The sequence below is a fragment of the Hetaerina americana genome, unplaced genomic scaffold (genome assembly GCF_022747635.1).
Source record: "Hetaerina americana unplaced genomic scaffold, ioHetAmer1.1.p SCAF_7, whole genome shotgun sequence".
NCBI classification, from domain to species: Eukaryota; Metazoa; Arthropoda; class Insecta; order Odonata; family Calopterygidae; genus Hetaerina; species Hetaerina americana.
This window is the reverse complement of record NW_027287316.1, coordinates 23,558,176-23,617,623: the sequence shown is the minus strand read 5'-3', so window position 1 is coordinate 23,617,623 and position 59,448 is coordinate 23,558,176. Positions and strand designations below refer to the sequence as shown.

Genomic DNA, 59,448 nt, shown 5'->3' with positions numbered 1-59,448 from the left:
CTCTGGGTGAGTCTGCTCCTTTGTTTACAACGGTAAAATATTGGGTAGCAGAGTTTAAATGAGGCCTCACGAGCATTGCATTGGTTATTATTATTATTACTTTTTATTTTCCCAGAGATCACAATACAAAAATACCAGGTGGGTGGTGTATGTACATGATATAAGGCACGTCAAAGAGGAGCAAAGACACAGGCTCAATTAAGATACACAAAAGAAAAGATGCTCATAGTTACATAAGTGTTTGGTACAAACCCATGAACATTGGCTGTAACATGCACATGCAATATCAAATTCAGAAAAATCATTGATCATTAACATGAATCAGACCATGACCATTGCTAGAAACTAAAAGTATGAACTAACTGGTTGGGAATATTGTTGAGATATTCATCAACCGAGTAAAACATATTGCGCTGTAGATATCTTTTTAATTTATGCCTGAATGCAGCAGTTCCCTTTGTATCCTTGATACTTTTGGTTAGTTTGTTATATAATCTGATGACCATTTCATTGGGTCCTAATTTCAATGCTTTAGTTCTTATATTCCCATAATGGAAGTCATTCCTGCCTCTGGTGTAATGATGATGATAGGCAGAGTTAAGAGAATAGTTGCCGATGTTATTTTTTATATATAGAATTAAAAACATAATGTAGATGCATGGGAGTGGTAGCAAATTTAATTCATGGAAAATAGGCCTTGATGGAGCATTGTGAGGTTTCCTGGTGATGATTCTAATAGCTTTCTTTTGCATTTTAAAGATGGTTTGAGAAATAGCAGCTGATCCCCATAATATTATACTGTAGGTTAAATTTGAATAAATTTCCCCATAGTACAAATTGAGTAGTACAGTTTTACTTGTAGTTTCATACAGGTGTCTTAATAAGTAGCAAGTTGAACTGAGCTTGTGTTGAAGGGCTTTTACATGAGTATCCCAAGAAATATTTGCACATAGAGAAATACCTAGAAATTTGCATTCTGTCACATGCTCAATTGGTTGGTCATTGATTTTTACCAGCAGAGTAGTTAGAGAATGCGGGTCCTAAAACAGCGAAAACCGCGCCACCTGGTGGTAAAAATCGTAACTAAAAACAAATGAATATCGAAACAAAAGAGTCGCGCGATGCGGCAAACAAATGAATGTCGAAACAAAAGAGTCGCGCGATGCGGCGAACAAATGAAGCACGCCACCTGGTGGTAAAAATCGTAACTAAAAACAAATGAATGTCGAAAGAAAAGAGTCGCGCGATGCGGTAAACAAATGAAGCACGCCACCTGGTGGTAAAAATCGTAACTAAAAACAAAATGAATATCGAAAGAAAAGAGTCGTGCGATGCGGTAAACAAATGAAGCGCACCACCTGGTGGTAAAAATCGTAACTAAAAACAAAATGAATGTCGAAAGAAAAGAGGCGTGCGATGCGGTAAACAAATGAAGTACGGTTGCGTCGGACGACAGGAGAAGCACGCGATGCGCGTGTGCTGGTGGTAGAATGCGTGACTAGTTGATTTACCTGCCACCTGCGTGATGCGGTACACAAATCAAGCACGGTTGGCGTCGGATGACGGAAGAATGCTGAAAAAAATGAAGCGCGGTGGGCGTTGGTTGATTGCCCTGCCGCTTGGTGGACTGAAAGCGAATGAAAGTGAAAGAGGCATGTGATGCGTCGGGCGTCGAAACAAAAGAGACGTGCAAGGCGGTATTGATTGTAAACAAAAGAGGCACGGCTGGCGAGGAAACAAAAGAGGTATGCAATGCGGTAGGCTGTGGCGCTGGAGTCGCGGGGCCGGACCGGGTCGGATCGGGTCGGGTGACGTTCATAAGAGGATGACTTTTAGAAAATCCAAGATGGCGTGTTTCAGGAACGGCTTATCCTATCTCTTCTGTAACAGGATGTCATGAAAAGCGCGGAGGTTTCTGTTTCGAATTAACGTCACGCACGATATTAAATGGCGTGTTTCAGGAACGGCGGTTGCTATCTACTATCAACAGGAGGGAATGAAAAGCGTGGACGTGTCTGTTTCAAACCCACGTCTTGATATCTTCACACAAACTCTCAGAGGTGTATAAATGAAAGAAATACCTTAGAATTCAAAATTTGTTTATTTATCCATCTGCATTAGGTCCATCATTAAAAAAATTAAGAAGTCTATTGCGTAAAAGCTCTCTAGGTACTTTGTTGAAGGAGGAGAAGCCTCTGGACCTATCCCGGCAAAGCCAACGGCCATCGTCTCAGAGTCTCTTGCGGGCTGCGTTGACCGGACCGATACAGCGCAGTGTCGTTGGAAGGGAGGTTCGGTTGACATCTGCATACCACCACGGGCAGCCTGCTCTTTCCTCTCCGGTGGATAATACGCTGCCCCTCTCGGGACGGATGGAGACATATCCCCGGAAGCCTGTGCATCCCTCTCCGACGGCGGTGGATACACCACCACCACCCCCTTTAATATATTTTGGGGATATTAAAACTAATTGTGTATTAAAATAACACCGTGTTTGACGGAAGTTTCAAGAGCTGATGAGGAGGACCTTCACTTCTATCCTTGCTTTGCGGTGCAAGATCGTCCACGCCACATATGCACGATCATGAACTATGTCCAGGATACTCTTGTCGTTTCCTTCCGCAATATCCATCAAGACAGCTCTTGAAAGTTCCTTGTCTTTTTTTGTAACAGTTGAAATTTTTGTATTTAAACTGTGAAATAAATTTAAAAAAACGGAAAAACTGTGTACTTATTAATAATTTTATCAAATTTATTATATTCATCTAGTTTATATCACATACCCATGAAATTTTAAAACAGTACAATTTCAGGTGATTCAACAACTTTCATTATGAACGTAAATGCTCCCAATAGTCTACCACGTTCCTCTGAGCACACGCCATAGTTCACTCTGGATTTTTTACCAATGGTGAAAGTCACTGGAGGAGTGGAAGCTCCCTGTCCACCGTCTGTTTCAGTCCGTCGTATGCCTCTTGATCTATCCGTTATTCCGTAAACGTGACACGTTATGGATGGATCTTGCCGCTCAGCCTTTTCCAACATCTCCTCTCCCAATTTGAGGTTTCTTATCGTGGAGACGTTGAAGCGTTCAACCTGTTTTGTGGTAGGATTTTCAAAACCTGAGAACGTCACCTTCCGCGAGACGAGAGAAATGGATTTGTTCATATGTCTGAATTCCGCGATGCACCGTTTGACTAATTCCACTTCCAGAATGAGATCATTCCTTTCGTTATCGATCAAGAGTGGTAGAGGGAGAATAATCTCATACACTGAATTCACACGATCGTTTACTTTGCGAACAACGAGCGGATGCTCGCCTCCGAGTTTGGCAGTAACTGAACGTATCACAGACATTTTCATTCTGGGTGTATTGCACGATGGAGTCGAGTATTTATACACCAACGTTCATATGTGCTGACTTGTTTGGAGGCTTTTATACATCTGCGCATGCGCACAACATCATGAAGAGGGTGTGACATGTTCGAACTTGTTTAGAAGCCTCTCACGCACATGTCACGACTCGTTCAGGCAGAGACGTTCGCCCGACCCGACCCGGTCCGGCCCCGCGACTCCAGCGCCACAGCCTACCGCATTGCATACCTCTTTTGTTTCCTCGCCAGCCGTGCCTCTTTTGTTTACAATCAATACCGCCTTGCACGTCTCTTTTGTTTCGACGCCCGACGCATCACATGCCTCTTTCACTTTCATTCGCTTTCAGTCCACCAAGCGGCAGGGCAATCAACCAACGCCCACCGCGCTTCATTTTTTTCAGCATTCTTCCGTCATCCGACGCCAACCGTGCTTGATTTGTGTACCGCATCACGCAGGTGGCAGGTAAATCAACTAGTCACGCATTCTACCACCAGCACACGCGCATCGCGTGCTTCTCCTGTCGTCCGACGCAACCGTACTTCATTTGTTTACCGCATCGCACGCCTCTTTTCTTTCGACATTCATTTTGTTTTTAGTTACGATTTTTACCACCAGGTGGTGCGCTTCATTTGTTTACCGCATCGCACGACTCTTTTCTTTCGATATTCATTTTGTTTTTAGTTACGATTTTTACCACCAGGTGGCGTGCTTCATTTGTTTACCGCATCGCGCGACTCTTTTCTTTCGACATTCATTTGTTTTTAGTTACGATTTTTACCACCAGGTGGCGTGCTTCATTTGTTCGCCGCATCGCGCGACTCTTATGTTTCGACATTCATTTGTTTGCCGCATCGCGCGACTCTTTTGTTTCGATATTCATTTGTTTTTAGTTACGATTTTTACCACCAGGTGGCGCGGTTTTCGCTGTTTTAGGACCCGCATTCTCTAACTACTCAGCAGATCATCTGACACTTCTTATTGCGTGTAAAGTATACTATTTTACTTTTATTTACATTTAAGTCTAGAAGGTTGTCTGTACACCACTTGTTTATTGCAAGTGTGACAGACTTAGATTTTTTCACGAGGCTGGGATATGTTTGTGTTGATATTATTACATTAGTGTCATCAGCGTACAACACTGGTATTATTCCATCATTATTTGGTAAGCAGTTAGGTAGGTCATTGATGTATATCAGAAAGAGGAGTGGCCCAAGGGTTGAGCCTTGTGGAACACCTTTGTTAACTTGGTATGCTTTGGATGAATATTTTGACCCATCAACTGATAACACTACTTTCTGAGTGCGATTATGAATATAGGACTTCATCCAGTTTAAAGGAATTCCTCTGATTCCTATTCTATTGAGTTTAATTAGTAGTCTATTGTGGTTTACATTATCAAAAGCCTTTGACAAGTCAAAAAACATTCCAAGAGTTTTGCGTTTAGCATCTAATGAATTAAGTATGCTGTCGATTGCCTGGCATATGGCAGTTGTGGTAGACCTTTCAGATCTAAATCCATGCTGAGAATTTGAAAGTAGGAAGTTTTTTTCGAGATAAGATGCTATTTGCATATACATGGCTTTTTCGAATATTTTAGCAAATGTATTTTGGACGGCTATTGGTCTGTAGTTATTCAAATCATTTACACAGCCATGGTTTTTATAAATGGGCACTACTTTTGATTCTTTTAATTGGGATGGGAAAATCCCTTGTATCAAAGATTCATTAATTAAAAATAAAAGGGGTGCTTTTATGGCTTCAAAACAATGATGAACAACTTTACCAGGAATTTCATCTCGGCCAGTACTGGATTTGTTTCTGAGTGAGGAGACAATAGTTTTTACATTGGTTTCAGAACAGGGCTTGGCAAACATTGACGATGGTGCATTTGCAAAAAGCACATTGGCTGGAGAAGTAGTTAGGCAAGGAGCTGATACTTAGTATTTGTTAAATTTATTAGCTAGAGATGAATAGCCAATGGCAGTGTTATTTTCAGGGTTACTAAGTTTTGGGAGAAGAGTTGTGGATTTTTCTTACCTCTACAGTCATTAATTATTTCCCATGCAGTTTTGGACTTATTATTGGAATTAAGTAACTTATTATCATTATAGGTTCTTTTCGTGGTAGAAATCAGTTTACGGTAATACTTTTGAAATTCCTTATAGAGTAACCTTTGTTCATGATTGTTTGAACTTTTACTGGAGATAGCAAGTTTTTTAAGGATAGTTGAGTAGTAACGGATCTCATCAGTTAGCCATGGCTTACATTTTGTTCTATGAAATATTTCATGATGTGTTACTGGAAAACACAATTCAAAATTGTGTTTGAAAATTGAATAAAAGTAATTGAAACCTTCGTCTACTGACTTAAGGTCATAGACATTGTTCCAGTTTTGGGACTGTAGAAGGAGCAGAAAAAGCTACATATTTCCATGAGTGAGAGACCGCCTTGGGTAAGTTTTATCATTTGGACTATCCATTGGTTGGTTAGTATCAATACTTATTTTTACCATGCAATGGTCTGTTATACCTAGGTCACTAACAGTTGTAACTACTTTTTCTTGGATAAGGTTGGTCACAGCGTAATCAATTAGGGTGGCAGATGTGGAAGTGACTCTGGTAGGATTATTGTTAAAACATTCCATGCCGTAAGTTTTGAACAGATTCAACAATTCGGATCTGTGAGGGGAGTCAACTAAGAGATTACAGTTGAGATCGCCGTTCAGCACGAGTATCCGGTTGCTTGCATATAAGGAGCAAAAGAGTTGGTCCAGTTTTTTAATGAATGAATGAAAATCAACAGTTGGTGATCTATAGATGGAGATGAGCACAAGCAATCCCACTGGAGTTTCATGGAAACACACTGCGCATTCAAAAGTTTTTCTTCCTTCACAGGCACGTCAATTGAGTTAATAGTCCCCTTTATTCTACTATGCACAAATATGGCCACACCTCCATTTTTATACGTGGTCCGGCAGAATGACGACACTAGGGAGTAATTTGAAAGTGAAATAACCATTAGTTCTTCATATTTTAACCAATGCTCAGTAATAAACAAAATGACTGGTTCACACTCATTTATAGCCACTTCCAGCAGGTTAACTTTGTTCCTAAGGCACTGAATATTAACTTGCGCGATTGTTAAAGGCTGCCTAACTTTGACTAACCCTTTGCAGAGGTCAGGCGGGCCTTCAGAAAAAAAAACCTACTGACACAAACATGTTTTGGCCAAAAGTCTGGACTTTCCACGACATCTTTTAAGTCTTCACCAACAGATACACGAAAAGAGGTATAGGTGCCTCTAGATACCTTCAGCTGCTTGATCTCGAAGCACTTGCCTGGTATTTTACTTGCTACATACTTTTTAACCGCTTCGATTGACGTATCTTCTTTGTATCGCCAAGCGTGTATGTGGACCATTTTCGGCAGCCCGACTAAATCACTTTCCAAGTTTGACGTCCCCACAATTGGCTTTGGCCGAGGTTTCCGCTTATTTGAGACCATGGTGTAGCCCTCATCGTCTTCTTTCCTCATGTTGCATGTAGTGGCATGCGGTTCCACAGGTGGTGTCTGTAAATTTCCTTTGCGAGCAACGGAAGAGTACGGCAGCGTCACCTTAGGAGCACGCTCTTTATTATTAGTATTACTATCAGTAGCTACGACTTGAGAATAATTAAACCGTCCCATGTTACTTTTCTTCTCTGTCACAGGCTGACCAAATGAGGTGATGACTCCAGAAACGGTAAAGAAAATCCACTAAGTGATAATGGATGATCATCAACTGAAAGTGCACAAGCTAGCAGACATAGTAGGTATTTCAAAAAGTGCAGTACATTGCATATTAATAACTGAAAATTTGGACATGAGAAAGCTGTGTGCAACATTAGTGCCACGTTTGCTCACACTCAAGCAAAACCAGTGTGGTGAAGATGTTTCAATTGAGTGTTGAGCAAAGTTTCACAGCAATAGAGCAGAATTTTTGCACCGCTTCATAATCATGGATGAAACATGGGTCCATTACTTCACACCCGAGAGAAGAGAACAATCAAAACAATGGATTAATAAGGGAGAACCGACTCCAAAGAAGGCGAAGACGGTTTCATTTGCAGGCAAGGTCATGGCTTCGGTTTTTTGGGACGCGCATGGGATAATTTTCATTGATTATCTTGAAAAAGGAAAAACTATCAATGGCGAGTATTATTCAAACTTATAGCAACATTTGAGCAAAGAAATCAAGCAAAAGTGGCCGCATTTGGCTAAGAAGAGAGAGTTGTTTAATCAATCAAGACAATGCACCAGCTCACAAATCCATTATTGCAATGGCCAAAATTCATGAATTAAAGTTTAACCTCATGCACCCTATTTGCCAGATTTAGCCCCCTCGGATTATTTTCTGTTTGCAAACTTGAAAAAACGGCTCAGTGCTCAAAGATTTTCCAACCGTGAAGAAGTGGTGTCGGCAGTTTATGGCTACTTTGAGGAGCAAGACAGTTCTTAGTATAAAAAGGGTATCATACTTATTGAACATCCCCAGGAAAAGTTTATAGAGCTTAAAGGAGATTATGTTGAAAAATAAATGCATTTTTTTCCAAAATTTTTGTGTTTTCTTTGCTTTACTTCTGGGACCACCCTCGTATTCCAATGTTATCCAATGTAGATGATATACCATGGCTATGGAGTTTTATGATTGGGATTACCCTCATATAGGCTGTACTCTTTTTCTAGGATAGTCACAGAAAAGTCTTCTTGAATTAAGTGTCTAATTTTTGTTTGCTTGCTCAGGTCAAAAAAAGGACTTTTTCATGGTATACCAGTTATTCATATTTTTACTTTGCCCCTTACTATGAGTAATGTGTGCTTCCGACCACATACAACATAACACTGGGGGTAAGGAGAATATTCAAGTATAATATCCATTTAAATTGAGAAAGGTAGCCTCCCACTGGGAGAGACTGAAACTAGGAATTTACTCGGAATTTTAAATTGGGTACATAAATTGTAATTAGCAGACATCCAATCCACCACAAATTTGGCCTTATTTGCTGGATGCATAATCAAGAACATTGACATGGTAATCCATAGTGATACTATTATATACCATTTTACAGACATGAAGTTACAGGCCAGGAAGCGCTGTTGGAGTGGGAAAGGGTGGGGCTTTTTTGCCAAGGTAAGAGTACTATATTACATGGGATTCAACAGATCTGTATATTTTGGTCCCATGTCTTGGCTAGAGTTAAGGGCATGAGTTAAAGAAAACTGAAATCAAACTATAGGAAATGGGTTATGAACCCATGATTACAGAGGATCAGAAGATAGGATTAGAAACATGGTTGGGCGAAGGATAGGGAAGAATAGAAAGAAGAAAAACAAGAGCTAAATGGTGAAAAACTAAGGCAAAGGAATATCATGGAAAGAGCAACGTGGGGATATAGGGTGAAATGGGTAAGCTACACAGAAATTAGGGATGCCACATGAAAAGTGTCCATTGTTGCAGAAGAGATTGTGACAAGATGGAAAAAATACATAAGTACCCCTATATGGTAGAAATATTACGACAGTGATTTAAAACTTAAGAAATGAGTATTATGTGAATGGTTAAGGAGCAGGAATACTTGATTATGCGATAGAAAAGGCATTACAGGAAATTAAATCAAACAAGGCTGTGGGAATAGAAAATATCCAGAGTAGCATTATCTATGAAGACTTAACCCAGCATATTAAGAAAAGAATTTTTGGCTTTATGGCCCAAGAATTGTCCAGCTACTAAAAATTTCACAATAGGCTAATATATCTAGGCCAAATAGGCTAATATATCTAGTATAACTAAGGCTAATAGGAAAGATTTTTGTAAAAATTTGATAGGTCATATCAAAAAAGGTATTCATTGGCATTGTAGCATTCATTACTGTTAAGAGTGAGTAATTCTTTTCTCACTCTTTGTAAAATATTGACAACTTTGAGCATAATACATTATGAACCTGAAATTTGTAAGATAGGGTGCAAAATTAATGTAAATCATACGAACTGGGTCAGCACTTCTGTGGAGTTTTTCTGTCTTGCATTAGTCCAAAAAGAGCACTATGACCTTTACATAGGACTTTGAACAATGATATAACAATTTGCCCATTACATACACCCAAGCCCCCGTGGAGGAAAGAGTAACGTTCTCGTTTCAAAGGTGTACTTAGGTATGCATGTTGTATTTATTTTTTATGCCCAGGTTTAAATTAATTCTTTTAGTTTATATCCAATATGAGCAAGGGCAAAGAAGAAAGTAATGGATTGGACACACCTTGAGGTAAAATGGATATTAGAAACAATAGAAGGGAAAATAAAAGGGAAGATCAAGAGGCAAGTTCACAGGAGAAGTTAGAAGGACATGAAACAGAAAAGCTATTAGTGGTGATGGAATCGGCCTTCAAAAGAGTAAATTAGAGTGATGCAGTAAACCAATATTGGGATTGAAATACTGATGATGATAGATACAATATATTTAATTTGTAATTAATTAACATATATACTTAATTTGGGGGATGGGGTAATCCAGTGGGTAGAGCATTGAACTACCAACCAGAGGGCTTGTGGATCAGGTGTGAAATTTTTCTAATACCAAATCGTCCAGGGAAACCATAAATAAAGAAAGGAACTGTCCCCCCTACCCTGATGCATGAATGTCACACACTGTATGGGACTGAGTACTTGATGTGCTCTAACCTCACCTAACAAACTATTCTTCAGGTTAATACTGTGGTTATACTTAATTCACCATTTCAAAATTGACAAACTAAATATTAATCAGAATTGCTATTTTACCAAGTGGGACAAAAATAAATCTTTAATTCACTCACAGAATATGAATGGGACCTCAGGTTAAGGAGCAAAATTGAAACACATTAGGTTATCAATGTCCATTAGTTATGAAGAGGAAAGAGAGAAGTGAGGACTGAAAAGGGGAATGGTAACTCACGGGGATTGATCACTTGCTGGAGAATCCCTCGATGATTGACCCTGCAGGACCAGCCGGATGTTGGTAGTATTTTCACTTATATCTTAGTGGCAAAAGATACCAGGTGGGATAGGGGTGTGGTATAATGAGGTTAAAGGTAGAGGGAAAGAGATTATGGAGGAAAAAAGGTGCCTCATGAAAAGGATCACAGGAAATAAGCGGAAAAAGGGGTAATCACAACTCCATTTCAATGGCAAAGCTATCTTCATCAAGTTGGGCATGGTTACAAAATGACTGCACAACTGGAATAGGTTAAAATCTGTGAAGATAATTAGAAGAGGGTAGAGAAAATGAGGTCGAGGCCTGAATTTTAACTATTCAAGGATGTGTGGATGAAAACACATTCAGGGGTCAGGGAGAATTTTTAAAAGACATAAGCCTGTGGGTGATATGAATTTGTTGGCAAAGCTAGATTTTTTTTGGATATAAAGTTTGTTTAATTTTTTTTAAATCTAATGAGTTATTATTTGGTTTCTCTCAAATAAATTTTGTTGATGAGAATGTTTTTGTTGAAAACCCCATATCAGATTAATCTGTTATGGGGTTTGAAAATAAGAGAAAGCACTTCGGTTTAAGAAGGTTAAAAAAAGAAATTATTTGTGGCAAACTGGAGAAAGTATTGATGACAATTTGCTTCTTGAATTTTTAGTTCTTAAGGAGTTGTTGAAACAAATTGGGGCTTTGAACAAGAATAATAGCAATTTTCTGCATTGAAATAGTTTGGAAATGGAAGGCAGAATCTTTTGTAATGGTGGAAGGAATACAACTGAATATGATGGTTCCATATTCCAAAGAAACTGTGAGAGATACCGCAACAGTAACTTTTTAACGGAGTCATCCGCTAATGTGCATTTCAATGCAACAATTTCAGAGTGTAAAAATCATTTGCCTTGACTGGGATCCCAGTCAAGGCGAATGATTTTTACACTCTGAAATTGTTGCAATGATGGTTCCATATTTATCAAAAAAGACATTCATTTATATATCATTCATTATGATATATTGCTGTGACTACAGCTATAGAAAATGGTACAAACGTTATATACCAAAGAGATCAACTTGATACTTACTCATAACACCAGAAAATGTGTATTAGAAAATTATAAGTCAATAATTTCATCTAAATGGAATAGAAATATTTTACTCCAAATTTCTTTCTCCAACACTGATTGAGCTAGCATTTTCATGACCATTGTTACAAAATATCAAATTACTGCAATATAACAGATGCTGTTCAAAGAAAGATGTGTAACAAGTTAGTAACTTGTGTTACCAGGCTGGCATTGTGTGACGTCATGATTCACTTTTCAGGCTCAGCTGCCCTCTTTGGCATTTCCTGGGCCACATCTGTTTTCCTTTCATCATTCAAAGCATCAGCCTTCATAGATCCTTTCCCAAGAGATGGTTCATCATCGAAAAGTCTAATATTTATTGTAATATTTCCTGAAAAGTACTTTCAGAATGTATTAAAAACCAACATTCATTCTTTAGAGTTTTTCCCTCAGCCTCTATTCCAAATGCTTATACCATACTTCTGAATCGACCCAGGCACATCATATAGTAACAGTTCAATGTGGATTGGTACACCTCTTTTTTTCACTACACTCATTACATTTGTTTGTTTATAGGTTCCTATAACTTTCTTTTTGGATCTATGATGGATTCCTGGGCAGTTCTTCCAGTTAAACCTCCGACGACGACTTTTTCCCTCAATTTCAACATTGGGTTTGTTTTGGTCAGACGCCCTATTGAAAATATTTATTACCTCAAGCCCCTCAGAAAATAACATCTTTTGCTGCTAAGATGTGATTATTTTCTGGATTTAGGCAGGGCCAAAAATTCCTAAATCACCTAAATTTGACTTGGAAGTTGAAAACATGGACAATAATTGTGCAAAATAAACTTCAGATGTTCCATTCAAAATTTAAGTGAAAATCACATGGATTGTTTATGTTAGATAATTCCCCAATTAATATGGCACACCATCCGAACTACTACTGAGCAAGGGGAAACTTCTAGTAAAAAAATGATTGGATACTTAAAATATTAAAATTTGTTGCTTCCATGGTGAAATGGATGGGGAAACATATCAAGGTCACATACATAGGGTGTGGAAATGTCGGAGATAAATAAATCGACATTGGAATGAAAGTAGATGGAAAATAGTTGAGAGGCTTTAATGGTGGTTAGAAAATAATCTGAGAATAATTCAGTTATTAAGGAGAAAAAAGTTACCTTGATAGTGGCAAAGTTATTCTTAAAAATTGAGGCAAATTGGATATAATTTATGACAGAAGTAACAGTAAGTGAAATGGGACACTTTAAGCCTTACCCAAGCTGGATGATTTTTCAGGAAACAGATGTTCCTGGTGAACCACAGACACAAAGAAAGGAACTGGGTTTCATTATGCTTATGTGTGAATCTCATAAATAATAGGGCACAGTTTGAGGTGAGTTCTATTTTTACCTATGAAAGCAACCTTCAGGTTGATTAATGTAGTTTGAATAATGAATCAAGCTGTATTTTCAACAATTAGGAATTCTAAAACTTGGCTGTGTCCATGCAACTGCTTGAGCGAATATACACCGAAAACTAGTTGCAAAAAGAACAAGGTGTTTTGTATTAAAATTTATTGCAACAAAATTTGGAGACACTGTTTATATAAATAGACCAATGTACAAAATATGAAATATGCTTGTGCTACAAAATAATCTGGTAATCACTCAGTCTTTTTTCCTGGCAAATACAGATAGAATACCTGGGAACTTAAAATAGGGTAAACATATGCAGAGTAACAAAATACATTACCCAACTTCTCAATACTTACAGATGAACCATTGATCTAGGCCTTGAAAGGGGTAATTATGCAAAATTGACCCAGGACAAACATGAATAGCTCACTTTGGAACAGAGGTAACACTCCAAGTTTATATGACTAAATCTATTTTACACACAAGAATGACACATTTCAATGCTTGAAAATACACCTCTACAGCCTTGAACACTGCTCTGTATATCATAAGGCACAAACTCATGACAACATTCACCCTTCAATGGAAAATGAAGTGGGATTTGACATGTACCCTTCTTTCCATACACTGGTAATATTACTGGGGAGACAGGAAGGAGGTGAAAAATTTTCACGAAAAAGATTGAAACAATAATAAACACACAAAGAAGCATCAATTCAATTCTCTATGTTAAAACCTCCTCGGATTACTACCACGAAAATCACTGCCTAGCATTTCAATATTAATTTTATCATGTTATATGCCAATGTTAAAAGGAAATGAGATATGAATTAAAATATAGAATAATATGGCCAAAACGCTATAAGGAACAACTTTAGCTAGTCAATCTTTAATAATTAAATTAAATAATTCCAGCATGATGTATTTATTATATTCTAAGACCCTTTAGGCAAAACTTTTGTTTCCACATTTTGCTCTTTACACAATGCCATTCATTATTATTCAACCATACTTCTGCAGTGAAATGTATATAAAGCATACATGAACTCTTATAGTCCAAGGTATATATTAACTCAAATTTAGACAAGCTATGCCTACTGCCAATGAGAAATATTTAATAGAAAAATGTTAACATACTGCACATGATAATTTTCAAATTATAATTTCTACTACTGGAGCATGTTTTTGATACCCTGGGAATGTAAAATAAAGGTATACTACATATCTTTAGAACACTGTAGATTACATACTTTAAACAAGCAGTATAAATATTTTTTTCTAAATGAATAAAAATTACAATAATATTTGATTATTTCAAGAATATTAACTCCTTGATATCAAATAAATGATTACACCAAAAGAAGAAATGGTAATTACGTAGCCTGTACATAGAGGACAAGGTGAGCAAGTCATTTTCTATTCTACATTGTTCCCTATCCAGTTATTTGACTTAAAATATAGAGTTGGGAACTTTTCCCTGAAGGAGGTCAGAAGAAAATAAAATGTTGTTGTCCACTTTTGAAAAAAATTACATTACACATGAAGGCCAACAATTACACTGACATAAAATGCCAGCTATTAAGACTAGGTGACTACAGGAACATTTGATATCTACTACTTTTGCAGAGAATACAAAGGAGAAACAACGAAAGTCATGGCAAACCACTATAGCACAATTTATTTAAAACATGAGGCACTTTTAATTTAAACAAAAGGGCTCAAACAAATATCCCAAAGTTCTAAAATGTTTTAGTTGGCTTTGCCAACAAGATTTGAAAAATATCTAAGAATACTTTAAGCATCCATTTCAAACTGCAATGCAATAATAACATTAATCTTCAGTTAATTAATGTCGATGACACAAAATATTGGCCGCTTAATACAGGCAACTAATAATGCCACTTAATAATTTGCAAATTGACTTGGAAATCACGAACCTGCTGACACTAATTGAGGTCACTGGACAGATAACACACTAGCACATCAACATCTACAGGTCGGTGGAAATTCAGATACTTGGGAGTCAGCCATGTCTATATAATTACCTATTGCATTTTGCCTTGGTTCATATTTTCCTTTGAACTTCCTTTGCCTCTTAGTTTGCTCAACAAAGGAATTATGGGTTTGTAGCAACATGAAGGATGTTTATTGAGTGGATACATTGTAATCATGCTCATTTGTGCTAAATTAACATTTTTAGGAAATCTTGTTACTTCTAAAACTTTTGGAGTCTTCGGTCAAATATTACAATAAGATTTGGTTTCCTTCAAATGTAATTCATTTTCTATTACATTTAGTAAATCAAATATTAATATAGGAAGTTAAAAAAAATCATGGTAGGTATCTTTTACAACATTTAGAAGTAGCTTCCCAAACGATTAAGTGCCAAGACAGTTTTATAAATGACTTTATGTGCACAACATTTTTAACTATACTGCAATGAACCAAACAATGTCAACTAATAGATTTAATACCTATACATCAATGGCTATCACTGGGTATGATGGTCAATTCGCAAGATTAAGTTTTTAAAAAATTGCAAAAAAATGTCTGCCTTTTGTGATTAATATAGTTAAAATGCAACATTTTCTTCACATTTGGCACTATGATACCCACTTTTAGCACCGGTTTAGAAGAGTAGCAGCAACCACGTGAAAAATAGACCCAAAGATATACCATCACAGTAATTTATTATTTCAAGTCTTCTCTGTCATTGAAAGTAAACCCTTTTAATGGAAATATCTGAATACCACAACCAGAGGAGGGTTGTGTTAGATAACTTATAGCAAAATACAGCTGAATTCCAATTTTATGATTACCTGAAGGGCATGCTTTAAAAAACAAACATGCACAACAGGCATGCTTCTGTGACCAAAGTAAAATAAAACTTAATTATTTACATCCTGGCTATGACCTTCAAATAGTACTGACAAAAATAACTCAAAATGCAGGATTCACCTTTCGAACACTGGACGTAATGAATGCAGCAGTCTGCCTATGTTTATTTTTAACAGTTCAATAGCACAATGTGATGGTTAATATCTGGTGTTTGCATCATATTAGGATTATCATTTAACCCTTATCCTATGGGCATGAAGGTATGTAAATGGGGTATGATAGCACAGTGGGTAGATTGTACATCCACCAGAAGGCTTTAGTTTGATTCCCAGAGAATTAGGACACCTACAGCTTCATCCAAGCTGTGTAGTTTTTTGGATACAAAATCGTTCTAGGAAACCACACATGACACTAAAAAAGGCTAACTGACTACAACAAATTCCTTTAATGCTGAAATATGAATCAAGTATACTGCAAGCCTCAGCAGCATGGTTGGTGTGACCCTCACCTATCAAACTGACCTTAGGGTGGATTTTTCTGGGAGGTGGAGAGGTATGTGCATACATAAAAAACAAAAGTTTGGGTACTTTTCTACAACTGGATTTGTTCCAACACAGAACACAGACTTTTCATGCTCTGTAGGCTATAAAAACGTGGTTACCATGTTGCCATACTAATGTTTTTAAAAATTCAGATCATTAAAAAAATGTTATCGACTCATATACAGACAAGATGAGGAATATTAGATGTCTACAGAATAGAAAATTATGAAAAAACATATGAATGAGGCAGAGGCAAGAGAAGTATGTAAATATAGAGTAATGCTTTCAAAAATATAATAAAAGAGAATTAATTTCCTGAAATAATCTACCACTGGGTATTTTAGATTTTTTCTTCTCTGAATCAAAATGGCAAGTGTGTACAAAAAAGCTGCATACTACAATAACAAAACAGGAAACTAAGTGACACCAGTGTACAAATGAAATTATTGCCTTGTAGTTTGAATGGACTAATGAATTTTGTAAAATAGACATGAACCAATTTCAACAGTTTACACCTTGTCAGAAATGTATAATTTTTAGAAAATATGTCACAAAGAGCACTTGAATCTTGAGACAAAAAACAATTTATGATTATAGGTACATATGATATGAAATTCTGACAATAGTGTAACCATTGGGAATATTTCTCAAAACATTCATTAATGCTATAAACCTTATCAATGTATCTGATTATCCTTCATTGGAGGACTGAAACAGATCCTTAATAAAAATGGCATCATTACTAGAGTTCGTTGGACACATGTGCCCACTCAACATATTTTGACTAGAAAGATTTATTTTTAATTTAGTCTTCACATTATAAAGACAAACTGTGATCCTGTTTTGCAATATGTCGAAGAGTATAATTTTTTTACATCACTGGCTTCATATTTATAAGCAATTTTTTATCACTTTAAATTTAAAGATAACAAAGAGCAAATCCCAATCAATTCTAACAAAAAAATTTTGTTTGAAGCTTTTTGAGATTCTTTTAAGCATCCAACAAGCTAAAGAAAATACATGATTGAATATCTAATGACATTGGGACACATTATTGAGACAGCTAAATCAATTTATAACCATCAGATAAAAACTACAGATAAAAATAAGAGGATTACAGCTAACAACTACCCCATCAGAGATTTAGCCCAAATTTACCAGGAATTAAATGAAAACATTGACCTGAGTAATGGATACATGAAATTTTACAAATTGTAATTCTGGTGAGAAAAAGCAAGATGAGTGCTTTGCTGCAAAGTCAATCAAATCGCATTCTGAACACCTGAAGATTGAAATCAATCAAATTAAAATCCGTGAAATTATAAAATGCTGTTTCCCATAAAAAATGTCCCCAAGGTAGTAGTATCAGTCTCGCCATCCATTTATGAGAGAATAATTGTTCTGAGTCATGATGTAAAATGAGCTGAAAAATTGTCATCACAAATGTTTTGGACTTAATATTGATGGATTATGTTCAATGATAAAATATCAAGTTGTCACTGCTTTCATTCAACATGAGATTTCAAAATATATATATATATGTATACAATGTGAGGATATCTGCTTGGGTAACAAGTCCACGAAAATAGTTCAGATCTAACAATTTCTTTTTGTTCAAAAATGGGATATCTACTACAATTTAGGGCCATCTCATCTGAATTCTCAAAGAGGACTTAATATGCCCTCAAAAGTGTGTTTGTAAATGTTTCTATGAAAGTATGTTGTATAAAAATATATGGCAAGTTCATAAAATATACACACAATCACAAATTTCCATCCTTTCCAAAACAGGTAATACATTTCGAACTACCTGCATGGAAATATCCCAAAAATGTGATGACTATGATTCCTAGCAATCAAAATATATTCTTCACATATTTTACAATAACTAGAAACCATATGATCACTGTGCATCAAGTGGAAGTTCACTGTATTATTTCACCTCAAAATAGGCTGCATTTTCTTTAAACAAGAGAGTTAGAAATAAATAATTTTTAAAAATATTTTAAATATTTTTACCATTCAGCTGGCTTAAAATTTATGTATAAAATTACATATTTTTTTGTCCATTCAAAAGTACCAGGGATTTGAGATATAAAAGGAGAAAAGAAACATAAATGAGAAATACTGGAACTTAGCAATTATTTAAAGAAGTCCAGTGGCTGACTTATTAAATTGATAAGGAATTCAGAGATATAGAGAGATTCTTTGGTGGCGTACTAAACTTTAAGCACAGTTTAAAAAATGTATGCAACTATCAAAGATGATACTTAAAAAAACTTGGGGGACTGAAAGTATAATGTACATGGCAAATAGAATATTACACAAATGCAGAGTTATTAAATTAGTAAACATTTGGCATATAATAACTGCATACCTGGATTAACCACTGAAATAAAAAAGCATAGTGGAAAACATTGGAAATATTTAACGAAAAAGAATTATATTCACGGAGGATATTAACAAAATGAAAGTTTACAATACTTGCTCTAGTCTAAGGTAATTTTTTTCCTCTTTTAAAATCTACGGAAATAAATAATCTCAGTTCTATAGCTGAATATTTTACTATCAATGGTATATTTTTAGCTAGTAAGTACCTCAAATTATAAACAAGAAGAATATATCCTCAAAAGGGTGCTCGCGTGACATTTTGATAAATATGTTAAACTTTGAGAGCACAAAATATGTCTTAGAGTAACCAGACAATCATCATCTCTTGCATAATTTCCACATTGCCAATCATCATAAGACAACATTGGATTCATTTTCACCTTAGACTAGTGCAAATTCAGTACTTGCTTGTACAATTTTGGCATGACAACGTAGAAGCCGTAGAAGGTGGGGTCAAGGAAGAGATATTAATACATTTACTGGTAAAAAGCACATATATAGTATGCCTGAGATGCAAAGAATTACTCATTCTTGCAAGTGGAGATGACAAAAAAGGCTTAGAGATGTTAATAAGGTCAGTCACTGCTGTCCTCAGAGTTGTATTCTGTACTTTCCCCCTCCCAGCCTCTCACGGAGGAGGGGCGAGGTGTTCCCTGAAGATGACTTTCCACCAATTGGGATCCCTGTTCTGTTACCGCTGCTAACTGGCATCCCATTGCCCTGGAAAAGCCTAATCTTGGAGACTACCTGAGATGACCTGGTTGGAGGAGTTCTTGAGGGCGGAGGGGAAAGAGGGGACATAGGTGGATGGTTCATCTTGGTTGACCCAGGCATTGAAGATGTGGAAGAAGACCTCCTCCGGCTGTGTTCCACCTCAATGGACCCCTCCACCTCACCCCCTTTGGAAACAGCATCCTCCTCATTCAGCCGCCCATAGCCTCGAGATGAGGATCCCACACCTACTACGACCCCTCCTGCCCCCACCATCCGCCTCCTGTGTCCCCCACCGCTGCCCTGGCTGGCACTTCCCTCTGCCTTCCTTGGCCGACGTGGTGATGGCATGGGTATGCCAGTGCGAGGTGGGAGATGTGGCACGAGTGATGACAGTGAACCCTTCCCTGCCCCACCACTCCCGCCACTGCTGGTCCCCTTCTGGCATGACGACGATGATGACGATGCACCCCCCACCCCATTGCTCCCCATCGAGGCCTTCCGGCCTTTCTTTCCCCCATCTCCCTCTTCACCCTCCCCCTTTCGCATCCTTTGCGAGCTCACCCCCTGCTTCTCCAGCAACTGTATCTCCTCCGAGCCAGCACCCCCACCCGTGGCGGTTGAGGAATTGCTCCCATCTCCCCCCATGCCACCATACCGCGAGCCGCTCCCCCCCTTCAGGAGGTTTGGCACAAACCCAACCAGGGATGGGGACCCAGAACGAGCGGCACCACTGCCGGCACCCCCGCTGGGACCCCCAATTGCCCCATAACGGGCCATCCCCTTGAGTACCACGTTGGCAGGGAGGTAACTTTGGGTGGAGGTGGCATTCATGCGGGCTCCAAGGCGCCCACCATCGGGATTATTACGGGGCCCATCGTCATCCACCCCATCCCGACCTTTGTCGCCTCCGACCCCACCCTGGTGGTTGTTATCTCCCCCTTCACCATTACCCCCACTGGTAAACAGTAGGTGCGGGGGAAGGGAACGAGAGGGTGCAGCTACACCCGCCAATAGTGGTTTGGGTACCGCTCCTTTTCTCGCCTGAGAGCCTGGATTAGTGAGTCCTGGAAAACAGCAGAGAGCCCTCTGGAATGAGAGAAATGGAACAGGAGGGGCCAGGGAGTCGGATGGACCGAGAGACAGGATGGCGATTCAAGTAATTTGGGAGGAAGTAATAAAGGGGACAGGGAACGATTGATGCCCAGAGAAACAAGATATTTGTTGCAAGTGAGGGGGAAGAGTTTGGGTAAGTCATATGTTTGATGACAGCAAAAGTTGAGAATACAGTAAAATGACCATTTTATGTGTAAAAGTAATACATGAAGATTGGAGCACCAAATGGTGATGTTATTCACATAGACCCATTCATTTGTTTTCAGAACCACCACCAAAATCAGTTTGGTTTCATGAGCGACAAAAAGGAGAATGTGGAGAAGAGTCACCCACATTGAAGGGTACAAGCGATGACCAAGCACCCGAGTAAATCACCAGAAGATTAAAAAAAACCGAGGAAGATCGCAGGTATGAATGAAATTAAATGGAATGTGAGAATTGCACCATAAATTTCACCACACAGGAAAAGAGAGGTTTATTGAAAAGTAACAGAAATAAGGGTGAAAATGAAATTGAAGGAAGAATTAAAATTTTTTGTGAAAGATAAAATGTGTTATTGTGTGATTTGAATGGTTTGTGTGAAGTCCATGTGTGATTGATTTTATTGAGCGGGGCAGATTTAATCAATTATCCAAGGGAGTTATGTCCGTTGGAAGATGACCAAACGATGTGAGCAAGGATGGTGGGAAATGGAGATGTAGGAAGGTAGGGGAGGGTATTTGGGAGGATGAGGGTTAGGAAGCCAGGAGAAATATGCAGCTATAGAAAATGTGACTGAGAAGTAATGACGATTGTTACGGAAAATCAAAAGCTGTGAGTCACATACGACGCACTACATGGGGCATGCCAGCCAAATTAAACAGGGAGAGCGCAAAGGAAGCAGCAGGGGATAGCTAATCGTGCATTACATACACAATGGACACAATATGGAGTAGGTAATAAGTCATTAACTTGGGACAGGAACATAGTTTAACTTAGCTACCACCAAATTTTTGCAAGATGCGCTCCTGTGATTTTCATGTTCAAGTAAGCTGGGAGCTGAATATGTCAACATTAAAACCTTCATCTGAACGGTATGGATGACTGCAGAATCCTAAGAAAAGCACTAGATGGTCATATGTTACTCTAAACCTCAACAATGAAATATGAGGAGAGTTGAAATGTTTAGTTTTCATTCAATAAAATAAAAAGAGTATGAAAGAGCTTTACAGGAGTCAACATTCATTATTGTATGTAAGATTCAATGAACAAGTTGCCTACTATGCTCACCCATACACACCAAATCTATTTGAACATACTGTGCCCTCTCAACAGTTAATCATCACACACTTTCATAATTCCTAGAAGATATGGTAGCATTAAATTTTTTTTCTCTTTTCCTCTAAAATTTCATAGCAAACTAACCCCTCTCACAAAAGTGAGTTGATATCTTCATGATTAATTGCATTTATTTTATTAATTAAAAACTCAAAAGTGCTGCTCACATAAAACATAAAGTCATTCTTCAACTGCAGTAAAATGAAAATAAAAGGTGGGTGTGTATGAGGTGTGACAGACAGAGGGGATGTAAATGTTTAAAAGGTGTATGTAAACAGAGAATTACTTTTTAAGCATCAAACTACATGCGCTTTCTGCTGGCAGAATGTGCATGGGTAAATAATGAGCATGGAAAGAATAAGTAATGGTAGATAAGAGGAATTAATGAAAGAAACAAATGAGCATAGGACAAGTGTTTAGTTAAGAGAGAACGGGAATGGGTAGGGGGTTGCGGAGCAATAATTGGGGCATTTAGGGATCATATACACTCAAAATCACAAATAGAGTAAAACAAACAACTTTGGTGATCACACAATGCTCAAATAAACCAACTAAAAATAATAAAACTTCACAAAAATGTTAGTGAATTAGTTGGAGCATGAGTTTTTTTTCATCAGCATGCAAATAAAATAATGGAAGTACATAGTGATGAAAAATAATTCTGATTCTTTTCGACATTTTAATCTCTTAATCATGATTAAAATTTGCTCATTACTAAGAACTCTCATAACATTCACTGTAAACATAAACAAAAAACTATTATCTTTTATATTAACCAAACAGTCAATTTTAGATTAATACATGTCTACTGGTGGCCCATTAAAAACAATATGAATTTTTCAATAAAAACTTGAACAGCACTGAAGAATTATAAATACCTTAATGTGCATTAGAGAACATTAATAACTTGTAAATTATGTAACCAAAGGTTACCAAATACATTGGAGGAAAAATTCAAGATACTGTTAACCTGCCTAGCATAACTTCCTCATGACAATTTACCGGATAATAAATTAATTTAAGTTAACTTTTTTTCTTATGAATGTGTCAGTTTGGACTTGAACATTTAATTCATTCAAAATTTACCTCCTCTTTTCCTTAGATTTCCAACTTTAAGATAGTATTCTTGCTTTGTGGATGATTCAAATGTATATCTTAGTCGCAAGGAACATTACTCTTCTCAGACAAGAACATTATTTTCCATATTGGAAAGAAATGGTAATAAACAATTGTGATTTCCACTATAATATTGTATTTTTGAAGATGACACGAAGTGTTGAAACTCTGGTTGCGTGAGTAAAAATACTTTTGTTGAAATCACAATTGTTTATCATCATTTCTCTTCGATATGGAACTAATGTCTTTGTCTGACAAGAGTAATGTTCCTTGTGACTAAGATATACATTTGAATCATCCACAAAGCAAGAATACTATCTTAAAGATGAAAATCTAAGGAAAATAGGAGATAAATGTTGAATGTATTATAAGTCCACAAAGAATTATTAGTTTCCACAAAGTTAAGCCTGAAACTATACAGTACATCAAATCCATTTCAAAGTCATAATAACCCTTTCCTCAGGAAGAATACTGATGCAATACATGGCATTATTATACATTTATTGACACTTTTCTATTAATCTACTCAAAAATCAGTAATTAACACTGTGATGTGACTAAATTTGATGCTAGGAATCGGAGTCGTATGAATGAAATTGAAAATTAATTACAAAATTTCAATTTTCTGCAGTGACTTATACTAGTGTTCTGTCCACTGAAAAAAGTTGTCAAAAACATTTTATGAGGAAAATTTTTTCTATCAATGCTCCTAAAATTTCATCTGAAGTTTGAGGAAAGAGTGAAAACAACCCAGGCAACATTCACCATGATTTCTCTTTGACACTCATTCTGTCATGACCATTTGTGATGCAGAATGCTTTATTTCCCCATACATCCGTAGGATCACTGGAAAAACTCTTTTAAGATAATAATTCCTGATAATCATAATATACCAGGGTAAACACACATATATCCTTACATAAAACTGAAAATGCTGCATGTTGAGTACCAATATTTCAGCTTAGTATATTTATTGATGTCAGTACATCTTGGTTAAAATGGTGTTTTTCTGAGATTCTTGTTAGAACGGATTTAATGTTTTCTAGAGAAGTGCTCAATTTAAAAAGAAAACAGTTGCATGACCTCAACTGTGATAAGTCATAAAGTCTTGCATTCAATTCTCAATTAGTGCAAAACTAAATATATACAGCCAAATCACAAAAATCAGTTGGAAGAATAATAAATTGACAGGCATTGGGAACAACCATTCAACTGGTATTTCTGGCACTAAATTCAGCTTTGCTTCATTGGTAATTGAACCAATCCCTTCTTGGTTCTTCAAGATTCTCTTTCCTGATTAAAAAAAATGCCATGGAATATTCCTTTCTAATTTCACTCAACAGCTCTCTAATTAATAGCTAATAGCTTTCAGATTGTTATAAAATACTCTCATCAATGCATTATTGTTTCATGTATTTCAACTGACCAGTTTCTGATATGCATTATAACCAAGCAAACACAAGAAACTCTCAAATATCCTAATTAATAGATGCAAAACGAAGCATGGATAATCAAAAAACAAGAATAACCGATTCATGTGGAAAATATGGTTCTGATACATACTAATTCAATTTATCTGAATCAAAATAGTTAAAACATACAAGTGACTGCAGGCAGGAAACAAATAAACTCTCCGTTTTCATTCCTTGTGATAATTTTTTTTCAGTTTCTCAGCCATTTTTTACAAGGGTGTAATGATAGTATAACAAGAACACAGAACTATCATAAAATGAATTACAGAACGTATCATCAGAAAGCAAAATTAATCAAGTAGTCAGGAAGAAACAAGTAATAGGCTAAGAATGAATTTTGACAAAGGATCGCTGATGGGGATTCATATTCATTATATGATACCGATTAAAATAGAGCCACGCACATGGTTAATGACATATTTGTCGCATGGTAAAAGATAACAGAGGCATTTCAAAGATATTTTTTAAAAAGTACACAAAATTTCAAAGCATTTAATTATTTCTAAGATGGTAATTTTACAAGTTTTGAGGCCCTGGGAAGAGAGCTTAGCTCGAATGATTCGCAAGTGGATAATCAAGGGTTTAATGTAATTCAGTAACTTAAATGCATGCCCACTTCACTCTGAGCCAAATGCTTAATTTAAAAATAATAAGCAAATTTCATTGAACTTACATGATTTTAAATGAAGAAAATGGGAAAGCATAAAGAAACTTTTCCATGAGGATTCTGACACACACATTAATCTAGCTCCATGCATTTCAATTAGAATGACGAATTTAACATTTCTTCAAACTTGTTATTCTATTACTTAAAAATGAAGTAAGTTAGTCGACAAGCACACTATTTTGAAAGTTTCAGGGTTAGAACTTTAGCTTCCAAACAATACATGATATTATATCCTATTATGATACAATTTTTTACTCAGCAATGACTACTGTCATGAATCTCCTTCAACAATTTAGGTATATAATTAGCATATGATTATTTCTGGAATATGAAAATTTTAAAATCACCCATTATCTGGTTATTTCAATTTTAAAATATGTTAAATCCATTATTTCAAAAAAATGTACACATTCTTTATGAGAATGACAGTAATAAGTTGCACTGTAAATACATTTGGCATACATATTGCATTTCCACACATTTAACCTGCAATAGATTGAGCTCAAAGTAAATGATTTTGCAAGAGCATAATTACATAAATAAAAAAAAATGAAACCGACATTCACTAAGTTTTTTAAATTGGAATTATATCGGTATGTATTATACGTCATCTACTTTTACGAGTTTTTGATCTTGTATCATATTAGCTCTTTGGCCCCATTAAGTGATTGTATCTCATGAATGTATACTTTTAAGCAATCTATGGCAGATACAGCTTGAATGCTTAACTTTGAACAAATTTTTTCAAAACTCATTACGGGTTGCACTGATAAGTTAGCAGAGATCTTAATTTCAAGGTTCTTGTATTTTTCAGAGGACTTTCATTAAAATATTAAGAAAATATACCTTCAAAAATACAAGTTTCCACCTACATTACTACTAAAATTCCTTCCTACTCTAATGTTTAACTTACATTTCCTACTTCTCGAGAATCTGATGACTTTTGTTTTCTTGAGGTTAATCCTCATCCCATACTTCTTCCATTGTTCCTAGAAAGCACTAATAAATAACTGCAATCCCTTGGCTATTTGATTCACTTTTGCTTAATCATCTGCAAACGTATCTCAATCGACTTACTGTCTACTTTTATTATATTCTCTAACCCTTAACCCTTCCTAGACTACTCATAACATTTCCTTCTCATACACAGTAAAACCTCGATTACCTATGCTAATGGATACATGATGAAGCATGGATAATTGAAAAACACTAAATAACGGAAATACTTGGATAATATGGTTATGATACAAAAGAATATCAAAGGAAACTCACCTTTTTTATTACATGTGACTAATTTGAGTTTCAAGAAATGGAAGGAACATTTTTTTCAGGCTTTTTCCACCATTAGAAGGGTGGAATTATAGATTTACAAGAAAATAGAACTATTTAATTTAGTGAATAACAGAACACATTTTCCTCAGAAAATATAACCAATCACCTAGTCAGGAAAAATTAAATGACTGGTGAAGGACAAATTTTAGAAAATAATCGCTGATGAATAATCGATGGATTCATATTTGCCTGTTGATACTGATTCAAACAATTCACCATATTCAATATTCTTATAATCTTTTCCACTGATGTTCTTATTACTGCAATGGCATCACACATTCCTCTCCTCTTTCCAAAGAGAAACTGACCTTCACCTACATAGTCGTTCACACTATTTTACAACCTTACATTGATGGATTCTTAGAATTACCTTAGCTGCAAGTGACATTTAACTTGAAATTATCCTCGCATATTAGTCCTCGCTTACACTTTCTTGGATCAGGATAAAAAAATGGCAGAAGGAAATCTTCTAGCCATATTCCTTCCTCATAAATACTGGGTCTAAGCTAAATGAATAATTTCAATCCACATTACCCTAACCTCTAAAGAGATTCTGTGGATTTCAACCATGACTGCTTTGCTTGACTTCATCTCTCTTTTTCTATCTCACCATCTTGTGTTTATAGACCCCATCTATCCTCATTTATGTCACATTCCCTTTTTATTGCTAAAATGGCCGGTGTAATATCTTTACAATTAAACCCTTTTATGTCATGTCACCACCACCCCTGCATTTCTTCTGGTTCTAACAGTAACTTCCCTGTCTTATCTTTTATGGAACACTTAGTTTTTCCTTTGATACATCCTGACTCTTCTATTAGCTCCTTTTTTATCAGTTAGAGTGTTCTTTGTACCAGAAATTTTTCCATATCATTGCACTGGCCTTTCTACCACTTTTCCCTGACCCTTTAGTTTCTCACCTTAGAGTATTTTTAAGCTCTCTGTATATTCTTATCCCCTTTGTCGTGCTTACCCTCTTCTATTTGCTTCTTTCTTCTATCATTTTAAGCATATCTCCCATGATTTCTTAATCCACTAATTCATTCCATTCCTAATGCTTCCTATTCTCCTCTTTTTATCCTATTCTTTAACTCTGCCCAACTTTCCCCAGCCATTTTCATTTCCCTACCCTCATTTAGACACATTTATAGTTTTTCTTTGTACTCCTTCCTATTTACTCCCGTGTCCACTTTGGCTTTCTCCTACCCCTCCAAATGCTTTCGTTTCTAATCGTTTTTGAACCATAATAAAACCTTACTGTATCGCCTTGCATTTCCATATATACCTACACCTAATGACCATATTTGAACCAGGTGTTAATTATTATCAAATCCCTTCTTGTGTAGCACTTAACTGCTTTCTCTCCAAGACCATTTCTTATTCCAAAAATGTATTCTTCTACCTCTCTCCCATTCCTCCTTTTGCTTTCCACTACATTCTCACACTCCATTATTTTTAGGTCTTAATTTCTGACACCATCCCAATTATTTTTCTAATGATCTAATAAGTTGTGTAAATCTTCCTCTCAGTTACTTCTTGTTGACATGTGCACCACTAGATTGGTCGGGTCTGTTTTTATCTGTATCAGAAGAATTATATCACTCACCTTCTCTACATTAACTAACACACCTTTTACCCAGTTTCCTATTCAGCACTGAGGCCACTTCATGCTATCCAATAAAGAAAAACACTCTGTAATTATCTCCCCCAGTAATCCCCACTGACTCTCCATTCTCTCTTGAGGTTTTCAAGCTTTCCTGCCCTCATCATTGCTGAACATTCCATGCACCTATCCTAACCAATGCAGACCTCTTCTGGGTCTTCTTTACCTCAGCCTTCAACTCAGTTGTTCAAGAATTCAGTGCTATCTCCCTCTGTTGGCAGGCAAAACACCAGGTCCAGAGGGCAGAATCCTGTAGTTTCCAGGATTTATTTCCTCTTTGCATCCACCATATTTAAGGGTAGCATTGGTAATCAAGGCAGTTTCCCATTGCCTTTCTCAATACTTTTTAACATACCATTACTTAAATGGCCGCCCCACTGGGGACAGATACCTTTTGCAGACACCTCACTGAGAAACAGATACTGCGTACACTTCAATTTGTCAGGCTCCTACACTTTGACCAACCTGCTAGTTATTATAAAACCCTCTTTTCAAGTGACACAATATAGCAATTCCTCTTATTTCACATCCACTACTCATAAGCTCTTCAGTGAACATTCGTCAAATCTTGACATTTTTTAAAAGTAAAAGTCAATTTCATACCTTGCTTAAGAGCTGTGAATCAAGTTCTTTGAGTTGGTCGTCAAGGGACTTTTTTGCATCATCAAAGCTGCAGTTGATTATCGTATTCGAGGATGCACCCTCCCTACTTCCATTACCAACCCCACTGCTACCTCCAACACCACTGCCACCCCCAAAGGTGTCCCCTGGAAAAAGATTATTGTCTTTAATCAATTTTGAATATTTACACATTAATATTCCTCTCAGGAAAAATCCTGGAGAATATAATTATGAATGGCATTACATCCTATCCTTGTAATTCAATATTTTTCCTTCTAAATTAGCTTCAAGATATCTTAACTCAGTCCAGGTGCTCATGTCTCATTTCATAATTGTATTTCAATGGATGGCTGTGATATTTTCCAGGTGGACTATTTCATTAAGAAGCACCAAAATCTGAAGTAAAATATTCACAAAATTTATTGTGCTAATGAAGGGACCAAGTTTCAACATTAATTCATTCATTTTAAGAACATCTGACAGCTGTGATTTTTTGGTGGAAAATTATTACATCCGCAAGCATGAAGACTGCAATAATTAATATAAATGCAGAAAACAGTCATGCATATGAAAACCATAAAATTATGAACCCACACGAGTGTAGTTGAAATGCAGTCATCTTTAACACATAGATTACTCAGCGTCGAAAATGTCATCAACTGCTTATTAATTTCATAACTACTGACATTTGGCACCACATTCTGGTACTTCTGGATGTCTGCCGACTAAATAATAATGGCACAAGCATCAACATAAAACATTAAGTTAATCCTTTAATCAAATTTTATTTGATTTGGAAAGGTTAAATTATACCTGGAAGTAGATGGCAGATTTTTTTCCTAATTGCTGCAATAATGATTGGTCCATCACTTTTCAATTCACATTATCCAGGGCATGCTTTGTAATGCTTACTGTTATGATTTTTTATTAATCTGTGGTGCAAGTATTTATGATTTACCTCCAACAGATGATGTCCCTGTACTGTTTAAGGGTGGAGAGCCATACTGAACAGAACGAAGGCCAGAGGAACTACTGCCAATCCCAACACCACTCCCAGCACCAGGACTGCATATACCACCAAGATTTCCAACATTCCCACCACTTGAGGAGTCACAGCCTCCTCCTATACCGCAGCTGCTGTTTACAGTTGAGAACACACTAGCCGTGGACACTGAACCTTTAAAAATTGCAACGGTAAAAACATCTTCAAGATAAAACATGTGCATGATAAATGGGAAAATATACTTCATGCCAATAGTTTTTCCAATTGATCAACATACATCATAACTGCATTATAATTACGTTAGAATTATTTTGCGATTTGAAATGAAAATTCTGCAAATTCATTTTTTTAATATCCAAAACATTAAACAATGAATAATTATAAAACCCAACCCCATGGATGACAATTCTTATTCCTACTTATCTATAAATTATCTAGAATTATTATTGAAAAAAAGGCTAAAATCTCATTATTTTAATCTCACTTAATTTAAAATAATGTACAGCTCAAAGACAACGGCAGTCCTAAGCCAAAAGTTATTCAGGGCTTAGCAAACATTTTAGCATGGATGAATTAAAATATATTTCAAATAAATTTCAAAGTCATACAATGTACCTAAAAAAATAGCTTATTAAAAATCTTTCCCCACTATCCCAAAATAAGGGTACTTATATAAAGCAAAATTTTGTGCATAAATAAGATTCAGATCAATGTGATAGATAGTAAGATTGTTTTAGTTGGGCCTGTTAAAATACACCTTAACTGATAGAATGATTCTTTCACTAATATCTGATAACTTGGCGTTCCAGTGTCAGTCACTGTTACCCTATTTAGGTGATTGGCTGGTAATTCTGCTGTCTTAGGACAAGGACATTGTCCAAGAAGTTGTTTCCTTTTTAATCAACGATCTTGGTGTAGTATTTAACTTTGAAAAGTGTGTTTGAGTACATGATCAATGACTAAAATTACCTCGGTGTTACTTTAGACACGGAATATTTTGAATTTAAGCTCACTCATGGTTCTCCCATGTGACTCCGTTCGTCTTTCCTACAAGTGCCCCAGCTGAGAGAAACTGACATCCCTAAAGTGATCAGGTTTTCGTCAAAGGTATGCTGGATTCTAGGGCTCCCTATGTTTCTTGTCACCAAAATATACCAGTGCAATATTGAATGAATTTCAAGAGTGTGGGACAATAGAATTTTTCAACGCCATCGGCTCATTAGCGGGTTTGCACTACATTATTCAATTTATTCGGACACCGTGACATGGCAATGGGCCCTGGTATCCCCTGAGTCGCACCTGGAATATGCCGAAAGATTCAAATCTGAACAGCCCATTTTTCAAACCGAATCATTTGCAGCCCTGCGTGGCCTTATGTATTTCATTGATTTTATACCTGACCATGCTAGTATCACTATATTTGTTGATAACCAAGCCCTTCTAGCCATGCTGCATCACAGAAGAGGCACCTTGTTTCCTGATGCTCAATTTATAGAACTGTATTTGGACTTGTTAAAGAAAATGAATCCGTCATATGTGGTGACCTGGAAGTATGTTCAATTTGCTGCCAACCTAGCTGACTATCCTTCCTGAACCATCCTGCATGCATAGATATTCTCTGATCGGCCATCTTGGCCACCTCAGGGTATATACATGCCTGTGAGAATTTGGGACTTCAGTGTGGCAAAGATTGGCCAGCTGGTGTGGCTCATATTGCCTGTCTCAAGAAGGATACTAGAGAGAATTTTTTATAACACCTTAGGGAGCCCATTAACTAGGTATATATATGATTTAAAACATACTATAAAAATACTTTTACCTATATTTTAATGGAGTTGAATAAGGCTCAAGAAATCAGCGCATTAAACAGGAAAAATAATTAACAAACCTGCAATCCAAACTTTGATTCATATGCAATTATTCACATCCAAAATCGACAAATAAAATAGTGATGTTTATACATTTACCTACGTATAAATGAAGCGAAGAGGCAATAGAAATGAAACAAACTGTCACCTCCCTTCCCCATTTGTGCTAATTCATAGTTTTCATTTTTCTTTTGAACAAAACATAACTAGCCTTTACTGCCACTCTTTGTTTTGCTTATGCATTTTAAACGGATTTAATTCTGTCTTACCAAGTTCTTCCCTAGTTGTAGCCAATATTTCAGCAGCAGCAACCCTATACACACTACTGTCATGGTAACTGGATCCGTGAAGGCCACTTGAATGCAGAGAGCTCCCGTGGTAGCTGTTCCCATGGAGACTGTTACTGTGAAGCGATGAGTTTCCATGCAGACTGTTACCGTGAAGGCTACTCGAATGCAGTCCACCCCCGCTGTGAAAACTGCTGGCGTGGAGGCCACTCGTGTGAGGGGTGTGGTGCGGGGACGAGATGAACACCACTTCCTTCTCGTACGTGTGCTTCTGTAGCACCCTGATCATGGCATCCCTCTCTGCCAGTCGAGATTCCAGATCCTTGAGTCTGCAATTCAAAATAATGGTGACTTAAAAATCAAATTAAAAAAACCACATGCATGAGACACTACTCTTTACTGTAATGCGTAACAAAAAATCTTATGATACAACTAAATTTGCCTCAGTTATGCAATGATACCAAATGTTTTTTGACCTGATAGATTGTGTTCATGAGTAACATCAGAAATATCTCGCTTCTTACTTAAACATTTACTGTTCGAAATATGTACAAGGGTGTTCAACTTGTTTCCAAGGCTAGACTAGTAAGAGGGAAGGGAGTGCTAAATCAGAGTTACCCCAAGCATGTTCTAACTACCACACCAAACACTACAGAGCCGTATGGAAACCTTACTGAAAAGAAGTCAAACATTCTCCCATAACAGCCCATGAACTACCTGAAAGTCTGGCCCTCGGGCTGTTACAGCGAACCCTGATATACGTAGTCTATCATATAATGCGCGAACTGGTGTAATCTGGTGGCCATGATGTGGACTATAGCCTTGCCCACTAGCAGCGCTATGTTACGCAGTGCTACTATGGGCAGTTATGTCATTTTCTGTTGTCCTTGTTTTTACTGTTTGTCAAAAATGGAAATTGACGAAATCATGTAGCAAAGAATCAACATCCAAGTTTTTCGGTGAAGTGTGGTAAAAGTTATCAAGAAATTACTGAAATGTTGACAGCTGTTTACAGTGATAATGCTCTGAAGAAAACATTCGTTTTCAAATAGATTACACATTTTAAAGATGGCCAACGAGACGCCAAGGATGATGCAAGGCCGGGACGACCTTCAGCCACCTGTGTTGATGACAACATTGATCGTGTGCGGTCCCTTGTCCTTACCAATTGTCAAAAACCTGCCCGATTGATAGCTGATGAACTGAATTTAGGAAAATCAGCAGTGCACACTATTTTAACTGAACATTTGGGTTTAAATAAAATGTGTGCAAAAATCGTGCTCAAGCTGCTGACACCAGATCAAAAGTTGAAAAGAGTTGAATGTGTTACTGACTGGAAAAATTCACTAGAAAACGATGCTGGATTTCTTAATAGGCGGTGAAGAATCATAGTTTTACGAGTATGACATTGAACTAAAATTGCAAAGCAAGGAGTGGAAAGCAAAAGATGAACCTCGAACCAAAAGATTAAGAAAAAGCTGATCGAAAATAAAAGTCATGCTCCTGGACTCCTTGCCAGTCACGTCAACTGTTCTACCTTCTGAATCAAGAATAAGTGGAGCCGGTTTTGGTTGCGGGACATGCTTTGGCTGTTGCTGCTGTTGCTGGATGGCAGTGGGACGGTGAGCCATCCCAGTGACGACCGCCATTAGGGGAGGAGGGGGCAGTCGGTGCACTCCCTGCTGTGCTGCCATTGCTGCCATCTGCTGGCCCAGGACAAGGGCTTGCTGCTGTTGGCGCTGAACTCCAGCAGCTGCAGCCATAGACAGTAGGCCAGAGGACAGCTTAGATTGGATTTGTGCCTGTACCATGAAAAAAGGAAAGAATAGAATAGAACTTTACTGGCCCCGTAGGTCTAGGTAGACAATAGGTAAATCAAAAAGCAATTTAACTAAAACCATAAAATATTACACATAGCATGAAATAGCACAATGAACATAATGTTTACAAAATTGTATAGCCAGATATTATAATGAAACGTCAGCTTAAGTATTCAGCAATCGAATAACATGGAATTTTTGTTGGTATATTCTTACTTAAAATTTGGCAGGGACTTGATACGGCAAGATCTTCTAAAAACATTTCCTCTACAATGAAAAGTTTCTTTTTGACATGTACCGTTCCGGTATTCCTAGTGTTTCATATGGAATGAATGAAGATTTGTTTATACGAATATTACAGCTTTACAATTAATATGCAAAGGAGAGTGTATTTCAAGAAGTGTGGTTAAAGGATGTTTGCAGATTAATTTCTGCAATTACTCAGATAGCTCTTTTTTTGTAGCAAGAAAATATGGGTGCAGTGGCTGGATGTACCCCAGATGGTTTTTCCACACCTGATCTTGAAAAAATAGCCATAGATTTACAGTTTATCACAATAGGAACTCAAGGACACAATGAACTAGACAGTGTAGATAGCAACGGATTCTTAAACTAGTGATGTTAACTTACATTCCCTTTTTTGTTTACTTTTATGATAACCTATTTTTCAATTTCATAAAAAACTAATGTCAGGAAATAGGACCATAATCTTTTCTGTAATTGGGTAATTGTACCTTACAAAAACAGCTAATTTAACTACTTTCAATCATGCTTACTTAGCACACTTATCATTAATGAGTGATTAAAGTCGAACAGATGCATATACCCATTATTTTTTCTCTACAACTCTTTTTGTACCACATATATCTTGATCAATATATCTTAAAGTGTAATGGATATTTTTTAAGAAATTCACCATGAGACATTGGATAAATGAGTGGTAAACATCTAGTCATATTTTTCCCCCTTGAATAAATGATATCACACATTTAATCACATTTTTTCTTATTTTTCTATCTTTCCAATTTCCTTAATCAGGACCTCCAGTATTCTATGAGACCATATGGTGAATGAATCAACCACTCATATTTTATAATTCTTTATATTTAGTTAGCTTTGATTGAATCATTTACATTTTATGGCATTCCTTAAACCAGGAAAAATAAAAAAAATCAAGAAAAAAGAAATTTTTCTTCTATAAGGATTGACACCCTGTCATGGTATCCATCCATAGAGATACTGGAGGTGGAGTATTTTCTGACAGATATTTCTCTCCTTCATTTACCCACAAATCTGCCATCTCAAAGCAAAATTATTTTTAAATAATTCTCAAATGAAACCTTGCCTTAAAGATAAGTGATTGCTAACTTCAAAATCCTAATAATCTTGAGCTCATTGAGATCTCAAGAGCTTGAGGCTGTAATTTTTGACCTAATTTAATTGCAATGAAACAAAATAACTAAAAGACAAATTTATTATTGATACATGAGTGCAATTGAGGCTCACAATACCTCTACACATACAACTCACCTACCCCTGCAGTCATCCAGTATCTTCTTCAATTCAAGATTAGGTGTTACTTTGTCATGAAAATGTAAGAATTTATAAACTAAGCCATGCGTGGGGAATCATGCACCAAATGACAATATGCTATAGCTAAACAAATACCTCATGTTCCACGAAAAAGGTGTGTGGCAGGGGGTCCAAGCACTAGGTGGAAAGGGTAAGGGATAGGGGAGAGGGAGGATACTTACGGGGTGAGGGAATGGGAACAAAAACAAGACAACAACACCATGGAAAAATGTTACCAGTAGAGTGGAATAAAGACCATTACAAAAGAGTTAGGTACAAGCATCCTATGTTGGTACCCAAAATACATAGCAGTGAATTCATATCAATGTTTTCATCTAGCTCAAGGATTTGTGACTTGCCAGAATGACATGGAAAAGCCTACCATGACTACCCTTATCTTCCACAGATTGAATTCTCTTCACCCCTGTGTCCATGCCTAGGAAACAGGGAGCTTCCCATGGCAACACTTATATGCAACACGAAGAATATCAATGGTTTAATGGTTACATGAAGAAATACAAATAAAATTAATGCAAATTATAATCAATGTGCCAAAACAATACATTGCTCCATTTATAATGGTCAGTAAAAGTAAGTGGCCAGTGAGAGACAACAAATGATATCACTGGGTTTGTTGATCCAGTGCCAAGGCTATATATATATTTACCCCACATGCTACCGCAAGGGTGTTCGGGCACCTCCCATTTATACATGCATATAAACTGAAAGATGAGTGCATGTTTATGCAGTGAGTGTGGCAACCAGGAAGCCAGCAGAGCTCACCCTCCTAATTGCCAAGAATGAGTAGAACAGAGGAAATTCCCAGGCTTATATCTGAATTCCAAACGTTTTCTAGATGGGTACACATCTTGCATGACCACCAAAATTTGAGGCTAAGGCTGCCCTGTTTAGTGGGGTAGGCAGTTTGCTAATAGGCCAGGATTCAGGAGATTAAACATAATCAGTCATTAAAAGATCACATAAGTTTTTGCTTATTCACTATTGAATTATGTGGGAGGAAATATATCAATTACTACCCAAGTTATTTTTCTCTTAAACTGTGATCCATGCATTATATAACTCAATTTATTAACCAGCAGGTATAGAACCAAAGAGATTGTTGTTCAGAAGGACATCACTGTATTATTTGATTCACTTTACCATTTGCCCTGCGGAACAGATTAAAAAATATAGCATTTTTAATTAAAATGCTAGCACACCCGTCGAATAATCTTTGATAATTTTATTAATTAGAGATTACAACCATATTTCTTAATTAGTTTCTTTACACTAGAAGGCAATAGCTCAAGTGGCTAATTTACTGGTAAATACCTGTAACTCTGCAATTTTTCTGGCCTTATCCGTGTCCACAGCAGGTTGAGGTGCTCGAGCAGTTGATGAGGACCGGCTAGAAGATATACTGGAGCTGTAGAGATAAGGTAAAACTTTTCAGAACCTTCTCACCATATTTGATACAAGGAACAACAATTGGTGCATTTCAATGTACACATAACTCAGGCATTTAGTATTAAAATGGAAATACACAACACATAAATTATAAGCACTAAATACTTATTCAGTAAGGCCATACCACATACAGAGAAAAGATTTATACACTGAACATTTGTGAACTGATGCTGTACGAACCATTTTCAAACAATGAAACATTATGTACGAGGGTCATCCGGAAAGTAGTACCCGTTCGTGAAATAAAGACACAAAAGTAAATATTAACAAACATAAAAAATTTTATTTGAAAGAGGATACTTTAAACTACTTCTCAACATAATCTCCAAGCAAATTAAGGCATTTGTCATAACGTATGACAAGTTTCTGTATTCCTGCTGCATAGTCCTTCGCCGCCAGCTCATTGAGATACGCGAGGGACCCATCTTGCACAAATTTTTGCATAATGCAGATGGTGTTTAACAATTTCATGAACAATTGTTCGAGAAACATTGGGAAAATGCTCACAGATGTCATCAATTGTGACGCGCCGATCGTTCCTCACGAATTCGTCAACTGAGCTCACCAGTTGGTCTGTAATGACAGACGGTCTCCCCGAACGCTCATCGTCGTGTGTGTTCCCCCTCCCCATGTTGAAGTTGCGACACCACCGCCGAACAGACGACTCGTCCATTACATTGTCTCCATACACCTCCTTTAATTGGCGATGAATATCACATGGGCGAACGTTTCTTGCATTGAGGAATTTAATCACTGCCCTCACTTCACAACTGGCGGCGTTCTCAATTTTTTTAAACATTGTAAACAATCACAGAAACAACACAGGCAATGCTAGCGTCACGCAACTTGGCTCAGAGAAGGCAGACAAGCCACTGAAGCTATCTGACCTCGTCCAGCGGCTACTCGCGTCGTCAGCACTTCATGCGGCACGAACGGGTACTACTTTCCGGATGACCCTCGTATATATATATGAATCTGCATTTTGCAGGGAATCATTTTTGCCTCGATTGCCAATGACCTAGATTTTTTACTCAAAACTAAATCGATAATACATAACTCATAATATGAGGGTAGTTTGAAAGATTCTTGGAATTACCACCAGATGTCAGTGCTAGTGCAACAAGTTTCTCGGTTAGTATTAGGTAATCCTTTATGAGTAAACATGTAATGCATCAGTGCTCTGGGAAGGGATCTGCGGTTTGAACTCTCTGTTGTTGTTCCCATGTAGTGATTTGTGAAGATGGAAAAAGTTGAGATTCAAGCAGTGAATAAATACTTCGTATAGAAAGGTATGAAAGCAAAGGAAAATCATGCAGATTTCCAGAGCACTCTGGAGGACTCTGCACCTTCATATTCAAGTGTTGGCATGTGGACAAACAAGTTTCATTAAATGAAGAACACCATGTATTTTTCCACAGTTCTTTATTTTGGTACTGCTAGTTCCAATGCTTAGGCTTCATCATCGGGTACAAATTACTCCAGTTGCAGTCCATTTATATACCATTCTTTTGGGTGAGAAAGGGGGAAGGAGAGGGGGGAATGTGGAGGGGTTGCGATGGCGTTGATGGGAAGGAGGAGAGGGGTGTTAAGCATCAGGAAGAGCAATCAGTGGGGTCCACAGTGGTGGGGGAAGGGAGATAGGTCTTTCCGTAAAGGAAAGGGATGCTTCCAGGATTGGGGAGAGGTATTCAAACAATAAATCGTTGATCAAATTAACCTTTTTAAAATTCATTCTGATTTCCAGCTCTTCCCATTTGTCCATCCTCCTTTCTTATTCTATTTGGTGTATCAGTTCCGGGTTTAAATCGTTCCCATGGCTTTCTTCCTGCAGATGCTTGGCAAAGTGAGATTGCGTGAGGTCACATTTCCTAAAACAGCATTTATGTTCCTCCGCTCATGTTTTTATTGATCTCCCCATTTGGCCTATGTAGATAGCCCTGCAGTCCTTACAAGTAACTTCTACGAGTAATCATTGTGAAATCAATCCATAATAAGAGAGTCTACACCATTTATAATCTTTTATATCCCTATTAACTGGTTTAAACAAAAGATTGTTCATTCTAAGGGAATGTTTTCTGTGTAGTATTTTTTATATTGTATCTTCTTTGTACCCATTTTTCACTGCAATATCTTTTATTATTTTCAGTTCTTGAACAAAATTACTTTTAGAGAGAGGTATGCCCAGCTGTCTAGTTATCAGAAAATGAAAAGTGGATAACTTTTGAGATTGTGATGGCTGGATTTGAAGGGAATGATGTGGTCTGTGGCGGTACTTTTAAAAATTGCCAATTCAAAACCCTGTCCCTTTTTCGACACTGTGATATCCAGAACATTGAGTTTCCCATAATGTTCTTTCTCACTTGTGAAATTGATTTCTTTGCATTGGGAATTTAAGGTGTTCACAAAATTGTCTAATTATCTTTTAGTGCCTGTCCATATTGCAAAGATATTGTTTACATAACGAAACCAACGGGGATCGAGATGGTGCGGGGGCTAACATACTGGCTTCCCACCCAAAGGGCGCGGGTTCAAATCCCGGCGGTGTTGAATATTTTTCAGAGGTATCTCGATCCCTACTTGAGGTGCTTTGTGGGGGGCACTTTGAGTGAGTACGCTGTCCGTCGGATGGGACGTTAAACTGCGGACCCCTTGGCGCCTTTCATTAAGAGTAGGCTAATGCCGACGCCGGGTTTCTTTCCACCCTTCATCCTTTCCTGTTCATCCCCTATGGCGCAAATGACCTCAGCTGTCGGTCGCCTCCCCTAAATACTACTACTACTACAAAACCAACAGTGACTGTTCTTCGTAAAAACTGAGGGACTGCTGAATAGTTTTTCTTCAAAGTTGTTGATGTAAAGGTCAGCAAGGAGTGGTGATAAAGGAGACCCCATTGCTAAGCCTTTCACTTGTCTGTAGTATTCATCGTTAAACTGGCAATATTATTGTTCAACACACATTCTGTTGGTTTGGCCTCAGCACTTTTAAACACTCTTTCCACGGTTGGGGGAGCTTTCTTGGAGGGCGAACCTTTCTACTGATGAATGATGAATATCCTTAAAGTTTATTGTCATTTTAACAAATTATGAGCGAGTTATTAGAATAATAAAGGATTTTCTAATATATAAGTATGAAGGGCATAGAATGTACTTAATTAATTATACCTTGGGAGACAGTTGTCTCTTTGAATACGAAACACCACCAGTGTATAACAAGCAGAAAGAAAGCATAAATTAGGACTTCGTAATGTATTTTGAGATTGATGTTTCTAAGGGTTTATCAAGGGAACTACAATGTTTACTTGCAAGTTAACTGTCCTCGGAAAATGTAATAATTTCCCTATTCTTGTCTCTCCTGTCATAATTGATACTTTTTAATCTAATTATCAAACAATGAACCATCTCAACAAAAAGGTAAGAAGTGACTCTCTTCAGGATTGAGAGATAAATCACAGGAATAGGACAAACTATCTCTCACAATACCAAGTCACAACATACAGCATGCTCTTCAAACATGATTAATGAAAAACCAATCCCTGCTTGAGAGTGTGTTGAAGCTCAAAGAATAGGAAGAGGGAGAAATTGCCCCCACTCGAAAGTCCATTTATCCTCCTGTTTGTGGTTGAAACCACCAGATCTCATGAACTGACCTATTACCAAGGGGCACTTAATTCATATTTTACAGACCTGGTCCATGAAATGAATATAACCTGAAAAGCCTTTTCCAGGGTGTCCTGCCTTTTATTTGTCTTCTACAGTAGCATTTTATTACAATAAATTCACAGGAGGCAGCCAAAGTCCTGTCGGATCAGCACCTGTCTCTCCCCACAACCACCAGAATGGTTTTGCTACAAGTGGCGCAGGTGGTGGGGTTGGGCAACAAGGCTCCTCACCACCAATTGGCTTCCAATCAGGGGGAACTGGGGTGCAGGGAACATGGACTGGAAGCAACACACTCACATACACCCGGAGTATGCAGCCACCTGACCACAGTCAGGGTTCCCCGCATCCAGGATACTGTGAGTATCCAAGGACAGATCTAATTTCCTCTCCTACATCCCTGTTTCTTTCCATCTCTAGTATTTGGTTATATAACGAGTACATTTCTAAAACCAACCACAGGTTTAACCCAAGGGCTGGCCTATTTAACCTTGGGCTAATTATATTAAGCGCTATGCAACATGTGCAATTCACAAATGAGGATGGTTTTCCCTGTACCACATGTGGTTCCCCGTAAAGATATGGCACCTGAAATATTACTCAGATTTGGTGAAGCTGAAGGTTCCCAGAGGCATCATTGGGATCTAGTCAGTAGGTCAGCACTATACTCACTGGACAATTGTGCCCCTCTTCATGATCTCAGAACATGGCTTCAGTACACTGATGTAAAAAAAACAAAACAACGTATCTTTCCACCAAATTTTGTATTAGGTACGCCTAGTTTCAAAGCATCGAAGTCATCCTCAGGTACTAAGGCTGATCTTCCATTCTGCCAATGCATTGGAACTAGTTGTACCTGATAAAAAATTTTGTGGAAAGATACATGGTTTTATTTTTTTACTACAGTAATAATGAGTTTCCACAAAGTTAAGCCTGAATACATAAAATATGGTTTCAGTACTCACTTTTATGGGAATTCCTGTTAATTAAATGCACTTCCCAAGGATTATTTTAACTTTCACTACTACTACTCATACAGTTAAATGCTTGTTGCAAATACTATTTATCTTAGTTATAAATTTAGAGTAAATTCATGTTTGGAAAAAAATATTGTAATATATAGAATACATTAATATAGATTTGTAGAAAATATACCAAAATAATATAAAAGTTATTACGCTAATATCATACTACAGTAAGTCCTCAATTTACATAGCTCTTATTATTACTATTTCAGCCCATGCCAGAAAGAGATGTTGTAATGAGTTTTTCTCATATTTCCCAAATTTACATTTCATTTTTTAAAACCACAATGTGCATACAAAATGCCTATTTTGTATATTTCCATGGTTAGTCTTTTTATGATTTACTACCTTGATCAAAAATTTCCCGGAATTTATTCAGAAAAGTTAAAAATACAAGTTTATTCATCTAAATCTATATTGTCCCCTTCAAAGTAATCCCCATCGACTGCAACACACTTATGCCAGCGCTTGATCCAATCCTCGAAACATTTTTTATATTCGGTTTTCGGTATGTCCATCAGTGCTTCCTGCGATTTTTCCATTACTTCCTCTCGGCTGCTGAAACGCGTTCCCCGTAATGGTTTTTTAACTCGATTGAACAGAAAGAAGTCACAGGGAGCCAAATCAGGTGAATTCGGTGGCTGTTGGATGGTATTTGTTGCATTTTTCGTCAAAACATTACGAATAATGATAGCACTGTGCGACGGTGCGTTATCATGGTGCAAAATCCACGAGTTTTCTGCCCACATTTCTGGTCTCTTTCGGCGAATTGCTTCACGCAAACGTCTCATAACGCCCAAATAATACTCTTTGTTTACTGTCTGGCCTTCTGGCAAAAATTCATGATGCACTACACCGTTTTAATCCATGAAAACCATCAGCATTGCCTTCTTTTTTGACTGAAAACGACGTGGTTTTTTTGGTCTCGGCTCATTTGGTGAACGCCATTCACTTGCCTGATGTCTGGATTGCGTGTCGTACTCATAAACCCACGTCTCGTCTCCAGTAATGATCCTTTTGATGAATGTGGGATCGGATTCAGCCTCGCAAATCATGTCTTTTGCGACGTCAACACGGTCTCTTTTTTGCATGAAATTGAGGTCTTTTGGAACCAACTTTGCTGCTACACGACGGAAACCCAAATCATTAACCACAATGTCTTGGGCGGATCCATAGGCAATGTTCAAGTCCTCCGCTATTTCTCTGATGGTTAATTTGCGGTTATTGACCAACATTTCTTTTACTGTATCAATTTTTTACCGACTTTCGATGTCGATGGTCTGCCACTGCGTTCATCATCTTCGATTGACTCACGACCACTTCTGAACCGCTCGTGCCACTGGTAAACGACCGTTTTTTTTAGAGAATCGTTGCCGAAACACTTTTCCAACATTTCCAACGTCCGTGCGCCACTAAATCCGTTTTTTACGCAAAATTTAATAAAAGTTCGTTGTTGCAAATTTAAATCCATTTCTGCAATTGTAAAAAATCGCCAACACACACAGAGATAGATGTACTCTTGGCTACGTAACTTTTGCAAATGTCAAGTTATGACACTAAGATTTAAAGGGAATATCAACAACAGATGTACCAATTTAACAAAAAAAACAGAACTCAAATCGGAACGATGGGAGCGCCACACGGTGGTTATTCCGGGAACTTTTTGATCAAGGTAGTATCTTTGTTTTTCTATCATAATATTGCAAAGATAGTGTTGCCCCTTTATAAGATTGCTCCTTTTAAAAAAATGATCCTGATTCAAATCTTCAAGAGGACATACTTTCAGTTGGGAACTATTCGTGGGTGTTTTCTATTTTCTGCAGTATTCAGTATTTCAAGTGAAGGTGGGGAACCCTCACCAAGGTCTTGGGGCCAGAGAATGATATTTGAGCTAATAAGCTACTACCTTGATCAAAATGTTCCCGGAATAACCACCGTGTGGCGCTCCCATCGTTCCGATTTGAGTTCTGTTTTTTTTGTTAAATTGGTACATCTGTTGTTGATATTCCCTTTAAATCTTAGTGTCATAACTTGACATTTGCAAAAGTTACGTAGCCAAGAGTACATCTATCTCTGTGTGTGTTGGCGATTTTTTACAATTGCAGAAATGGATTTAAATTTGCAACAACGAACTTTTATTAAATTTTGCGTAAAAAACGGATTTAGTGGCGCACGGACGTTGGAAATGTTGGAAAAGTGTTTCGGCAACGATTCTCTAAAAAAACGGTCGTTTACCAGTGGCACGAGCGGTTCAGAAGTGGTCGTGAGTCAATCGAAGATGATGAACGCAGTGGCAGACCATCGACATCGAAAGTCGGTAAAAAATTGATAAAGTAAAAGAAATGTTGGTCAATAACCGCAAATTAACCATCAGAGAAATAGCGGAGGACTTGAACATTGCCTATGGATCCGCCCAAGACATTGTGGTTAATGATTTAGGTTTCCGTCGTGTAGCAGCAAAGGTTGCCTCAATTTCATGCAAAAAAGAGACCGTGTTGACGTCGCAAAAGACATGATTTGCGAGGCTGAATCCGATCCCACATTCATCAAAAGGATCATTACTGGAGACGAGACGTGGGTTTATGAGTACGACACGCAATCCAGACATCAGGCAAGTGAATGGCGTTCACCAAATGAGCCGAGACCAAAAAAACCACGTCGTTTTCAGTCAAAAAAGAAGGCAATGCTGACGGTTTTCATGGATTACAACGGTGTAGTGCATCATGAATTTTTGCCAGAAGGCCAGACAGTAAACAAAGAGTATTATTTGGGCGTTATGAGACGTTTGCGTGAAGCAATTCGCCGAAAGAGACCAGAAATGTGGGCAGAAAACTCGTGGATTTTGCACCATGATAACGCACCGTCGCACAGTGCTATCATTATTCGTAATTTTTTGACGAAAAATGCAACAAATACCATCCAACAGCCACCGAATTCACCTGATTTGGCTCCCTGTGACTTCTTTCTGTTCAATCGAGTTAAAAAACCATTACGGGGAACGCGTTTTAGCAGCCGAGAGGAAGTAATGGAAAAATCGCAGGAAGCACTGATGGACATACCGAAAACCGACCGTAACTTTTGCAAATGTCAAGTTATGACACTAAGATTTAAAGGGAATATCAACAACAGATGTACCAATTTAACAAAAAAAACAGAACTCAAATCGGAACGATGGGAGCGCCACACGTTGGTTATTCCGGGAACTTTTTGATCAAGGTAGTATGTTCCTTTTTATCTGTGGCCACTAAGAAGAGAGGCAATCATGACATAAGACCTAAGGTGTTGACATTTGATTATACCTTGCTCAGTACCCATCACAGAGAATATTGCGGAGATTAGAATTGAGTCAGTTTATGATGGGAAACACAAGACCATCCAAGATTTTCTCTTGGATGGTCATTTGTTCCTTTTTTTTCATTCACAACAGAATTCAAAGACCTTTTAAAAACTGGTGGTCACATGTTGTTAATGCTTGATTTTTAGTCCATTAATTGTTTTGATAACAGAATGGGAGAGGATGGTGCAGAAAGGGGAAAGTCAATGTCAAAGATTGTGTAAAGTCTCTCCGTAATGGGGGGTAATATATTCTTGACCTCTTTTCCCACTAGTGTTTGAATCCAAATTTTCCATTTGTGGTAGTTTCCTGTCCCTTTTCAGTATTGCCATTGGATTCAGTGAATTAAGATGAAATTGTAAAAATGCCACCGGTCACGGAAGATTTTTAGTAGACTTTGTTGAATGTGTGCAACTGTAATTTCAAAAATAGATGCTCCTTTAAAAATTAGGCCGAGAAAGAAGTTGTATAAAGTTCTACAATACTTAAGAATTTTAACTCCATAAGCCAAATATAATGCTGCCTTCCCGTTGTAATTACTGAGGTTAACATGAAAAGTCAAATTTTGACTGTGACATATTTTACCATGGTTGATGTTCCAGCCTTTGGTTTGCTTTTAGGAACGAAATAATTGTACTTGCACTAATTTCACAAAATGATCACCAAAATTGTCAGAAAAAACCATCTCTCTCGCTCTATATATGTACTTAGGTGTTGTTACAAAAAAATAATATAGAGCAATTGTATTTTTGTAATTATTTATTTTCTATTTATAAATCAACAACATTTTTCTGCAACTTTATACTTATGTGAAGTGTAGTTTGAAGTGAATAGGATTTTTTAATATGCGAAATCATCTCTTTCCATGCTTTTTTTAATCTTGCCTTTGGTTTTACTGCTTAAGCAGATACAAACTTTAAATTTCAATCATTTGTAAAATGTACAACAGGGAAGATAAACAAGATAACCATAATTATTGTTTGATTAGGACTGGGACCTGAAGGAATAGATTTATTAATATGGAAGACATGCCGCCAAGGAAGGTCTTAACAGAAGTCCGCTATACTATAATTTTGAAGAATCTTGCCGAATTGTATTCCATTTCTTGAAATTATTTTTTTATTTTTATTTCTCCTCATGTGCATATAACTGATAAGTCTGACATTTTTTGTCTTTTTTTTTACTTTAATTTTTTCTATTCTTTTGATGCCATTTCTATTGAGATTTGTGTATATTTGTCAGTTCATTTTTAATAACATACTTTTTTGAATGGCAAAGGCCTTGGTGGTGGAGGATTAGGTTGCAGTAATAGGTCAGGACCTCACCCCTCAAGTGATGTTGCTAATTGTGCCATTGCTGTAGGGATGGTGGGGGGTGGAGGAGGCGGCCAGGGTTCGGTGGGGCCTCAGGTGGGGCCCAGCGGGACTGCCCAGTCAATGGGTGCACACCCCAGACAGCTCTCATCGCAACCACCTCCAGAATATTGGTGCTCAGTGGCATACTTTGAGCTGGATTCACAGGTTTGTTTCATTGCTGTACTCCAATTTTTTCATCCAGGGATTTGTGCTGTAAATTATTTTTGTAGTGCATTAGTTTCTGGGTACACTGAACATATTGTGTGACAGAATACACTGAAACTATTTGCACATCATTTGACCTAATAATTCTATTGGTTGTATGTGAGAAAAATCTAGAAAGGCATGAAAATTAAATATTAGTGGGTAGTTCATTCAAGTACATGCTTTAAAATTTCAAGGTTCCTGGAATGTTAAAGTCTCAAATATTATATAATTTTGTGATAGTTCAAATATCCTAGTTTTTTTTATTAGTTTTCGATGTTTTAGCAATATGTAGTTCTGCATGTAATAGCAAACTTCTATATTTTGTGTATTGATGCCTCCTTCATGAGAATTGTAGTATATAGCCTTTTTCTACATGTAGCTCTTCACTATTTAACATAGTGCCAGTTTTTCAGAGAATTTTTTTGGACCTGCTACTGTGGAATTGTTGAGGTTATTCTTTAATTTATGTCTTTGTCACAGGTCGAAGTTGAACACAGAATTTCTTTGAAATTACAAATAGTCAGAAGTCCTTAGCACCAATCCCAGGAATTTGTTTAATAAATCAATAATTTCTAAGTTATTAACTCTTTGATATTGCTGGAGTGTGATCTCTGGTGTCAGGCTTGGCTTAGTCGTGTTATGAAATATCATACTCCCTTATGATAAATTCATTGCGTGCATAAGATCTGTGCTTAACTTAACACTTTTGACATTTAAAAATTTTCTAATTGAGCTAATAGCCTTTTTACCTGAAATCTGAAGGTGTTGAAACGTACTGATATTTGGACATCATCCACAACAACTATTGCAAATGCATCTTTGTGCTTTAAAGGTGGGCGAGACATTCAAAGTTCCATCATCTTCCTGTCCCTCTGTGACGGTTGATGGATATGTGGACCCTTCAGGTGGGAGCAGGTTTTGCCTTGGAGCTTTATCTAACGTCCACCGCACTGAACAAAGTGAAAGAGCCAGGTGAGATATTATGGTATAAAAGCCATTCTCTCAAATACCTTCGAAATTAAAAATAGGGCTTTTAGAGGTATATAACATTACATACATGAATGTTTTAAAAATTGGTATTTTTCATGCATGAGAAAAGAAGGGAGCTTTATTTGGTAAATTAGTTTTATTTTATATGACTGGGGTTGTACAGATTAATTGATAGCATAGTGTCAATCTGTAATTGTTACCTCACTTCCATGTACTTGTGTATGTTGCTGCTTTAATATCAATGGCATGGTGTATATAGTAGTAATTTTTGGGGCAGAGGCCAGTTTGGCAATCACCTTGCCTGTGAAAGATGCAGAATGCAGCAAAACCTAGTTGTTTAGATTCAGATAAATTCATAATATTGTGAAAATGGAAATCAAAGCAGTCCCTCAGCAAATGTATATGTACAAATCTATATCTTTATTGAAGGTTTTTTTTGAAATATGTCAAGAGTTTCATTTGAAGCCATGATGTAATCCCATTAGTTACTAATAACTATATTGTTTATTTTTAAATCTGTCCCCAAGCGATTTCATTTCATCAATTTGAGAAAAACAAATTTACACTTTTCTACTGATTTTCCACTGATTGAAACGTACAACGCATTTCAGTCCATCGAACCATCTTCAGGTACAAGACAAGATTCAACTCAGTGGAAAGTGCAAATTTGTTTTTCTCATAATGACAAACTTCCAATACACCTTGCCTAAATCTGTTGAATATATTCATTTAATCAAATCTGTATATTGCTAAGTTAAAGAAAGGCATCATGTGTCCGTCTCCATTTATTTTAAAAAATAACTATTATCTTCTCGTATTACTTCTTTTCGTGTAATTGATAACCAGCATGAAATAATTTCAAATGTCTTGTGGGTCTATTATGACTTTATGTTTTCAGTATATCATGCCATCAGTCATCCTACTTCATGCTTTTCTCAGTTCTTTCTACACTTTCAATAATAACTTTTTGTAGATTATTTATGCAATTTAGGTCATTGTATGTATGCTGTTCACTCCTGTACTTTTAATTTAATTTGTTTATAGTTCACCTGGATAACTTTATTACCAATTCCAGTCAATTATTTTCATAATTTTTGTACTAATGTACACGTTGTACCAATGTATTAATTGTTTTATTGTACTTTTGCATGGAACTCTTTTAAGATTCACATTCCATTTTTATGCTTCAGAATGGCAAAAATATAAAATTCTCAAAACTTAGTAGAAATGATAACTGTCTTACTGAAGTAAAAACATTGATATATGTGTATGGTAACAGACAAACTTTTCGGAGGAATTCCGTAAATTACTTCATCAACATCAAAAACTGACAAGGATGGTGAAATAATTGCTGCAGTCTGGTAACCAATGAATTTGTCACAGCCATTTCCATCAATAACTTCTACATAACCATTTTTACAAAATGATTGGCCAGCTGATGTTCAAAGATGGAATAACTGGCAGATTTTCCCCTGATCTGTCTTTATTAGTACAATCACAGACTAATTCAGACTCTGGTAGACAGAATCGCAATCATCCTCTTCCAATTTGCACATACCTCCATCATTCAGTGGGGTTACACATTTTTTCAACAACTTTAATAACTGTTAGTTTTTCACTTGCCGTAAAAGTCTGTTACTATTTGCACTTATTCTTTTTAGGAACTGTACTCAACTCTATAAATGATAAGGTACTAATTCGAAACTTGTCGCTCTAGCTGCTGAAAAACATTTCCACATGAAACAAACACATCTTATTGGGGAGTGAGTGATAGAAAATATGTGGTAGCCTTGACTGACTAGCAGGCAACCCCTTAATCCCTCTGATCTTATGCCATGCTCTAAGGTCTGGGAGATGGAGGACTTTGGAGAAGGGGTGAGATATAAGGGACTTGAGAAGAATCTTGTAAGATGTTCACCCTCTCTTATTGGTGGAGATATATGGGAAATAGGGGGATCGAGATGGTGCGGGGGCTAACGTACTGGCTTCCCACCCTGAGGGCGCGGGTTCAAATCCCGGCGGTGTTGAATATTTTTCAGAGGTATCTCGATCCCTACTTGAGGTGCTTTGTGGAGGGCACTTTGAGTGAGTACGCCGTCCGTCGGATGGGACGTTAAGCTGCGGACCCCTTGGCGCCTTTCGTAAAGAGCAGGCTAATGCCGACGCCGGGTTTCTCTCCTCCCTTCACCCTTTCCTGTCCATCCCCTATGGCGCAAATGACCTCAGCTGTCGGTCGCCTCCCCTAAAAACTACTACTACTATATGGGAAATAGGTGCACATGGTACTCAGGTTTTAGCAGTAACGTACTGAGAGTGGTTCCTCATTACTCTAGCATAGCTAATTTTTTTACTGTTTACCTTCTTTCCATAGCTGATTACTTCTTTGACTACATTATAGTTTTACAAGTATTCTGCATGCTTATGTTTTTTTAAGTTAACTCTTTGTTATGGGTCATCCAAGGTTTATTAATCATTTTCCTACTGTTAATCTTTGAATTTGACTTAAAGATAGGTTTTGTTAGCTATTAAGTGAAATAATGATTTTATAATGTATAATGTCACAGGTTTCTAATGCAATGCCTTCTTTCTTGGGTTTTTCTGTATCAGTCATACAGCTTCCTAACGTTTTTGGTGTACTAGCAGCTTTAATATTCTGTATTTTAATAAACTAAATATGTATGTTTAACTTACCTGTATCTCTGTTTTACAAAACTATGTTCCATGTCTTTTAACAAGCGTTTTCTTAACATCCTTACCCAGCATTCTTGTTATCAATTCTCTACTCCTTGAGAAAGCTTCTTTTCTTATGTGATCCTCCTTATATCCCTACTACTTGGACCATTTTGATCAAAAACACTTCCAAGATTTGTAAACTATTCCACCCCTATTTTAATTTTTGCCCTTCAGTTTAAACATTTAAAGTAGCCTCTTTCTTTTTCAATAACTGCATTCCCTTTGTTTTATTTACATATATTCTCATCCCATGCCTATTGCATTGACATTCCAATGCACTTATCAGTTCTTGCAACCCCTTGGCTGACTGGCAAACTAAAGCTTAGTCATCAGCAAACCTCACTGATTTTAAGAGTTGTCCACCGACTTTCATTCTTATTTCCAACTCTTCCCATGCTTCGTTAACCATTTCCTCCAAATGCACCTATGAACAGCACAGGTGAAAATGGACATTCATGTCTTACTCATATACCTATCACAGCCCACCCAGACCCTCCGTCCCCTGCTCGTACCGGAGCAATCTGAGACATGTACAGGGTGCAGATAAGTTTCCTATCCCTCTAATTTACTTCTAAATTCTGCAAAGAATTAATTAATTCTCCCCCTATAGTACACCATTTCAAAATCTACAAAACAGAAAAATACATCGTGATTATATTCTAAGTTCCTCTCTACAAGTATTAGTCACCTCATTGCTGATATGGAATCCTGCATGCCTCTCCCCTTAATAAACCCAAACTTGTCATTCCCTTAGTAATCATTAGCCCTGCTCTCTATCTGCTTGTTGGTGATCCTGAAAACCACTTTCACTGCATGAGAAATCATCCTTATTGTATTGTATTATTATATTATTGTTATTGCATTTTTGTGCTGTATTATAAATTCAAACTTGTATTTTTTTAAATGAATACATATCGTGGTATGTATTAACATTTGTGGTGCTCCATCTTGGTCACTATGCTGGTTTGATGTCATGAACAAGGCACATCATTGGCTAGAAGTCATGTACCAAATCTCGGAATTGGTTGATAATATAATCTATCAATGCGAAGACTTTAAAAATTAAACTTTTTAATTTTTAACTTGTAACCTGTAAATACGTGATTAAAAATTTCTTATGGGATGATGGATGTTGCTGTATCACACTTTTAGCTATAAAGTCCCATTTATTTGCCTAGTCAATAGTTGGGAAAATCAATAAATTATTGTCATATAAATTTAATTAGTAATACGACCTGTCTGTTATCCATATGTGCATTTATAATGTTTGCACAGGCTAATTCACCATATATTTATGGCAAATTCTTTCAGATTGCACATAGGCAAAGGAGTGCAACTTGACCTTCGAGGGGAGGGTGATGTATGGCTCCGCTGTCTTAGTGACCACTCTGTTTTTGTCCAGTCATACTACTTGGACCGAGAGGCTGGACGGGCTCCTGGCGATGCTGTGCACAAGATTTACCCCCAAGCATACATAAAGGTGAATACAGTTATGCATACTCTTCATCTTATCTTTCATTTTAATTTATTATTATACAATAATCTTTCATAGTATCATTTTTAAAATTTTGAGAAAACTTAAGCTGGCTATGTCTCTTCCTGCTATGACTTCTTGTCTTGTGTGTTGGAATTTTGTGGGCTAAATAGACCAAAGCAATACCATTAGTTTGTACATGAATCTTGTAGAAATTAAGTAGAACATTCATGGGAATAAGTTTGATCCTCACTGTGGAATCTAGGTAAATATTCTATACCCCTTGAATTTATTTCCTCATGACAGAACCATTTATTTGTTTTCATCTATCAATTATTTTACTTTGTTTTCTTTTGAAATTTAGAATAAATAAGTTCCATACCTGTGCTTAGGGAAAAGATTTTTCAACCATGTGAATTACTTCCTCAGGTGTTTGATTTGCGCCAGTGTCATCGACAGATGCAGCAACAGGCTGCAACGGCACAAGCAGCAGCAGCTGCACAAGCAGCTGCGGTAGCTGGTCACATCCCTGGACCACATTCTGTTGGAGGGATAGCTCCAGCAATCAGTCAGTATATAGTACTATGATATGAAACTCACTGAGATGCAAGGCTTTTTGCAGATGCATTCTTTCCTTATTATCAAGTATATGATTTAACTAATATATTTTGTTCATATAATTTGTTGTAATGGAAAGCATTCTTTATATAATATTTCAAATGGGATAGAGAGTAAGAATGAAAAGATCAATAAGCTTATAAAAGGCATTAATATGAATCTTACTGGCTACATTATTCAACAATTATGATGAATATGATGAACCTTAAAAAGGACCATTGAAAGAACAGGTTTTTCAGTTGGCTCTCATGTGGAGCAGTGCTAGAGTGCCTGTGCAGATAATATAAACAATTGTTAGAGAATGTTAATATCTCCTGACTTCTACTCCCAGTAGCTTTCATTGACGTAATTCTATGAAGCCATCTCTAAATTTCGTGCAAATTCAGATAAATATGGTAATAATAAATAGTATGTTGATATTAATTATTATATTATGAATTCCAAATGGAAAATATCATATCATTTGTGTAATATTTAATGAGACAGAGGAATTGGATGTTGATCATCTTTAAGTTGACCTTTTCCATCTATGAAATTTTGAGTTTATGAGCTTAAGGTGATATTAATTGGTATCCATTTATTGTGACCACATACAATACCCCAGATTTTGGGTGGGCAGAATATTCATTTCATCGAGCATCATGAAATAGGCGAGATTTGACTTTATTATCCAGGTATTTCATTAACTGTATCATCTTTGCAATGTGCTTTGAAACTTCCATGCAAAGTGGTGTTGACTAAAACCGTATTGGCACTTATGTACATTTTCATGATGAATGTTATCGGTAATCTTGGATCTTTCATGTTTAAGTACAGTTGGAGGATACAATTTTCTTTGCCATTGTCCACCTGTAATGTTTTATCTCTCTTGGGCAATTCACATCAGGGCTTTTGGAAAAAACTCTCCTTGTGATCACTTCAACAATTCCACTTAGGTGCTTCCGATTCCTCCTGGGATCTTCTTTATTGATGCATGGAATGCAGGAATCCATTTCTGAAAATTCCATTTTTGGCTTAGTTTAACAGAAACTCAACACCTCAGCAATTGGAACTAAGAAGACTCGGGGACCAATTTTAGTATTGTCAATCATTTTCAAAAAATTCCTCTATGGAAAATTACTCAATTTCATGTAACCATTGCTTACTTCCCGAACCCTGATTTAACTTTAACCAGGAAGTCATACTGCTGAACCTATGCATATTATTCAATCAGTAATCCTTTAATAGGAAAATGTTTGAACTTTTTCCCAATTCTCATTCTAAGACAATTATTTTTGGTATTCCACCATTGAAAGTGGGTTTTGGATGGACCAAAACCGACTAATAAATACATTTCTTTGCCTCCTATGACAAAACCCAACCTGTTATTCAACACTGCAATTACACTACTCTACAAATCCATATATGTACAATTGAAAAAGGGTTTATTGTAGTGTGAAGATGCCAAGTTGTATTTTGTTATGAGAACGTATAGATGTCAAGAAAAATATTTACCCACCCCAGCTTGTCTTTCTACCTCATCCCAAATTAAGCATAATTTTTTATACTAATTTAGGTCTTAGTGCGGCTGCAGGCATAGGTGTGGATGACCTCAGAAGGCTCTGCATACTGCGGTTAAGTTTTGTGAAAGGATGGGGTCCAGATTACCCAAGACAGTCCATTAAGGAAACACCTTGCTGGATTGAGGTTGGTCAACATATTTTCAAAACATATTTGCTAATTTAATTTTAATTTATTATTTAATCATTTCTATCAAATTTGTCATGACTGAATTCGGAGATCTTGGCTAATTTTTATAATGCATTTTATGTTATAATGTTGTCTTTTAAATAGGAAAAACCCAAGTATCTTCCTAAATTAAATCTCTCTCATAAGTTTTAATGTTTCTTTATGTGATCAATGATTTTTTTATGACGTCAGTCATATGTGTGCGGTTTTTCAGATAGGGTTCAAGTTTTACTAGTTGGGTGGTGTTGTATCTACCAATGTCTGGAAAAAATGTGAGTTTGCTTGCACTTGGACCCAGAAATGTTTTTCCTGTCTGAAAAGTGTAGTAATCAGAGAAAAATTGAAGGATGGATTTTTTATCTCATATATCTTAAAATAAAATAAATGCAATATTGCTAGAATTGGACTGAACTATTGAAATTCCTGATCAATTTTTGAATATATTTTCACCCCTTCGTACATGTTGACCTAACAATAGCAACTACTAAGTTCTAACTTGCACATTAGTATGTTTACTGTTTTTTTTTTCAAGCATTAGCCACATGTAAATGAACATAGTTGCCACCATCAAATGTGCTATTGCACATGTATATGATAAAAGATTGCATGTATAAAATTGGAAGGAACTTCTACAAAGGTGAAGAATTTTTGTAGATGTTTTGTCTGTATATTTTTGTGGATTTCTCTAAACTCTTTACAAGCTAAAGGCTTCTGAAACGTACAGGGAAGTTTTGGAAACAAGTAGCTTGTAATTTATGAAGAGACATATAGGGTTATAAAGTTTGGGCTTTCTACCATCACACAAAATCTGGAAACTTTGAGAATTTTGCACCTCAGGAAAATCTTTATTGGAGAAAATTTGTTTTGCCTATTGTTAATTTTTAAAATATCAGTTTTTTTCCTATTCTGGCAGCTCATTCCAACCCTGCAATCCAATTTCACATTATTATGATATGAAAACCTTTCTTCTAAGAAGGACATCATCATAGGATATGAAATTAACCATGAATTTATGATAGCTAAGCTATTTTATAAGTATTCATTTTTTATTGAAGCTGGATATAATTTATTCAGTAAATGTGTGCATAACTCAAGGTTCCTGGTCCAAAAAGTGAGCATTTTCACCTGCCCTGGGTCCAATCTGCTTCAATATTTAACTACACTGGGTCCAGTAATAATGAAAACATTTTCACTGGCTACCTTTGCTGGTGATATTTGAAGACTAGTTTTGTCTGTGTCTTAGGCAGACTACTTGCTCTATACTCTCCTATCCATCATGTTTTGTCCCTAACAAATTCGATGTTTGGTTCATATAAGACTGAGTGAATACTTTTTCTTGGCTTTTGAAGGAGAGCAAGTTATTTTTTCTTTCAGCAGAGATGTATAAGAGATCCAAATCCTAAGTTCATTTGCAATTTCTACCTCTGTATTTTCCCATGTCTCTTGGTGCTCTGTATGTCCTTCCTCCAAATTTAAACGTTCTGTCTGTGAAAAGGGGTTACCTTGCGCTAGACATGCCATTCCAGTGATCATTCTATTAGCCCCAAATGCTTCTAAATCACTTAAAGATAGAAAATCACGTGAATAGAAAAGGAAAAATTAACCATTTCAATGGTGAGATTGCCACCATAATTATATAAGCTCAGTGAACTCTCAATTATCTGTGATAATGGATTCACCATGAAGCACGGATAATCAAAATGTGCATGAAATATGCATGGTAATGCATTTTCCATTCTGTTTGATCTATTGGTTCTTTCAGCGGACGTTGATTTCTAGTGTTTGTGATTTTATATGTGAAATTAGCTAAATGGAAGTAAAGATATATTGTATAAATAACTGCAGGAATGATTATTTAGCAGTAGCGATGACAAGTTTCTGGGATTCTACAATGGATAAATGTTGATATACATGCTGCAGACAATTTTTTAATGTAACTTCAATGATCTTCATGTTAAGTGTTAACATCAAAATACTCTGATCCTTTTCTGCCTGCTCCAACTATTTTTCATAAATTCTGAGCTGAAAAATCAGGGTGCGTATTATGCACTGGTGAATCTCCTGGGTTGGGCATTGTGGTAATAGTATTTTTAGATGAATCAGCCAGTGCTTATAGTTCGAAGATACCCCCAGCCCATAAGATGCAGGCTCATTTTAACCACACTTTGGAGTAACAAATGTGCATCTTATGGGCTGGGAAATATGGTACCTATTTTAGAAAGAGTATCATCTTTAACTACAACATAGTTGTAGCTGTGGTAACCTGGAGGTAGCAAGTCTTAACTGCAAAGCTAAAGCTTTGTGTTAGAGGCAAATAATACCAGCTTTTGAAAAATATCCTTTGATTTTTTTTGGAATGAGACAGTGAATAATTGTTCATACTATGAAACCACTGCGCACCACTGGTAATGGGCAGAATTCCACCTGAGAGCATTGGTGGCACAGATCTAAGAGAGTGGTCTCTTTCATTGTTGTTGGCACCTTAGTGCAGGTGAATTATTTTGTAACTGCTAAATGCCCTGTACAGCCCGGATAACTCTGGAAATATTTTGGTGACTATTGCAAACATTTGGTGACGGTAGCTATGATATCATTGCATATGCAGTTATTGAGAATGAGTTTGATTGTGTTTTACAGGTACACCTTCACAGGGCACTACAGCTCTTGGACGAGGTGCTTCACACAATGCCCATTGAAGGTCCAAGGGGCATGGAGTGAGGTCCCTTCCCATCGATCGGCTCACATTAGGGGCAGCCTGTGGGCGGCTCTATATATCTCTTGCCATAGCTTCTCCTCTTGGTGCGTTGGGGATTTAAGACATGCCTGAGAGCACCAAAGCAGTCGATGGGTACTATGCAGTGGCTGGGTGAATGCGCCTTGCAGCTGATGTGACCTGTAGGAATCTGATTTAGTGCCCATACAGTTCTCGGAGAGCTGTTCCCTTCTCCCCCAATCACCCTCCCCCATAAGCGAGGACCTTGGTATTTGTGGAAAACAAGAGGCCAAAGTGTGTGTGTGTGTGCGTGTGTGTTTGTGTCAAGGCAGAGAAATGATTTTTGATGCCCACGTCAGTGCCTCATTGAAATGATTTCAGACTGGAGAGAACTCTATCCCACTTGACAGAAAGGTGGTCTTTTTATTTGAGATTGGGGCTGTTAAGCTTCAGAGGAGGATGTGCTGGGACAAGGGGGAGAGCCCAGATAACAGCGTATGTAGTCCTCTCCTTGGATCACCTCATTTCGTGTGCACTTGGTGTAAATGCCAGGGAAAAAGTGAGGTTGTGTTGTATATTTGTTTTTAAAAATGCTTGAAAGTGAAGTAAAATAATTTTTAATTTCCAGATGAAGTTTTGCAAAATTTTAGATGCCTTTGGAGAGCATGAAAATTTATTTAGAAGCCTGTTGTATGATTAAAGCCATATGAATGAAAATGTTGAATATTGGCCAAAAATGAAATGTATTTTATTAGTTTTAACCACATGGGGTTTTAGAAAGATGAGAAATATGTTTTTTCGGAAGTTGGCTTAATACATATTGAAGTATTTTTTCACTTTGTCTTTGTAGATGTATTTAAATTTTCAATGATGATGATTGGAAATTATACTCTGTGATTTGCTAAAATTTTAATATGAATGACTGATTTGATAGCATGCAACTGTTAATATAAACAAAATATGTACATTGGGTAGAAAGTGACCCTTTGAATTGTAATGTGATAAGCTGGCTCTTATGAATTAGGGTAAGATGAAGAGGTTATCGTTTGCTCATTCTTTCACAGGCAAAGATAATGTTTAAAACACTGAGCACAAAGATTAATAGTTACACTTTTGATGTATGCATATTTAATATCCTGGGGACGCTAGATGTAATGCAAGACTGTCTCAAATTTTTTACTCATGATTATTCTATATTTGATGAAGAGTTTTGGTTGAAGACCTTCAAATGTAAAGCCAATGTCCTTTCATGGTTTGATGGCTGATAATGGTGTTGTACCACTTTCCGATTTGATATTGTTGATCTGTCTTGAAGAGATACCTCTCCAACTTCTCCATAATTTTTGGCCAATGTGTTACCTATATATCGTCTTGTTTTAGTTTTATATAGAGATTATAAATTTGAATTCTTCAGAGAAAACTTATTTTCTAACGTTGATTTTTATTGTAGCTTTTTCTATGATGGCACCCCTTGCAACAAGGTGTGAAGAGTGACCCCAAGTACATTGAATGGAATGTATTTTACTCAATGACTTATGTTCCTTGCAATCTCACTAGATGATTAAAAATTGTAATAACTGTTTACTCAGTTCAGAATTGTGCATGCAATAATGATGAAATTAATTTACAAAAAAGTATTTTGACTGGCTTAGTAGTTTGCTGGCTTGATAAAAAAAGTCGAAAATTTTTTAAAAACTGTGGATAGAGTGAAAAACTATTTGAAATGTCAACAAATATGGAATGAGAATATCTAATTGATTAATCATTGCCTATGCATGTGTTGCATTTATATATAAATATATAATATACATGTATATGTACATATTCATGCATGTATATGTTCTGAGAGTGGAAGGATTTCATTATGTTCAGTATGTTGCAAGAAGGAGAAGGAATATAATCCAAAGTCATAAGAATCCTGTGTCTCTTGTATAGAACAATTTTATACCTGTGGCTGGCCATTTTTCTCTTCAGTCAACATCTGCATATGCTTATTTCTAGTTGTAATCCTAGAAAAGTCTGCATTGTACCAAATCAGTTGCTTTGTTGGCTATTTTATATTCCCAGGAAAATACAAAAATGTTTTACTGTTTATATTATTGTGCAATGTGATTCTGTGTAGCTCAACTTCTTTTTTTAGCACAGCCATGTGATCATGTTTTGGCAAATACTTGAAAATTGTTTTTCATTCCCAATTCACCATTTTTTCCTGTCTTATCACTATCAGATCAGTTTCATTTTTCCTTCTCAACCATGATTCATTGCTTTATAATGTCAGAGATAATACTGTTAAAAATTTATCACTGTTATCTCTAAATGATGATGATTTGTTAGTTTGTTTTCTTAATTCTGATTTGTTCATTGTTGTGTGTTTATTATAGTTTCTGATGAAGACTCTCTAATATTAAATCATTCTTTATATTTTGAAATTTATTTTACACTACCTTCTATCCCTCAACTTCCATTAGTACTCTTTCCAATTTAGGAATTCAAGTAAAAGCTATCTAATGAAAATTGACATAACGTATGACAAACGTACTAGCAGGTATGTGCCAAAAAACAAGAGTTTAAGTAAAAAGCTCTCATATCACTTACTTTTTTAATATGTTTCTGTAACATTCATCATGGCAAGGAATAACTCCTTTGCATTGCAAATACAATGCATTTATGTTGGGTAATAGGTGCATTTACTATAGGCAATAATTTACCTTTAGATTAACTAAATTTTTTCTCCTTATGAATCATAGATTTTGTTGTCTGATCCAAATTCCGCTACACTGATTAAACCTTAACAACCATATATGCAGTTAACTAGCTACAGAATGTCCATTGTGATTGCAGATTTTTTAGTTTTGGAAGTTAATGATAAAAAAAGTGTATCCTATTCTATTTAGAATATTCATCAACGAATTTCAAGAAAAGATAATAAACTATATGAACATAATGGATTACAGGAA

General features: G+C 36.7%; 2 protein-coding genes across 2 annotated transcripts; one reads left to right on the top strand and one right to left on the bottom strand.

The window, feature by feature from the left end:
- Positions 1-11,683: 11,683 nt before the first annotated feature.
- Positions 11,684-36,624, bottom strand: LOC139696574 (uncharacterized PE-PGRS family protein PE_PGRS20-like). The gene is made up of 8 exons (XM_071595379.1): positions 36,524-36,624; positions 33,316-33,601; positions 32,418-32,472; positions 31,782-32,128; positions 29,600-29,818; positions 28,624-28,787; positions 19,259-20,426; positions 11,684-11,826 (listed from the first exon to the last, which is right to left on the bottom strand). Exons 2-8 carry the CDS (start codon positions 33,560-33,562, stop codon positions 11,684-11,686), a joined length of 2,343 nt encoding a protein of 780 aa, XP_071451480.1. The 5' UTR covers positions 33,563-33,601; positions 36,524-36,624.
- Positions 36,625-38,890: 2,266 nt separating this feature from the next.
- Positions 38,891-58,912, top strand: LOC139696573 (mothers against decapentaplegic homolog 4-like). Its single transcript, XM_071595378.1, has 8 exons — positions 38,891-38,927; positions 40,440-40,673; positions 46,036-46,193; positions 47,068-47,207; positions 51,270-51,438; positions 51,862-52,000; positions 53,606-53,736; positions 56,416-58,912. The coding sequence occupies exons 1-8, from the start codon at positions 38,891-38,893 to the stop codon at positions 56,494-56,496; spliced, it is 1,089 nt and encodes a 362-aa protein (XP_071451479.1). The 3' UTR covers positions 56,497-58,912.
- Positions 58,913-59,448: the final 536 nt, after the last annotated feature.

Coding starts and splice junctions, on each gene's coding strand:
- LOC139696573 (XM_071595378.1), top strand. CDS start 38,891: ATGGCTGGATTTGAAGGGAATGATGTGGTCTGTGGCG. Junction 46,194..47,067: donor ACTTTGAGCTGGATTCACAG/GTTTGTTTCATT, acceptor TGTGCTTTAAAG/GTGGGCGAGACATTCAAAGT. Junction 47,208..51,269: donor GAACAAAGTGAAAGAGCCAG/GTGAGATATTAT, acceptor AAATTCTTTCAG/ATTGCACATAGGCAAAGGAG.
- LOC139696574 (XM_071595379.1), bottom strand. CDS start 33,562: ATGGCTGCAGCTGCTGGAGTTCAGCGCCAACAGCAGCAAGCCCTTGTC. Junction 29,819..31,781: donor TACAACTAGGGAAGAACTTG/GTAAGACAGAAT, acceptor CAATTTTTAAAG/GTTCAGTGTCCACGGCTAGT. Junction 11,827..19,258: donor GAACACCTCGCCCCTCCTCC/GTGAGAGGCTGG, acceptor AGTACTTTTCAG/GAAATATTACAATAAATATT.